The following is a 71,172-nucleotide window of genomic DNA, read 5'->3' on the forward strand; positions in this document are numbered from 1 at the left end:
AAACCCAAAAAAAAAAAAAAAAGTACTAAAACCATGCTATTCTTTTCACAGAAATATGTGTTTATCGATATAAGGTAAATAGTTTCTTTAAAAATAAATTTTATTCATAATCGCAAAAAAGTGATAAGAGATTTGAAATCATAAATTTCAAACCTTTATCATCAATACGCCAGTAAATATACTTAACCTTGGCGTCCTCGGTTCCCACGGCCACGATCTCCACGCCCACCTCGGTTACCACGTCCTCTAGCACCACATCCACGTCTTACGTTTTGGACGTGCATTTCGTTTGTGTTTACCGGAACCTTAATAAGTCGTTCCCTTATAACTCTTTTACCCATTTATTTCTTCAAATCCAAGCTGGATAGTTAACATATATTTACAGGATGTCAGGAACCTTGATATCAGGTAAATAGTTAAAGTGCCGTGCGAAGAGTTTTAGAGGCCTAAGGCAAATTTCAAAAATAAACTTATTTACAACCGTAATGAAAACAATTTTCTAATATGATATATTATTTTCACCAAATACACAAGTTTAATACTGTAAAAAAATAAGTTTATAACGTAAATATGTTATATTATGTTATATAGAAAAAAAATACATGAATTCAGAAAATGTGTTAATTAATTTTCGTAGAAATGTTTTTTTCTTAAATAAGTCTAAACAACTAGACTAGAAATTATTTTAAATTTTGGGACCTTAAAAATAGTCATATTAATCGGAGGGCCTGAGGCGAATGCATTTTTCAATACACTGTAGGCACGCCTCTGTTAAACATATGTTGAAGTGTAAAAACTAAAACAAATCTTTTATATACTGCAGCACAACTCAGTTGACCAATTAAAATTTACCACATAATTACTGTTTAGATCTTTTTTTAATAATTAGAACAAAATAGTGCTTAAAAGCAAAATAATGATTGGAAAAAGAGAAAAAATGGGGAGATTTTCATGTTTATCACTTTTTTGGTATCATTATTCATAATTACCACGAGTAAAGACACATTTTCAAAAACATATTCTTCGTTAAGAGTCAAAAGACTCTTATATCCTTGTTCTATATATATAATAAAAAATTATTTAAATAAATAAATAAATTTTATGTTTTCAAATTATATTTTTTTAAATTCAAACTTTTTTTAAAAAAATTTCTTTTTTCTTCTGAATTTTTTTAATTTTTTTTTCAAAATTTCTTTTTGAAAATCAAAAATTAATTTTGAAACTATTTTTAATTTTTTTTGTAAGTATTTATTTATATATTTATTAGAATCCAAAATTTTACATTCCAAAAACCCTACTCATCCCTCAACTCTAAACTTTAAGTCTATATTAGTTAACCATAGAGTTGTAAATGTCTTTTTCTCTCTTTAAAAGTGAAAGTAAAAGTGGTTAGTGTAAACATGACAAATGGTATTATGAATGTAGTTTTTTGTAATTTCCCAAAAATGTAACTACCTACTATTTTTATTTATCCAAGATCTTTTCTTCTCTCCACTCCAATCTTATATTTCATAAATTTGACAAACAAATAACAAATAAATTCACAATCTGATGTTAAGAAAACAATAAAAAAACACAAGAAACTCTCAAATCTAAAACTGGATACGAGTGTACTATATATACTCCCTCCATTTAAAATCCTAATTCAAAATTAGGACAAATTTTTCATTCTAAAATCTCGATGAATCACTAGATTAATTACCTAATGAATGAATTACTGGAAAGCCACATATATAAATTATTCAAAACAAGTTCTAATCAGGAAAAATACAAGAAAATCCGAAGAGCAAGACAAACCAAAATAATTAAGAAACCTTTAAACTAATTTTCGTATCTTTGTGTTTACTGTTAATCAATGATAAATTTGTAGATATTTATTGTTTTTAATTTCAGCTAAGCTTTACACATGAAAACTATGTGTATATATAACTAAACCTTTATTTTAGTAAGAAAAAATATATGGTCATAGTTATGTCAAAAAAGTTTGAGTTAACAGTCGATAGTACCATCAATTTTCAGTCAACTTATATGATTGTATAATTTTCTACTAATGGAAGTGATCGTAAACACTTAAATATATATGTATATATAAAGTAAATTGCCAGCCTTTCACATTTTAAAGAGTATTTTCATTTTATAAAGTAATTGCCAGCCTTTCACATTTTATACTTTCACTTAAATATATATGTATATATAAACACGTATTTTTATATTTTACAGGAAAAATGGATATAAGAATTAAGTGTACTCCCTCTGTCTCTCAAAATAAAATTTTCTAGAGTATTCATGTTTATTAAGAATTTAATAAATGTTCATAATTTAATTATTTTTTCTATACACTTTCTAATAACTATTGAGCAAAGAAATTTAATCAATTGAAATATTCTCAATTAATATTTTTCAAAATATATAAAAGTATTTTAACAATATAGAAAATGAATAATAAAAAAATCTAGAAAATGTTACTTACGAGAGTATTCAATATCATTAGAGTTCCACCCTCAAAGTTTAATATGGTCCCATCTTATCGATTGGGTACTTAGTGTAAGCAAACAACATCCCTTTCGAGACTATTAAGCTTTAGTTAATCAAAATATTAGTTGGATAAGTATAGCTAATTGATTCATAAATCCAAGAATTTATGTAGCCTATATTGCAAACAATAGGAAGCCTAGCTTTAGGTCTGCAGCTGGCCGACAAGTGGCTTTATTTTCCCTATGATTTCATTTTCTTCCTTTTCAAAATCCTTTTCAAAATCTAAATATGCCTTAAATTGTTAGAACAAAAAGAAACTGCGCCAGTTATCATAAAAGTAATTATTTAAATGAAAACAAGTATATTTTTTTGGTAAGGTTGTAATTTACAAAATTAATTTTCTTTACAACATCATGAAATTTATCTAATATTTCGAAATGTATTTTTTTCTTCTTTTTTTTTTCTTTATCTCATCCAGTTTTTAATAAAATATTAAATCTGAAAAATTATCATAAAATATTATCATATATTTTACGAGTAAACTCGAACTCACCAATTCAACATATTCGTTTGTAACCAAATTAATAGTGATAATTTTGTAGAGGACGAATATTTTGGTAGCGATTATTCAATAAGAATTTTCTTCTGATTTTAACAAAAAAGACTAACAAAACTCATCTGAAATTTCCACAGAACAGTATATTTGTTTATTAGACGTATTCACACATATATAGAAATTGACAAAAATCATATGAATAATTATTTAGATTTGGTGTAAGTTCATTTTTAACTTTGTTTGACACTCGTAATTTAAAATTTCATAAATATGAAAAACGTTTAGCCATTTGTAAGTAAGATTTTATCAAATGTAAACTTTCTATGATTTTTTATTTATTAAATAAAAATTCTAAAGGTTTTGTTGATGATATTGAAAATTCTATTATGATGAAATGTTTGGATACTAGTCAATAGATATCGCATTAAGCATCTTAGATAAAGATAAAAAATGGATTGTCAAAAAAAAAAGATAATATATAATGATTTATTATATATTCTGCAGAATGTAAATTATAGAAATATTGGCAGAATATATATTCATAACTTCATAAAATATATTTATTTTAACAAGAATTCGACCATAAATGTTTGTCTATAAATTCATAAATATATGTTTATACTAATCATTAACTTTTTAAGAGTTTAAAAGTTTTTAAGATGTATTAAAAAAAAGGTATCAGAAATTTAAAATCAATTTAATTTGAATTTACAACATAAGGATAATAGTATTTTTCTATTTTGGTAAAATTCTTAATTTGTTTAGTACGACACAATAACTTGTAACGCTATTGTGCTGTGATTTACTTCACTGACTTTTAATATCTTAAACAAAATTAAATATATGTGTGTTTATTATGATAATGTAATTTTATGTTATATTAATTATTATTATACCATATTTCAATTTGTAAATTTATACATATTTCCATGTCCGGGACGACAATTTGTATGTTTAATATAAAAACAATAAAACATGCCAGTAATCACTTCCATTGGTTGTCATCGTCTGCAACTGGAAACGAAAATGACAATGTCATAAAATAAGTTATATATATAATATATATGATACATGTTTGTTACCCAAAAAAGTAAGATGACGCCAGATTTTGGCACATGGCTTACCATCTCTTTGTATCTTGGAGAGTGTTACAAGTTCAAAGATCAAGGGTTTTGGGTTTCGAAGTCTCCAAGAGAATCAAATTTAAGATGCTCAGATTATTCTTTATTTGTTGGATATATACAGGAAATGTACTTGGTTTCGTAAATAAATATACTTACCAAAAGGGTGTAGATTGATTCGCCCAAAATATCAGTAAAACTGTTTTAGATAGAGGAATTTTATATATACATATATTAATCGGGCCTCGTGGTCTGGTGGTAAAGGAACCTCGGATGAGGTGCCCGCCATCACGAGTTCGAGTCCCGGCCACAGCGATTTAACATGGTTTCCGTTTGGCCTCCAGGAACTTCCTTGCCAGTTCTGGTTAGACGCGGTGGGATAGTCGGACTAAGTGAGAGGTCCGGATACCTGGATTCTCAAAAAAAAAAAAAATTTGTACATATATAAGATGATCGTATACTACATCAGAATAAACTTATATAAGATGATATAATTAGCCAGAGCTAGAACAATTGTGTAGACCTTTATTTTTGTAGAAGTTAGATTTATAATAGGGAAAATTTGAAAATTGGGACACTTTGAACTTTTGTTTGTCACAATAAGAATTCTCATACTTTTGGCAATTCTAGACATGTTTTACCCTTCTCTAATGGGAAAAATAGTAAACTGAATTTTTAAAATGTAAAAAAATATGAAAAGTGTTAGGAAACATAAGTATGACAATATATATGTTTAAACTTTTTTAAAAAAAATTGGAATCATATTTTATTTTATCTTCTAGGTACAGTTAGAATACTCTTTCTGGTAATCTATCTAGTTTATATGTCTGATTCTAAGTGTTAAACATAAATATATCAAAGGTATAACCGTAAACTACCATTTCTTCTATATTATAGCAAAGATAGATTCGGTTACGTTATAATCAAGAAAGATGTCTTTGGTATACCTATAGCTTGATAACGATATATAGCCACAACTCAATGATATAGGTCGGTTATATTACGTGAAATAACTTGTTCTGCTTTTTACCGTATATGACGCCTACAGGAAGAATACATTTCTCACCAACTATACGGTGGTCTGGTTAGGTAGTGTATGTATTCTAGGCAAATCGTTTAAAATATGGAAACTTCCATATTCGGTTAAAGAAGTTTCCTAAATCTAAACTAAATCTACCCTAAATCTCTCAAAAAATATTTGAGAATATTTTCTCCACGTTCTTCTCCTCCTCCTCCCACGATCTTTTTTTCTTCTTTGTGTTTCTCTCTTCTTCATCCAGACGATTCATCTCTTCTCTCTATCAACACAAAATGGTTCTAATCTATGTTAAATCTGGTGAATGGATGTATAGGTGCAGTGAAGAGTGGAGTTTCGTGGTAGACACAGCAAGGCGTGGTCGAATGGTAACATTAGAAACTACTACTCCATTGGAGAAGCTCAAGAGGATCGTGTGTGAGGATTATGGGGTGGACCATAATGTTCTTAATACCGAGTTCAGTTATTCGATGGTGAATCAAAGAGGGAATCCTCCAATTATTATCACCAATGATCGGCAAGCATCTAATTTTGTGGCGTATGCAAAGAGGGATTCATCTACTATCTTGTGTGTCACGTTCTCTGGTTTGGGTGTAAATAAAAAAGAACGAGTCAATATTGATTTGAATAAGGAGCCGTGTGATTCAAGTAATGTTGAGGATGAAGAAGTTCCTGAGATAACTCGACCAGATTTTGTGAAGCCGTCAAAGGAGTCTTGTGATACAAGGAAGGATCGTGTCGCTGCGGATGGTTCCTGTGATGTTGGGTTAAGAAGCGAAAACAATGGAGACAGTGAAAAGGATGGTCGACCTTGGAGAGGAGATTTCGTGAAAAAGAATCAAATTTTCAGAAGTAAAGAGGTTCTGAAGGCCACAATGGAAATTTTCGCGATGAAGAATAATTTCGATTACACTGTTTTCAAATCCACGAGAAAATGGTGGTATATTCGATGTAAGGATGCATTGTGCAACTGGACTGTGCGTGCAGAAGGTATAGATGGGTCTACATATTTCATGATCAACCAGTGCGAGGGAAGACATTCATGTGCTCCTTCAAAGAAAAGGAAATTAGGGAAAACCGCATCCGCAAGAACAATTGGGACTCTGATACAACATCGATTTGGTGATGCAAACGATGGTCCAAAGCAAATGAAATCATTCAATTTATGAGATTGGAGCATAGTTGTGAGATTACTTATTGGCACGCTTGGGAAGCTCGTGAGTTTGCTATTGCAGCTGCTAGAGGTATACCGGATCGCAGTTATGCTAAAATACCAGCATATTTGCATATGATTAAAGTAGCTAATCCTGGTATGCATACTCACTATGAAACTAATGAGAAGGGAAGATTCATGTATCTATTTATGTCATTTGGGCAATCAGTTAGAGGATTCTACAATGCAATACGAAGGGTGATTGTTGTTGATGGAACCTTTCTGAAAAATAAATACAGAGGAGTTCTACTTGTTGCTAATGCTGTAGATGGTAACTCTAATTTGTATCCAATTGCATTTGGGATTGTTGATTCGGAGAATGACGATTCATGGGGGTGGTTCTTCAGATAGTTGAAAGTGGTTATTGCTGATTGTCAAGACCTAGCTTTTGTCTCAGATAGAAATGCATCTATTTCTAAAGCAATTGGGACTGACTACCCTCAATCAGCACATGGAATTTTCGTTCATCACTTGTTGACCAATGTGGTTGCATTTTTCAAGACAAAGGGGTTGACTGCCTTGGTGGAAAAGGCTTCACGGGCATATAGGTACACTGAATTTCAGGAACGTATCACCGAAATTTTTGAAATGAGTCCTGAGGTTGGAAGATATCTGCGGGAGGCTGATGTGGGTAAATGAGCTCGTTCTCTCTTCCCTGGTGAAAGGTATGCCATTAGGACCACAAACGCTGCAGAGTCGATAAATTCAGTTCTGAGAATACCTAGAGAATATCTAGTTATTCCTTTGCTATAGATAGTATAAGAGAACTGTTGACTCGATGGTTCTATGAGCGTAGCTGGTGAGCTCTAAGTATCTTGATCCTTTAACCACTACGGCGGAGAAAAAGATTGATAGGAGAATTGTGAAGGCAAAAGGGTTTCAAGTCTACAAGGTTGACGACTTCATATCGCTTGTGAAAGGAGACATATATGATTGTCATGTTGATTTGGAAAGAAGAACATGCACATGTGGAAAGTACAATATAGGTAAAATTCCTTGTCGACACGCCATTCCTGCCATTTATTCACGAGGTATGGAAGTATAAACACATGATCTTGGGACATATTTATTTTTGTTAATTTCAGCTTATCGACTCCAATCAATCACGTTATTTTTTGTACAGGCATGGAAGTGCACAGATTTACTGACGGTTTATACACCACTGCAGCGTGGAGAATCGCCTATGCGAACTCAATTAATCCAATGGCAGTTCTTGAGTGTGAATGGAATGTTCCTGCTGAGGATAAACTTGCTAAGGTTTTACCACCAGAGACAAGAAAGAGTGCTGGTCGACCAATAGAGAAAGTATGAATCAGTAGAAGACAAGATAAAATCTTTTCAAGGATCAAGAAAGAATAAAAAGCACAAGTGCAGTCGTTGTGGTACCGAAGGACACAAGAGAGGAATATGTGATTTACCCATCTAGTTTGTTCTTTGTGTTTTGCTGTCTCTGTTTTGTTTCTTATTGATCATGAAACATAGTGATCTTCTGTTTAAGAACCTACTTGACCATTTGGTATTTGCTAAACTCTTAAGACTAATCGATCTATGTTTGTAACAATTTGGTATTTGCAAAATTATTGGTTCTAGTAGATGATAATCACCAAGAAATAACGAGAAACATAGTCTTAAACTTGTTTGAAAAGAAACACAACAATTTGAGGCAGCACATGAACATCATGCATATGCAAGGTACATGAAGACCATCGCCAAACAACACACAAACAAAGCTTTTATGATCCTTAATTCCCTAATGCATTATGTGATCTTCTCTTCACAATGTGCAATTGCATCTTCCATCTCTTGAATACTACCCTCATGTCCTTTCATCATGGCCTCACCATCTCTCACTGATTTCTGAAACTCGATATTGTCAACAAGCCACACGTCAAAAAGGTCTTTGAAGTCTTCAATCTCCTCAACAACGGACTTATCAGTCCATTTGAACAAATGGGTTTTGTCCTTCATCATTAACATCCAATAAACAGTTAGATTGAAACAAAGACAAAGATCCATGATCATTAGACTAACCTTCTCATATCCCATCGGACAACGATGAAATAATCTTCCTGGATTTTTAACTGTCTTTTAAGTGAAACGAGACATTGCCTCACCGCAATTGCATCTCCTGGGAATTCCGCGTTGTTTGGCGACTCGATCTGTTGGAGTGGATGAAGAATTGGCCGAAGACATGATATAGTCGATCTCCAAAATTTCGCTGCTGCTATTCTCTCTGCCGAGGAAGAATGAGGAAGAAAAGGGGATAGGTCAAAAGAATTTGCTAAACGGCGTCGTTTCATTTTTAAATAATATGTATTCTACCAAAGGCAGATGATGAAATAATCACAAAATATACGACTACAACAACCTACCAAACGTATGTACTTTGTCATCGAGTCCTCTAAATTAGTTTCAAATCATGGAGCAAAGAAAGTGGTCTGACAATTGATCATATGATATTTAGTATAAATTTACATTACTAGTGAATAAATAGATGTCATGTGTGTTTGGGGTTATGATTTCGACTTTTGTTAGAGTTAAGGGTTCAAGGTATATTTGAGGTTATGGGTTTAGGGTTTATTTAGGGTTTAGAGTTTATTTAGGGTTTTGGGTTGGGTTATAAAAATCGAATTATGATCATGTTTTATGATCATGTAGTACACAACACCAAGATCCAATTAGAAGAACTAGAATTCAAATTAGAAAAACTAAAGATAGAATTGTTCAGAAAATCGAACAAAGATCAAATTAGAAGATCAATTTGTTCAGAAAATCAAATTAGAAGAACTAAAAATCCTAGAAAATCCAAAGCTAAAGTTATCACAAATTTTCATCCAAACATAAGTTACAAGTTTCTACATAACAAGGTACATAATCAATCTTCGAGGTCAAACACCTCTTCTCTCTCCCATGGTGAAGGCACATATCGTGTCATTGCCTCAGCGTAAATGGGATCGTGTGCAGCCTCCCATAAATCCATACCAATCTTCTGTCTGCAACCCATTATTATTTTATCATCCAATAAACAGAGGTCGATACCTAGCAGATGGCATTCCAAGTGCTTGAGTGCGTATGCACACCAGTCACAACAAGACTTGTTCAGTCTCGCCTTCCTGGCACATCCACGATAGAATATGATGCGAGGAGTAGCTGCTTCTGTCTTTCAGGTGGTACAACAGCCTTCACTATCCTAGGAATCATAGCAGCAAACTTCTCAACGTATTGTCTATTCCTTTCCCCATCGCAGTCAAAGACTTCCACTCTTTTTTCAATAATGTTGATGCAGACAGCAACCCAGTGATTACCTGTGTCAGACAATACTAAATTTGTAAAGGAAACCCAACTGAAAACTAAGAAGAGTAGAGGAGTGAATGATTACCATTTACAAACAAAGAAAAGTAGAGACGATCAACATCGACACCCCAAATTTGATCAGTCCGCCCATGAGATGGAAGCTCTCCTCTGCCGTAACCAAGAAGAAAATCAGGCAATTCATACGCTTTTTTGTTAGGAAATAACTTGTTGTATGCAGCTTCGATTTGGAGGCAGAACATAGCATTTAAGAAAGCAACACGGCTTGGAGCCCAACGCTTCAAAGTTGTGTTGACTCGCCATATAAACATAACTGCATCCATTTCCTGAATATTCCCAATAAAATAAACTAATGTAGCAACGAAGATGTGTTACAAAGATAATTTCAACAAATTAGTACAATAAAAATTATCTCGTTGCCAAGCCATTGTCCAGGACTTACTATCCTTGTAGCTATAGACAAATTTAAGATTGACGGACCAAGTGGTAAAGGTTTTGCTTTCTTAACACATTCCGTGAATCCTATCCATGATTCTTCAGAGCAATAATAGAGTGACGACTGCGGAGAACCATATGTGCGCAATGGTGAATCAGTAAGCTGAAGTCCTTTTCCTTTACTCCATTTCTCCCAATGTGGCGGTAATGGAGCTATTGAATCTCGAACTGAAGTCCTTGCAGTCCACCACTCATCTCCCTTCTTCGTCTGAGATGGATCAAAGCCGGGTACATACGAGGTCTGAGAAAGACCTTCAACGCCTTGTGTTCCTATCCCGGGAATGAAATCATCTGCTTGGCTAAAATTCACATCAAATGAACTCTGTGATTCTTCCTGTTAACAACATAATATTAACAACATCATCATCTGCTAGCTAAAATTCACATCAAATCAATTAACAACATAATATTAAGCACAAACAAGGCCACTGCATGAGCATTTTGTAAATAGTTGTAATATTTTACACACCAAACACATTACATAAATTTCAAAGTACACGCTTAAAAACCAAAGACACTAACACTTTCAAGCCCACTTACAAACCAAGGAGTCTAACACACGAAGCACACTTACAAACCGAGACCTTATAAAACACCACAAAATTCAGGCTGATATCATAATAGATGACATTAAGACAAACAGACACGCAAACATTTAAGAGAGTGGTGAAGACTAGAGTTTCTTTACCCCGCGTGTGGACCTCCTCAATGGTGGCTGGTTCGTTGAAGGCTTCTTCGGTGATTGCTTCTTCGGTGAAGGCTTCTTCGCTGAAGGCTCTCCAAGCTCAATGTTAACGCTTGTTGCCTTCTCTCCAAGCTCAACGTCAACGCTTGGTTCCTTCCGTAAATCTTTAAGCTCTGTCCTCATATGCTCAAATGTCTCAGCCATCTGTCTTTGTAGCCGCTGTTCCATTCCCGAGAAACTCTGCTCAAACAACTGTGCCACAAAAGCCTTCATGTCTTCAGTAAAAGGCGCTTGCTTAGGACCAGAAGAGAGAACCTTATGCTTCATTTTTTCCATACCACGATCCGGAAGCCTCTTCTTACCCCTTCTTGATGTAGCGCCTAGGTTCTTTGATCCCTTTGGAGTATGGTAGTTTTCATCACTCTCAGCCGCTTCATCATTCACAGCTGATTCATCATTCACAGCCGATTCATCATTCACTGGTGCTTCATCATGCAAATCTGAACAAACCTCTGGAGCTTCTTCGATTTCCCAAATATGGTCACTAAAATCATGTCCTGTTCGTATCAACTCCATCAGGTTCTTGATTCTGTCATCCTCCACATCATCATCTCTGCGAAAAGCATCAGCTTGGACTACATCATAATTTCCTCTCCAGTCGATATAAGCATAGATGTCATCCTACACAAGAAAGGTACAGAGAGTTAGATCCTAAAAAAATCATAGAAACCAGATGGACTCAACTTACATAAAGATAAGAGACTACCTTACGTGTCAGTATTTGCTCCAACCGAATGATCTACTCATATGACACCTTTCCAGCTCCCATCGAGTTAATGCATCTAGGACCTTTCGTGAAACCTTTGTCAAGTTTCTTTCCACATAGCTTCCCAATCTTTGGTACAGCTTCCATTGCCCAAATCTGGAAGGCGTACGAGAATCCATCCAACACATAACTAGTAGTTTTAGCCTTCAGGTTGTCACGAGTTTTGGCTATGGAGTTGCAGAGAAGGTCATAAGCAGCAACCCCCCAAGGATACTTTCGAACCTTCTCAAGATCCATGCCCACCTTGATGTATTTGAAGGGGATATTAGCCTTCTCATCTCTCGCTAAAACCACACAGAGAATGATGGCCAGATAGATCAGTCGTATGCGATCTGCATTCTTCCACTTCTTAACTGCTTTCTTCTCCTTATTCTACAGGCTGAAGAGTGTAAATGTTCCATCTTTTCTCCTCAACACATTGCTCCAGAAACCACCGTCATATTTCCACTCTTCGAACTCCTTAAGAGAGATATGAGTATCGCATTCAAACCCGGTTACTGCATGGAACTCTTGTAATGAGAATCGAAGCGGTCTCCTTGCAAAGACAAACCAAAGCTCGTGCAATTTGTAACTCACCAGCTCCCTACACAAGAAGCTGTGTACCACTCTCGCCGAGAACCCAAGACCATTCTTATGCAGCTTAAATATCTGAGAGAAGACCGGATCTTTCTTCACAACTTCAAACTCCTTTGGCATCCACTCAGTGAACTTTCGCACAATGTAGTCAATCCTGCAGTTGTTATTGATCTGAGTCACTTGGGGCTCCTCGCCCTCCTTAAATATCCTCTTTGGTAACTCCAGAGACATCTAAAAACGCATAAAAAGTTCTTAGTTCAACAGGTTATATGAGAATCGAAGAGGAAAACAAATCGAAGAGGAGAACAACTCGACACAAATAATGAAAGAAAGACAATCGATTTTTTTAAAATCTATGTAAAAGGGAAGAACAATTCGATATTCGTTTATATGAGAATCAATAGAAGTAATTGAATACCTTGTGTGAAGAACTGGGACGAAAATGGAAGAACCCTTCGTAATTCGCTTTGACCCGTCCAACGAAGAGGAAGAAGATTTGGATGTCGTTATATCTTAAGTGAAATCGAAGAGGAGGATGATGAAGACAAGATGTGAAACTTTGGGAAGATGAAACTCCGCGAAGAGCAAGGCTTCTCTCGGTCGAACCCTAAATCGCCATAGAGAGGCTTTCTTCTACGGCGGAGAAGAGGAGGAGAAGTTTAAATTAGGATATCGGGAGATAATTTCCCCTTTTGTTATTTTTTTTTAAGTTTTGTTATTTTTTTTAAACTTTTAATATTTCCCATTTAAAATATATTACGAAAATTTTAATATAAAATTTTAATTCTACTTAATTGAAAATTAAGGGTAGTTTGGTATTTACAGGAACAAAAATCCTATTTTCCCAAAAAAATCTTATACAAATCTTAGTGTGACAAATCCAAATTCAAAGTGTTCTTTTTTTCCAATTTTCTCTTTATATAATTGTCTAAGTGTTTCAAATGGTGGAGTAACCAACACAATTGAACCTATTAAACACTACTGTTTTTTTATTCAATTTGAGAAACTATGCATCAAATCTTCCAGTGAACATAAAATACCACTCTTGAGCAAGATTGAACCGTTAGAAAATTACAAAAAAAATCCGTCTAAATTATTATTTTATTGTATTGGATGTCGTTTACGAGTGATCATGTGTTGGTTCCACACACACACATACACATCGAAATACTGGGCTCATGCTTGATTGTTTTTGGTATGGATTCATGCTTAATTTTGCAGCAAAGCACATGATGCACGCAAGCATATTTTTGTTTAATCAGTGCAGGTTGGAGTTGTTACTCCTCAAATCTCGAAGCAAACAAACAATGGACTGGTTTCCGGTTTTCTGTTTTTATTAATAATTTATTTTACATTTAGCTAAGGTGGTATTTCTATTTATAGCCTTTACATTTTGATATTATTCCGATTAAGAAATCCAAACCCACGTACTTGGATACTTTTTTCTTCTTGGTTTCTTAGGGTTTCATCTATCTAATATTTTTTGGGAGTTGAAAATGAATTTTGTCAAGAAAATTGAAGCGGAGTACTGTTTCATGAGTTTTGCTTCGATTTTGTTGAAGAGACCTGCTTCATGGCTCTCTCTTCTTGCTCCTCCGTTTCTTCACGTTCTTGGACTTCGCTTCTTACACCTCCTCCTCACTTCAGCTGCTTTGTTCTTCTCCTCTTTTTTCTTCCCAATCTCACTTCTTCCTTCTTCAATCCAATCATCAAAACTACCTCAAAAAGAAGATTGTGTTGCCACGGAAAATATCATCGAAGAAAAACCGGAGAAAAACTTTGAAATAGCTAATGGAATGGATGAAGATGGTGCAATCCCTGATGATGAGAGCCTTATAGAGCTGTGTTTACCTAGTGGTCACTATGTTGGTCACCACAATACTAGTAAGAAGAACAATCTCTATATAAACAACAAAGTCCAAGATGTTAGGCTCTTTGATATATTCGCAGAGTTCAACGGTTTCATCGAAGAAGATAATCTTATCGAGATCGATATCGCTATCGGATGCATCAAGTATTCAAGGTTTGAGATCAAAGTTTGATGTATTTACACTCAATGCTTTCTATACTTTTTTTTTCCTCGTGTGGGAATTTCGTATAGTACTACATTATTATCTGAATAAATATCATGGTGTAAATTATAGTACTTTTTGCACTTCATTGTGTTTGTTTTGTGATATGTTATAATGTTATTTGTTTTATGAGTTATGCATTTGTTATAACATAATGATCAAACTCTACTGTGCACCTGCATGGTTGTGGTCTAATTAAGTGGTAAACGAGATATACAAATGTGCTAAAACACTTTTTCCTGGGGTTTGAGCCTCCTTTAAAACAAAATCACACCTACGGAAATTGTGGTCTTAGGCTTCGATCTTGGTAATTTACGTGATAGTCCAATCCGGTAATGTTCTAGCATTAATCTGAATGCGTTTCAAATTCGGATCATACAGTGTGTTCGTTTTTGGGAAGAAATCTACTATGTAACATTAAATGTATTCCTATTGGGATAGAGCATATAAAAAACTCAACTGTTTAAATCTAAGTATAGTTTACCATACGACCACTTTACTAAAAGCATCTTCCACTCTACTCCATATTTTATTTTAAAATAAAATTTTACTTTAAAATAGAGTGAGAAACGGAGTACTGAACAAAAAATAAACTATTACTCTATAAATGGAATAATGCTTTTATTTTTGTTCATTACTTCATTTCCCACTCAATTTCGAAGTAAAATATGAAGTGAAGTTGGAAATGTTCTTATTACATGTTACCACAACTCCATTTTCATTATTTTAAGTTAAATAAAGTAAGATTGCTTATTTTTTGTTAATAAGTGAATAATATGGCTGATAAACGGTGAACCTTGGTACGTCAAATTTCGGAAATACAAATGAACTAGGTAATAACCTGCGCCTTGCAAGATGTGATTATTAGTTTCGTTATTTTTAATAAAAAAAATATTAAATCTGTTTAATCTGAATATTGGTTTGGTTTTAATTTTTTTTTTTGGTTTTTAATCTTCTAAAATATAACTATTATTTTAAATTAATATTCAATTTAGTTTATTCGTTAAAATGTTTGTTTTTTTGGTTTTTGGTAAAAAACCAAAAATTAATATTATTTATTTATTTTCATGTTATGAATTTTAGATAGTCGTCATGTCGAACCAATAGTTTCATATCATAGTTTCTAAACAGATAATAGTATAAGAAAAAAAATTTATTAAGACAAATCATTTCACTACAATTTGGTCGGTAGTGAAAGAAGCATTAAGCAAAAATATTTCAACTTTCAAAAAAATTAGATACTTCAGTTGTGGTGAATACTTAGTTACAAGGTGCTCACATCAAGGCGCACATGTATTTGTATGTAAAAATTATATAAAAATAGTTGACAAATGTATAAAATGACATTTTTTTTCAAAATAATGCATGAAAGATAAAATTAAAATTAATTTAAATAAATAAAATAATGACAAATGTATAAAATGTCCTTGACATTAGTTATTTTTTCATATAAAGAAAATAAAATTGTATCCGTAAATAGGGGTGGGCACAAATCGAATATCTGGGTATTTGGAAGCATTCGTGTCGATTCGATCTTTAGTCACCTAGATATTCAGTGACTCGGATATCCGAAATGTTTTAGTATTTTAAAGAATATCCGATTTGATCCGTAAATAAAATAAAATTTAAAAATAACTAAAAATTTAATAATAACATTTTATTACAAAAATAAAACATTATTTAACTTTTAAAATTCTAGTACCTAATATAATAAATTTAATTCATAAAAATATTGTAAAACTAATATAAAGTAAAATATATATAACGCATATATATAATTTTTTACATATATGTGTATATATATATGCATATAATAGATTGAATAAGATATTTGTTCCTAAAAATATTGGTATGTGTGATTTGATTCTTTTTTGGATATTGTATTTTAGTATTGATTTGCTTCGTAGAGTTACGGATATCCAGATTTTTTTTATTCAAATCAAAACGGATAACGAATCGAATCGAATCAAAATTTATGAATAATTTGCTCAACTTTATCCGTAAACAATAAAAATAATATATATATATAGTTTGTCTTTTGATTCGTTATCTATTTTTATTCGAACCAAAAAATCTAGAGTTTTATTGGAACCAAGTATGTGAGTTTTATATTTAAAAAAAAGCACAAAATACATAGTGTGAACACATTTATGAATATAGTGTGAACGCGTTAGTATATTTATTATCAAATCTTTGTAAAACTGCTACATATCTATTATAGTGTGAATGTATTTATTATAATGATTCTCTTTTAATATATAATCGCTCGAAATTTCGATATTGAGTTCTAGGAGTGGACATTTGAGAGTTGATCCGGTTTATTTCTTGTGATAGAGTTTCCTTTCTCTCATAGTGTTTTATTCCTATTGGACACGGAGTTTAAACAAATAAAAATTTATCATGTAAATAGCCATATATGCATGTGTTGAAATGTAATTTACATATCAACAAAAATAAAGAAAAACTTACAATAGTTGGTTCTACTTGCTTATATAAGAATAATAATAATCAAGAGAAAGATAGAAGAGAAAACACAGCAAACCCCCGTGTCACTTTTAAACTCTTAACCCCTAAACTTACCCAGCTCATCCATCCCCCCCCCCCCCTACTAAATTCTCTATATATAATCTAAATTAATCATGTTTAACTTAGTTATAACCCGTCAAGGTCTAATCCGACCCACATACCCACTAAACCAATAAAAAAAGAAGAAAACGTTGAAATACAAAACTGCCCTAAATCAAAGAGGTATTAGGGATTCCTTGAAAGTATCTGTTAGTTTCTGATAGGACCGTATTATATAAATTACGGATAACTGAATCTTGTAAAGAATAAATTTAATAAGATTATACCAAAGATTAAGAAAATGATGATACAACTGTAGAGGCGAGATATTATCTCTTTCCTTAACTCAAAATACGTCCCATAGTGCGACGGTTCGATAAAGTAATGAGTCCCAAGATACAACTGCAAAAATCTTCTGATTTGCGTCACTCTATCAGAAGTCCGGCGAAACTAGTTTTGTGTATACTCTCAGACTCAAAAGAAAATCAAAGAGAAAGATAAAAAAAGAAATATGGAGGATCGTGTTATGAACCAGATTGTGGATGGCTCATAACCAAGAGATTATATCATCGGCGGCCCAAGAAAGAGAGAGTCGGCCAGCTTTTCCTTTTCTCCTTTTCCTAGTTGGATTATGATTTGTACTCTTTCCATTTATCTATGACGGTGCAATCTCCTATATAAGGAACATATATGTTATGAATAAAAATAGACTTTTCTATTACTTTCACAACACGTTATCAGTACGATTGATCTCTAAAACCCTATGCTAAAATATCGACCATAAACCCTAAATCTCTCTCCATTGCTAAAACCCTAATCTCTATCGATCACCTCTCTTTGATCATGACCCTGATCTGTATTCGACCACTGATCTCAACAAGATCGATCTGTGGACTGATCTCTGCAAGTTTCAGTACGCCTCAACTATTCCAGATTGTACGATCAGCCTGTTCCAGTCCGTGATCAAACTGTTCCAGATCTACAAGTTCTTTGACTGCAAGTACCAGCTCGCATACCATCAATCCCGATCAGCTCAACCTAAGCTCGCGGACTGCAAGGAAACAGTTTGGACCAGTCCGCGTAAGGTTCCAGTTTGTACCAGTCCACGTAAGCTCATTCTCTTGGTGGTCCATTCAACCCATCAAAGGTTTAAGGTATACCTAAACTCTAAGAACCCGGAATCGAATGAACTAATGTTCAAAGTGAAACCCTAAAATCTGTAAACCCTAAATTACGTGTGCATGGATTGTTTTATTTGATTGATTGAATGTTTCTTTGAGGTTTAAATCCGTGTGAGTTAGGATTGATAGTTTTTATAACCTGATTGAATGATTTGAGGTTTAATATTCCATGTTAGAATCTGTTATAATATAAACCCTAATTCGAATTGATAAACCCTAATTTGTATTGCATAATCCGAATTGAATGTTTTGAGGTTTCATATTATACTAGGTTAATAGTTTCATGATATAATCAAATGTTCTGAGGTTTAAGATCATTTGCTAGAAGCTGATTGATTGATAAAACCCTAATTTCGAATTGAAACCCTAAACCCTAATTTGCGTATTCCTAAAATCAGATTGCTTGATTCCATCTTGCTAATATTAGCCTTGAAACTGATTAATAAAATTGATAGAATCAGCCTTGAAACTGATTGTTTTGGTTTTTCATGATTGAAACCCTATTTTTGGATCGAAACCCTAAATTGTGTAATGCTTGAATCCGTTTGATTATTTTTGATTATTGATCCAATTGCTAGTCTTGATAAAACCTAATTGAATCTGATTGTTAGTCTAGCTAAATCTCATACCTGAAACTGATTGACTAATTACTAAACCTTGATTGAATGTTTTAATATTACCTTTGCACATATAGAATCCGATTGCTAAGATTGAGTGCATCATATCTACTTGGCTGTGTCGCCAGTTTGTATCATATATCATCCTCACCAACATGTTTATGTTATGCGCATGATCTGATTATTATCACCTTTGCATGATCTGATTGTTTTAAATTGAGGTTCCATAATTCCACTCCTGTACATATAGAATCAGTATGCTAGGTTTGCATTATAACCATATGGCCGCATGAAAACATATAGAAATTGCTTGTTTGGTCGATACCCTTGCTTGATAAATCCGTGTGGCCCTATTGCATTATATCACCTTTGGCCGTGTGGCTTGTTTTCTTATTAGAAATGTATTGACTTGATAGCATGTCTTGTTTATGGCCGTATGTTAAATATTTTATGAGATCTAAAATTGATTGATATATGATTTGAGATGTCGAAAATCAACTTGGATTTTGCTGCCCTAAATCTCTCAGGAGATAATTATTTGAAATAGGCACTGGATACTGAGTTTATCCTAAAGTCAAAGGACTTGGTGAATGAATCACAAAAGGCGATAATGCCAAATGAGAAAGATTGATACAGGGCAATATTAATTATTAGCCATCATCTTATTAAGAGTCTCAAAGAACAGTATCTGACTATAGAAAATCCTCTAGACCTTTGGACAGAGTTACAAAATCGAGATATGATCACCAAAGAACGGTGTTATTACCAAAGGCCCTATTTGATGGGAGGAATCCCAGAATCCAGGACTATAAGTCCGTGGATGAGTCTATTGCTAGCTGGGCAAAATAATGGATTACTGATGAGAAACAGTGAATTGAGACCTCCTGGATTAACCCCATTACCTGATACCAATAAGGCCGCATAAAAAAAAGGTAACCACGTCCAGAATGATAGACCACACGGCCATGGCCGTGGAGGGTGGAAAGGACGTGGCCATGGCCACTATAACACATTTGGCCGTGGAAATCACTATGGCAGAGGCTGTGGGTATCAACCCAATTTGAGCCATGGTTAAGGCAGTGGACGTGTTATATCCTTTAAACCACAAAGCTCGACCAAATCAGTGTGCTATAGATGTGGAATGGGGAACTATTGGGCTAAGATATGAAGGACTCCCAAACATTTTTGTGACCTCTATCAAAGAGAGTCTGAAAGGGAAGAATCCTGAAACCCACTTGGTCTATAAAGATGGTGAAAATAATTTCGAACATGATCAAGATGATCTTATGGAATATGAGACTTATGATTGCCTAAAAGAATCAAGTTGATGATCTGATTTTGACATCAAACTTGTGTGATTGCTTTGCTTGTATGCTTTCTCTGATTTTTATCTCCTTGAATTTATTTCTATTACATTGTCTGCTTAGATTAAATGAATGAATGATTTTTCTATATGAGTACACTGAAAAACGCCAATATAAGCAGGTATCGCCAGTCTGAAAGAAGACTATGGCTAGGCTAATATATTATTGCCTAAGGGTATGCATCTAGAAATCAGTGATGCCTTATATTCACCCAGCTCTAAGAGCAAGAGCAGCCTATTGAGTTTTAAAGATATAAGAATGAATGGTTTCCATATTGAAACAATGGGCGAAAGAAACAAAGATTTCCTTCAGATATATGTATAAAATCGCCCAAGGCCATAATAAGTCCTAAAGACTACACCTGCATTCTCTTCTGACCTAGACTATGCATAGATCAGTATGATAGAGGCTAAAATCCTGCAAAAATATACATTTTATGGCACGACCGGATTGGCCATCCTGGTCCAAACATGATGCGAAAATTGATATTCAAAAGGCACACATTAAAACATAAGAAGAGTTATCCCAAAGAATCTCACGTGTGTAGCATGTACACAAGGAAAACTCATTAGGTCATCACCAGTAAAACGGCTACGAGCCCTTTTTTTATAATAAAGACTATATGTCTAGATAATACTGGTGAATACATGTTCCAAGCGTTTAAATGATTATGGTATGTCCATGGGGAGTAAGTGTGGACAATTTTGTGATACATGTCCATACCAAGAACGACTTGGCCGAAATCTTTTAAAACGCAAATAACAGATTGATAGACCATAACTTATGAGGTAAAAACTCCCTTTCACAGCTTGGGCCACACAAAATTTACATGCACCTAAGTTAATACGCATCAGGCCATTTAGTGAGCATATATATCCCCTATCACAATTATTAACGGGTCAAGAGCCAGACATACCCCATCATAAGACATTTGGATGTGTTGTCTATGTACTAATTACTCCACCACATAGAACTAAAATGGGACCTCAAAAGGAGGATGGGGATATATGTTGGATATGATTCTCCCACAATAATAAAGTACCTTGAGCCAACTATGGGTGATTATATTTGAGGCCAGATACACAGATTATTTTAAGACCAGGAGGAGAAAAATAATAAAGCTGGTAAAAGAATGGTAAAAGAAATAGAATGGAATCAACCATCAAAGTCTTGGCAAGATCCTCGGACTAAAGAATGTGAAATAGACGTCCAAAGATTGTACATTTACAAAGCTAGATAATCAAATGCCAGACACATTTGCTGACCCGAAAAAGAATGACTAAGTCATATATAAACCAGCTTGTAAAGCACCAACGAATTTGATGTCCAAGAAGAGACACAGTCAAGTTGCTACAGAGTCTAGACAACATATGAAACGTGGTAGACGAATAGGTTCGAAAAGACAAGAATCCTCGGAAACAAAAGAAAGGTGCAGAGAATGATAATCAAAATCCAAATCCGAGGTTACTAAGGAAACCATCCAGTTAAAAAGAAGTGAACATGACTTGGTGGCAATCACCATTAAGGCTTGATTCATGGAAGCCTGTCCAATCTTGGTCAATGATCTTGCTAATATAAGCAAACTTTGATTAGGAGAGAAAATTAGTAGAGAGAGGATATGAACTAATGTTTACCTGCAGGTCCAGATACTTGTTTGAAAATCCTTGCATCATGTGATAGATACCCCCAAGGTAAAACCTGCACTTTTATTTATGCTAAGAAATGAGGCTGATAGAGGAAAATGACAAACAAGATTTGCTAAGTTGTTGGCTAGATAAATTTGGTTGCTAAGCTAGGATATGGTATAATGTGCTTTTGTGATTACGACTTTTTAGATGTGGATTGCAATATTGTAGAGGTGATGATTCTAAATTTTAAATCATGTGAGTCCATGCTGTTTTAAACCTCTTTCAGAGAGACTGCCTGTTTGTTTTGCGTGAGGACAAGCAAAAGGGTAAGTCTGGGGGAGTTGATAGACTATGGATTTGACCCATTTTCATCCATAGTTTATAGGTGTTCTTACTAATAATTATTATATTATAGAGTCTATTTATTATATTTATAAGATCAAAAGTGTTTTGGAGATAAGTGATGATTTTGGAGCATTTTGGAGATACTTGGAGCAAGCACCCGAGATGACCATCGAGCTCGACCATCGTTCGATATTGGAGATGAATAATCGATCGATACTCACATCTGTGTATCGATCGACAGCGAAGAGCGCATAAAGCCCGTTTGGTCACAGCCGACTTGAAGCCCAAGTCTTCACCGTTTTACAAGATTACCCCTGACGAGTTTTACCCTAATTATATAAACCTTGCCACCACGTTAGAGGCAAAGTGTGCTTTCCTAGTTTTATTAATTCCACAGCAAGGTTTTTAGGATTTTGATAGATTGGAGAGAAAATCCAAAATTACAATTTGTGATTGGAACTCCATTAATATCTATTTACTATTCTAATGAAGTTTTCATATTTAATTGCTGTTACGAATTGCTTAGCCATGTGTGAGTAGTTCCATTGTTAGATTTTAGGGTTTAAATAGGTTAGGAGGGATTAGCCCCAACTATAGATTGCTGAGTTGTGATAATCATCATTAGGATTATTCATTAATGCATGTGTCTAGATTAGCTACCTAGAACTTGTCCTAGGATTGATTGATAAAAGCGAGAGTTTCATTCTCATCCTGAAAACATTCTAATTGAACTATGTTTCTTGCTATGAGCAAGGCGAAAGCTGATCTAGTGAGCTTAGTAAGCTATTATTCAATGCGCACATAAAGCTTGACTAGAGCGCGTCGATCGATATCATACTTGAATAATTAATCGACGGAGCAAAAGGTGTACCGATCGATATCCCTATAGGATTATCGATCGACACTTTCTATTGATCAAAATAACAAGAGTTGAGATCATTAGATCTAGTTAATAGACAAGTCAAAACATGCGAGAGCTGATTGACTAATTATCATTCATGCAACTAATTAAGCATTTGTAGGATTATAATCCCAATTTTTCTGAATAAAAACCTTAAGTCTAACTATTTTCTGTTTAAGCACCAAAACTTCAACCAATCATATTGAACAAACACTTGTTCAATATTAAACTGTAATTCACATTTAAATCTCTAAAACCATCTTGATTAACAAATCATATTAGATTTCTTAGGTTCCCTAGCTCCCTGTGAATTCGATCCCAAAGTACTACAGCTCGACATCTTATTTGGAGAGTATAAATCACTCCTTAGGGTAATTTGAGTGGTATCATTACTCAGACATGATTAGTTAATTTGTTGGATGAATGGAATAGGTTGCTAAACTAGGATATTGCATAAAAAGTACTTCTAAGCTAAGATTGATTTGATGTGGTCTGCAATTTTGTTGAGGTGATGATAGTAAGTTCTTAAATCTTGTGAGTCCTTGCTGTTTTAAATCGCTTCCAGAGAGACTACTCGTTGTTTTGCTTGAGGACAAGCAAAAGAGTAAGTCTGGGGGTGTTGATATACCATGGACTTTACTCACTTTTAACCATGGTATATAGGTGTTTTTAAATATATTGTTGTTGTTTTGGAGTCTTTTTAGTATGTTTTCAGGTTTTGAAGTGATTTGGAGGAAAGTGGTGATTTTGGTGCATTTTGGAGATAAAATGATAAAGACCCGTAGTGACCATCGAACAGTCTAGCGATCGATGATTGAAGATGATAATCGATCGACACACACTCTGTGTTGTCGATCGACGGTATGTCGATCGACGGCAAAGCTCGCAAAGGCCATATTTGGTTCCAGTCGACTTTAAGCCCAAGTCCCACAAGAATTACCATATTACCCCTGACGAGTATTAACCTAATATTTATGTGTTCTGCCATTGTTCTACGCAACACATACTTTCATACTTTTCTTACAGAAAAATACTTAGAGTCTTAGGTTTGGAGAGAAGATCCAAGAACTCCTTCAAAGATTTGTGATTGGAACTCCAAGTTTTTCTACTCTTATCTATTTATGGAGCTTTCATATTTCTTTGTGATGAATAGCTATGTCTGAGTAATTCTCTTTGTTAGATTTAGGGTTGAGAGATGAGAGATTAGCCCAAAATATAGAATTGCTAAGTATTAGGATATCCATCAATTAAAATGTTCTTAATACATGTGTTCTAGAATAGCTAACTAGGACCTTGCTTATAGATATTAGGGCGGAAGCGGAAGCTTGGTCCTCTATCTGAATTAGTTTGGATTGTGCTAGGATTGCTAGAAACAAGTGGAAGCTGATTTAGTTAAACCTAGTGAACACGTCAAACCCGTGCATAAAGCTTCCTGGAAGGTTCATCGATCGACAACTCAGTAGTTGCATCGATCGACGGACTGAAAGGTGTATCTATCGACAATCCTTAATTGGTATCGATCTACACTTTCTCAAGACCAACAAGCAACAATTGAGGTCTAGATCCGGCAATAGATAGTCTAAAAATACGAAAATTGATCGACTATTCTTACTGTTTGAGTTCTAGAATATCCAATATATGCTTAGTATCTATATCTCTATAATCGTGATTGTCTGAATAGAAATCCTAAGTCTTACGCCTTTCATATCTGTCAATCAACCGAACAATTGCTTGTTCACCACTGCTATTTACATTTAAACATGTTTGCCTAGCTTAACCACATAACTTCTAGATCTTTTGTGTACCTTAGCTCCCCCGTGAATTTGATCCCTAAGTACCGCAACTCGACCTCTTATTTGAGAAAGTACAAATCACTCCTTAGGGTAATTTGAGTGATATCATGGGGTTCACGGGCCGGTTGAGCAAGCGTTGGTGGCTCACTAGCCGTCAATGGTTGGGGCGTTACAAGTGGTATCAGAGCTGGTTAACCATCATGGTTCTGACCTAAGAGTCGCCTTGAGACCTTCCATGGTGTGCAACGTTGCGCTTTGTGAGTGAGTACGAATTGTAACACCGCCAGAAAGTTTTCCTGTGCATTCTATTTTCGTGAATATGGATTATTTGTTTTGACGTATTAGCTCTCACATAAATGATACTTAGTTTGAGAGAGTACAAATCACTCCTTAGGGTAATTTGAGTGATATCATGGGGTTCACGGGCCGGTTGAGCGAGCGTTGGTGGCTCATTAGCCATGGACGATCGGGGTGTTACAAGTGGTATCAAAGCTGGTTAACCATCTCGGTTCTGACCTAATAGTCGTCTTGAGACCTTCCATGGTGTGCAACGTTGCGCTCTGTGAGTGAGTATGAATTGTAACACCGCCATATAAATTTTCTATGCATTCTATTTTCGCGAATATGGATTATTTGTTTTGAAGGATTAATGATGCTTAGTTTGCATGGATTAGTTTGCATGGATACTTTGGTATTGATAGAGACCCTAGGGATATGTTAATGTTAGCACATACAGAGGAAATTATTTGGAAGGAGGCTCAAGAGGTACAAATGCAACATGTGGAACATACATCACCATCCCAGACCACAAAAGAGGTATCAGAGCTGGTTAATCATCTCGGTTCTGACCTAGACCTTCCATGGTGTGCAACGTTGCGCTCTGTGAGTGAGTATGAATTGTAACACCGCCAAAAAGTTTTTCTATGCATTCTATTTTCGCGAATATGGATTATTTGTTTTGAAAGATTAGCTTTCACATAAATGATGCTTAGTTTGCATGGATACTTTGGTATTGATCCCAGACCACAAAAGAGGAGAATCCAATTTCGTCTCGAAAGATTTGGAGGTGGTGGTTTACAGACAGCTGATAGAAAGATAAAGAGTCATTCTCTGGTCAAAGCTGGTACAACACATTTGAGGGTTTTGATGGCCTGATGGAAACGACGAATATTAGGAATTGTCTTTCTCCACTACATGTGGAATTCGAAACTTTTATATGGGCGATGGAATATATAAAGAATCTTCGATAATTTCATTTGATGTTTGCAAGATAATATTCTCGGTTGGTGAAATGGTTTGAAAACAGAAGAATGGTATGCTTTTCTAACGTACCTAGAAGAAATTGAACGGATCCGAAGAAGCTTTGCGACTTTCAAGATCACATACGTTTCAAGGACTCTAAACACACGAACAGATAGTTTGACACAAGTTGCTCGCAATCAATCGTCTCAGTTCGTCTTCATAGACTCAGAGTCCCCAATTTAGTTAATAGAGTATAAAAAACTCATTGTTATTAAAAATATTGAAATTATAGATTTTTAAAGTTTTCAATTGACTTTAGAGTTTTTGGATCAATTTTCTTAGTTTAAAAAAAATTCAGATCATTCTAGATTGATATAACAGAAAGTCATACTAAACTCTCCAATCATATTAAATCCTACAAAAACATATAAAACTCATTAAAAATCAAATAACGTCAGACCTAAATTTATATATACTAGTACTACAAAAAGGGTTTGTAAGTATTATAAAAACCTGTTTAAATGTTTGGTGGAGGCTGAAGGGGAAAGTCTTTAACTATTGAAAGGATTTGGGTTAAGGCGTTTCATGTAAAGCCTTATCGTTGGAAGAGAAGAAGAAAAATGTTGGAGAGTATAAACCTCCCTATCTCCTGCAACTTCTCTCGCTTTCCTCATCTAAAACCCTCCAGAAAAGCCCAATCCCTAAGCCAACCCCGAAACCTCACCCTTGTACAATCAAGAGCTCCTTTGCCTTTTCTGAAACCCGATAGAATTATCCTTGGCAACAACAAGAGTCAATTCCTGAAACACGAGAAGAAGGGTCTCTTCCATGTGTGCAGAAGCTCACTAAACAACCCAGATCCAGACAAAACTGAAATTCAAGAAGAAGGAAGAGACTGGACGAGCTCCGTATTGCTTTTCGCTCTCTGGGGTGCGCTTCTTTACTACTGCTTCAATCTTGCTCCTGATCAAACCCCAGTAATCCTTCTTCCTCTCAAATCCAATTTCTAAATGTGATAATGGATTGTGTTTTCAGTTATTATGTTTTTTTTTATGCAGACACAAGACTTGTACTTTCTGAAAAAGCTGTTGAATTTGAAAGGCGATGATGGTTTTAGAATGAACCAGATCCTTGTTGGGTTATGGTATATAATGGGTTTATGGCCTGTTGTATACGCTATGCTCTTACTTCCCACTGGTCGAAGGTAAATATAACAATCCATCATCAATCTTTCAAGTAGCTTCCTTTGTTGCTGAGTTTAAAGAGTTTAATTCTCATAGTTAATGTTCGTTTGACAGTAAAACTCAGGCATGGCCTTTCGTTGTTTTTTCCTTCTTTGGTGGCGTCTACGCTTTGCTACCTTATTTTGCACTGTGGAATCCTCCTTCTCCTCCCGTTTCCGAGTCCGAGCTTAGACAATGGCCTTTCAATGTTCTGGAATCAAAAGTAACTGCTGGGGCAACTCTTGTTGCGGGCCTGGGTTTGATTCTTTATGCTTTAGTTGGTAACGCCGGTGACTGGAAAGAGTTTTATCAGTACTTTCGAGAGAGCAAATTCGTAATTCCATCATCTCTTTTCCTCTTCTTTATAACATAACAATAACTTAGTAATAATCATTGTTAAAAAATAATATGCAGATACATGTCACGAGTCTAGATTTCTGCCTACTCTCTGCTTTTGCTCCGTTTTGGGTTTACAATGACATGACCGGCAGAAAATGGTGAGTCCTACCGCTGTTTTGCTTTAAAAAAAAACTGTTTCCATTTGTTTTTTTTTTCTACCTCTAACGCACTGCTTTGTTTGCAGGTTTGATAAAGGCCGTTGGCTGTTACCTGTATCCGTGGTGCCATTCTTGGGACCTTCTTTGTATCTTCTCTTACGACCTGCATTGTCAGAGACTACAGCTCCCACAGATTCTTCTGCCTCATCTTCTGACCCAAGTCAATAGCAACATCACGATTGGATTTATGGTTTTTACTCCCTTCTGTTGCCCTTTTATTGATGGAGTTAGAATGAGAAATATTTGTATAACAAGGGCGAGAGAATTAACAAAGTTTTCTATAAATGTTAATGAAAGGAAAGTCAAACACAAAATTGTCAAAATGTTTAGGCATTCATCTTTGAACTTGACCTTTATGTGCTCTCTGTTACTGACTCTGCTGTCCACGGCTGGCTCTGGCAAGCAACTTAATCTTTGCTGGGATTTCAAACTTCTCCCTCCACCTTTGGGGCCTGATACAATTAACACATTTCGGAACACGTTTAGCAGGTGTTGTAACTATGAAATAAACAACTAGAAAACAGCTATTGAAATACAATTCTTGGTAAGAGATTGCTGAACTTGATTAACTGCATCACCGTCCTCACATAGCTCAGAGAAGTTCCTGTATTTGACTCCCACTTCGTCTCTGCCCATTTCTCTAAAGATCCGTGTGATGGGAAACCATAAGAGCTACACAGTAACTGTTCATTGGGTCTGTGTGTTGCACCATTTCGTCAAAGTAATTGCTTATACGGTTATACCCAAAGCTGACTCCACCTGTGGCTTATGATCCATTCAATCAGTTGTGTAATGATTTAACGTTTGGAACAAATTAGTTTTGATAAAAGTTCAATGATTTTGAAGAAACGCGTGAATTTTGAGCTCTTCCGATTTCATATTGATTAACATCGAAACATCCAGATAAGTTTTGCCACTTTATTACCTGTCACTCAAGTTCACAACCAAACACAACTGATATCCACATAAGAAAACTTTTCTTGACTACAAGATTCTCAGGATATATATATATTACTGAGAAAAATACATGAAAATCAACTGGAACCACCGCGACGAACACTTTCTTCAGTTCGCGAAAACGCATTTGTTAGCACGTCTATCGTCCAGTTCTTCAAGTCATCCTGATTAAAATGGAAACGAAACCAAAGTTTAAGCACAACATGACGGTTTTGGTTTTGGTTTGGGTAATAAGGCAATTTTGTTTTTGTTTAACCTTGCGCACAGGCTCTCCAGTTCTTATCTGCGCGTTTGGGCGAGCAAGCTTGGACTCAAATGGTGTTCTTGGCCTTACTTCTCTAAACTCATCCCACTCCTCACGCTCGATCATCCTCACTGTGCCTTGCCCTTCTGGTGCATTCTTTATCTTCCGTTCAATCATTTCTTGAGATTTCGAATCATCAATCTTGCAACAACCCAACAATGAAGAATCGGCATAAAGCGTAAAGCAGCATAAAAGATAGCTGCTAAAGACACAATTCACAAAGAATAGAAGAAGAAAGAAGGATGTACCATCATCAACACTTTTGCAAACAATGCAATACCGACCACAGCTAAGAACATAGGCATCGTTGCCGTGTCCAGATAGGATCTTGATTCTGGAACCTCAACGAGAAACTGGTTCTTTATTGGGTTCCTTCGCTTCTTACTTTTCTGCAAATCAGTTATCCTTTTTCTTAAGGTCTCCGTTGGGGCATCACTAGACGAAGGTGAATGAAACCTTCTCCTAAGCAGCGTAAATAACTGACTCTGCCTAGACATCCTAACAAGCAACAGCGATCGTCTATCTCTGCCAAAGAAGAAGAGAAAATACAACAGAGAGAGAGAGTAAGATGCGAGTGATATAGCCTCACTTGGAACAGCTTAGCGTACCAACAAACAGAGGAGCCTATACGTTCGTAACTCAACTGATACACTCGGGACCTAAGAATCTTTGTAATACTAATCAGAATAATCCACGATAGGTAGCAAGAAGACTAGACGCACAGATATGGATTGCCATATAAAGGGTTCGTTATGGCATTTTGACGAACACTTGGCGTGCAGATTTTATTCAACATGACACTATGTTAGATTCGACATTTGTGCAACAAGGAGTAAAGGGAAATCGATATGGGTGGCTAGAAAAACTAGCGCGTGAACCAGAAACAACATTGTTATAAGCGGAACAATGAAGTCGATTATCTAAATCCTTTGGCAAGAGGATTAGGAGGTTTTTCAGATGTGAAACGTACCAGATGAACGAGGATTGGGAAGACAAAGATACTGTCTTTACTCTTGATCGCCAACCACGACTTGCTCTTCTTCGTTTTTCTCAACCTCCTGAATCCCTAAGCCTGGAGAATGACAACTTTCTGAATTAGGAAACAAAGTTGTTTGATTTTTCTTCCTAGCTTTTAAATATAATTGCTCCATATAAAAGTTTTTTTTTATTTTTGGTTTTCTCTATAGAAAAGTTAGAATTGCATAAATGTTAGTTTTTAGCTGTGATTATTTATAATTAAAAATGATTAAAAAATCCACATCACTAATAATAACAGCATCCATCCAGGTCAATAATTATTTTGATCAAAATCTACATTAGGGCAAATCAAACGACATTTAAATTAAAACATCACCGCAGTTTCAAAATCGTCTTTTATGCAAGCATGTTCTCTGCAAGCGTTTTTTCCAAAATTATTTTTTTCTGAAATTGTCTCTGCAAACATCTTCTCTGGAATCGTCGTCTCCGCAATCGTCCGAAATCGTCTTTTTCGGTATGTTTCGACGCTTTACTTTGAGTTTTTCGAGTTTTTTGGTGAGGTTGATTAATGTTGTGCATAAGTTTGATGTATGTTGTGTCTAAGTTTAATTTATGTTATGGCTGAGATTGATTTATGATGTGGATGCGTTAGTTTTCTACTGCGGCTGAATTAGTTTTATATCGCAGCTGATTTATATATGTAGTTGTGGCTGAGTTTTTTTCTTGTGGCTGGTTTATTGGATTCTTTACGTCTGATATATCATTGTGTTATATATGTTTTTTATGATCAAATAGATGTTTCTGAAGATCAAGCAAGTGATTACCCTCCAAGACTTTGTGACGAAGGGGCTTCTAATCTTGAAAATAAAAACATTAATCACAATGGCCGTATGGGAAACATCCTTCGAATTAGAGACGCAATAAGAAAAGATGTGTGGGATAACCTGAATGAGTTTCATGTTGGAGTAATTACTAAGCTAGCTGATAACAAATTTGTGTGGTATGTACACTATCTACAATGTAGACAGCTGCGAGTATATAAGAAGAAGATTTGGTGTCTCCTTGTTGATCGACCTCTCAGGTTTAGCTTACACAAATTTGGTGAAATCACGGGGTTAAACACATATCCACTTCCAACAAAAAGTTTTGAACCTGAACCTTACCTATACAAAGCATTCTGAGAGGAGTTGAATGTGCCGCTTGGGTACGGACCCAAGTTAGATGAACTGAGGCTAGCATTAGAGGTCTGTCAAACCTGGAATTTTGAAAATCGTAAATGGTTAGGGTTGTTTCTTCTTCAAACCATACAACTTTATGGCTTGCATCATAATTCTAGAAATACCGTTTGAAAGTGCAAAAAGAGTATTCGAAGATGAAGCCATGATGACTTATCTTTGGGGTCAGACTGCGTATGAAGTTCTTGTTGATTCTATTAAGATGTTGAATCCACAAGGAAAGTCGTACACCATTAGCAGCATGACGGATGTGTTAGTTGTTTAGGCGTATGAATCCGTCATTTACTTCGGATAAATTTTTGAGAAAGTAGTCGATGAGCAAGAAATTTCGCTTTTGCGAATGGGTGGAAACCATACATGTGCAAGTCTTAGTGCTGCAATATCTAATGAGATCAGCGATCATGGATAGGTAAAGCTTAATTCTTACTTATGATCATTTAATGTCTGAGTTATTATTTATTTGATGATTGAGTTATGAGATTTTGATGGCCCATTTATGAGTTACTTGATGGCTGAGTTATGATTTATGTGATGGCTGAGTTAGTATTTATTTGATGGATGAGTTTTTTTAATATTGTAGGTGCGTGTGAGAAAATGATTATGAAGGAGGATGTAGAAGAGTTGTTTCTTCAATTAACAGGTGAAGCAAATGACCCACAACTTGATAAAAAAATATACATGCATATAAGTTTGTTAGAGATTTTTGAAAACTTCAGAGAAATGACAACAAGAAAAAAATGAAGACTGGAATTTTGTTAGAGACTGGGCTACCCACAAAGAAGTAGAAGAAAGATAATAAACAAAAGGAAGTGAACACCACTGAAAATGGAACTGTCGATCTAAAAAAAAGAAGCAGAAGAAAGAGAATGCCACTGACCCAAAAAAAAAAGAATGCGGCCCTGTTCGTTTCGTGAATTGGATGAGAATTCCAAATGCGGCATCCGAGCGCAGTAATTGGATGCAACAATCAGATGTCGTTCGTTCGTTATTCTGGATTTTTTGGATCATGCGTCTGGAAACCGTATCTGGATGCAGTTATGTTCGTTTTGTATTCTGTATTTTGTATCTGGATGAGTTTTTTTGTCAAATGACCAAAAACTTCTTTTCTTTTTTTTTGGGTCTAAACATGTATACAACTATATTTAAAAATGAAACTTACTTTTAAAAAATTATGTTTAACTGCAAATGAAATAGACATAATAAAAATAAATATCAAATTCAATTTTTCATAACACTATAAAGTAACAATAATAAACATTAAACTCTATTTTCATGTTTAACAACAATGATAACATCAAACTCAAATGACTTAAAGTATTTTAACTTCTCTACTCAAAACATCAAACCTTGCGGTGTCTGCATTTTAAAGAAAAAATGCAAATTTGAACTATCGTAGTAAGAGCTTGAACTGCAACAATTCGGATCTGTGCATCCTCAAAAGATTAGTAGCCTACACTGACATCAACACTGCGTCTAGGACTCCAACTGAAATGCCGGAAGAAAATCAAATATCAGATGTAATGAAGTAACACAGCTTATCACATCAGCTATTTTATATAACAGTTACAGCCACTAAACAGATAGTAAAGCTTAGGTAAAAAGAGAGAGACCAAACGATATCATTATAGTTAACCACAAATACTTCAGGTTTCACATTCGGTTCATGGTAGAAACAAAAAAACACACTACCAAAAGCTAGCTAAGTAGAGCACTTCAATCTGTCACGTCCCTAAATTCCCACTTATAAGCAAAGGGTCTCAAGATATAGTTTCCCCTCTCGAGTGTAATCAAATGATTTAAACAAATCAGCCACAGACAGAGAAAGACCTATTGCATCAACCAGCCAAAATGTTCTATACAAATCTATTTCTAAAGACCATTACATATAGTAAAACACTACAAGCTTAACCAAGGCAATAAACTCAAATACATACCTCTTCATATGTGAAGCTAATATGGGACAGATGCCATTGAAGCTTGAACAGATAATCACTGAAACATTAAAAATCTCACATAACATTTCAAGCTTTAGAACAGACTCTCTAGTATCATGCAAACATCAAAGAAGATGAAGCTTATGAGAAAGGAGCCGAGATGCTTTAGAACAGAGACTGCGTGTGAGAGACCATCAAAGCTCCATTTTTTCTGCTAAGAAAAACAAAACAAATGAGATTTCCAAAAGGTTACCAATAGAGAGAGAGAGAGAGAGAGAGAGAGAGAGAGAGAGAGAGAGAGAGAGAGAGAGAGAGAGAGAGAGAGAGAGAGAGAGAGAGAGAGAGGGAGAGACTGCGTGAGAGAGAGAGAGGGAGAGACTGCTTGAGAAGAGAGAGAGAGAGAGAAAGAGAGAGAGAGAGAGAGAGAGAGAGAGAGAGAGAGAGAGAGAGAGAGAGAGAGAGAGAGAGAGAGAGAGAGAAGAGAGAGAGAGAGAGAGAGGAGAGAGAGAGAGAGAGAGAGAAGAGAGAGAGAGAGAGAGAGAGAGAGAGAGGGAGACTGCGTGAGATAGAGAGAGAGGGAGAGAGAGACAGCGTGAGATAGAGAGAGAGAGGGAGAGACTGCGTGAGAGAGAGAGGGAGAGACTGCCTGAGAGAGAGAGAGAGGGAGAGAGATAGACTTACCAATAGAGCGTGAGAGAGGGAGAGACTGCGTGAGAGAGAGAGATGGGTTCGAGAGAGAGACTGCGTGAGAGAGAGAGAGGGGTTCGAGAGAGAGACTGTGTGAGAGAGAGACGGCGAGAGAGAGGGCTGAGAGAGATCAGAGGTTCATTGTAACATCCCGATCCCCCGGCGTCCGACCGGGGTTATCGAAGGGGCGTTATAGACACGTGTCTACTCAGTTAGACAACCTTACGTGTCCCGTTACTGGTTCCGAGAGACGAGCGCATAGCCTTCTTTGAAATACCGTCACACCCACATCCATATACTTCTACTTACAGTCCTGCGCACAGGAAAAATGGAAATGGAGGAGTGAGCAACAAGTTACTCAGTGAAGTGGCTCTAGACCAGCCTGCCCGCATGACACTCTATACTACTCTATGCGGGAACTAGGACTGACTAGCCACTACAGTCAGTTAATGCATTTTTATCATTTCATATCGTCATCTGTAATTTCCACATTCAATTCCATACATTTCTAACAACCTAGTGATCAATCAATACAATGATCTCACTCATTGCCACACACGTCAAACCCTAGACTTAACCGACTCATCTTATGACACCTTTAACTCCCCGTTACCCGACCATGAGCTAAAGACCCTACAATGCACGTCCTTATCATCAATACGTCCTTATCATCAGTGGGTAGCCCAACTAGGCTTCTACCCCATATTCTTGTGGATTGGCCACATCTCCTATGGGTGCTTCCATATTCTTGTGGATTGGCCACATCTCCTATGGATACCTAGCGTGGAACTACTGCCACACATACTTATCATCAGTGGGTAACCCCTACTAGGCTTCTACCCCATATTCTTGTGGATTGGCCACATCTCCTATGGGTGCTTCCATATTCTTGTGGATTAGCCACATCTCCTATGGATACCTAGCGAGAACTACTGACACACATACTTTCCTTAGACTCTATATGCTTCCCCACCCATGCTTAACTGTAACATCATTCTTTCATACTTTTACTTATCATTTCACATCCTTATCACTTTCACTTATCCCTTCCCATTCCCATTTACTTTCCTTTTTCATTTAGACTTGTACTTGGACTCAATCACTAGACGCCACCCGTTATCGGTGTCACACACAATACACATCGCACTCAAGTTTCACTTACAATATCATTAGCAATTAGTAGTCATCTATCATCTTAGCATTCATTCTTTCTAGCACCCTAGCTTTAATCACAAACCACTCATGGGACTACACATCCAAACGCACAAGCATCAATTATTAATCATTCATCACCACAACAACACAAGACAGTTCATTGAGTCCCATTTAACAGTATGAGGGTTCTTATGCATCATGATCCATTCATCTATCAACCTAGTACTAACCATGTTCTATCATCCTAGCTCTCAAACAGGGTCTAATCAAACCTAACTCCAACATAAAGGAGTATACAGAACATGAGAACAAGATGGGTTCAAGACACTCCACCTTAGCCTAGATCTGGATCTGGATCTGGAAACAAGGATGAGGAGATCTGAACAGATCTGGAACAAGTAAACAAGAGAGAGACGAGATCTGGTCACCACCACAACACCACACAGCCACCACCATCACCACACTCGGACGATCACCACCACCACCACCTGCGGCTCGGCTTGCTCTCTCGGGGAACTCGCGGTGAGGAGAGAGGAAGAGATCCAACGGAAAGAGAAAAGAGAGGGAGAGAGAGAGAGGCGTGAGAGAGGAAGAGAGAAAAGGAAAAGAGAAGCTTGACGGCTAGGGTTTCCTAGTCTCTCTAAATCTCTGCAGAGCTTCGCTCAAGTTTCCGAAATGAGAGAAAAGAAGGGGGCTGCATCTCTTTTTATAGGAAAGGGTGAAGGGAACCCTAGGTTTTTGTCAAATGGGCCGTAGAGAAGCCTATTTTCTTAGGGAAATTTTTGGGCCAAGAACCGGGCCGTTACAATTCTCCCCCACTTGAATGGAATTCGTCCCCGAATTCCGTATGTCGATACTCCAACTCTAACATCCCAAACCCAAATGGGTAAACAACTCGTCCCTTTGAAATCTAATGGTTCATGCAACAGACCAAGTTCCATATTCCTCACGGATATCCAACGTCCTCTTAAATCCCCAAATCGATTCTCCAACATCGTTCTCATCCCTAGATTGCTTTCATCTCATATGCATTTCCATATCACCACCACTCTTGTCGACGTAATTCTCTGATGGTCATGTACCTCTTCTATCCTTTCATAAAGCAGCTCATCATCAACAATTATATCTGCTAAGCGGTTTCTTAGATCATCTCAGGCTCGAAATTCTGCTCTCTCCCACTTTGGTCCAACATAAGAGATTCAACATGGTTGTTCATACAATTCTCAATAGGGGATATCCATTTGCTCGAGTCGTAGCTAATGTCTTGCATGGATTCAACTATTATCAGATCCATTAACAAACTTCCTCTCTAAGCTCAACACACATGTACACCACATAGGTTGATTGCCATGTCCTTGGCGACCCAACAACAAAAAATATATTGTTATTCATATTCCATTTCCATTTTGACACATACAACTCTTGCATCAATCATATACAGCCTCACACTCCACTGTTCTCAACTAACAAGTCTCAACTGCAAAGCTCCCTTAAAACCCTCTTTATCCTTACCCATGGCAGTTCCTCTTCGAATTCTGATAAATCTATTTGATGCCCACTATAATGTCCATTGCGACCAATAAACTTGTCCAATGATCTCTTCCTGTTCATTAATCTCTAACTTCCGTATAGATTCTCGCTAAGCCCCGATGATATCCCTAACACACTGCAACATCCCTGAACACTGGTACACCTCTAAATACGCATCCCAAAATTATGTTACTTCATATCATTCCAAACTCCAACTCCAGTAGGTGTCCATGCAGATTCACACCGTTGAGAGATATTAACACTACCACATACACACCTCTGGTCATCATTCTCTATACTTCCTTGGTCATATCCCAGGTAGTCCGAATTAAAGTTGCCCTTGCCGGAACCGGTAATTAGGATAGTACTTCAACCGCGGATCCTACTGGTTGAGTCCAGCAGCCCCGACTTGGTATTTAGCTACTCCGCACCGAACATATCCTCGTCCTCTGAGTCCTTCGGTCTGACCATGTTTTCCTTGATGAACGAACCTCCTATCATAGCCCTACTGGTTGTACTGGTAGTACGCTCTCATCCATTATTTCCTAGTGTGGTTCTTCTCGCACTTCCACTCTTTTCACAACAACGAAACTGCCTTGTGTTAATGGCGATGTCACAAGTTCTCCTTGGGCTCTGAGTATGTGATGCTTGGTTAGCCTATGATCTTCTTACAACCAAAACTATAGCTCTGCACCCTTTTAGATTAGCTCATGATCCCAGTAATCTTGCACGTTACAACTATTCTTCAGATCGGTTCTCATTTCCTTCAGGAAGCGGTGAATCACTTCTCGCCCCCTTAGAGAGTGCCCGACAAATCTTCTTAGAGGGTTACATCCTTATTGTATTCCCTTACAATCATGTCTCTTTGGCGGATATCCTAGAACTAGCCCTCCATTAGATATATGTCCTTCCTCGAGAAATACCTTCATTGACTTATGACCTCAACTTGTTTCACTGCACCTCTAATGTTCCTCCAAACCCATGATATCCGCCACAACCTTAACGCTCTCGGTAGTTACATTAGTCGGGTTTCCATCTCTGGCTTTCCTCCAACCACTCCAACTCATGTGTCTGGCGATGAAACTTCGTCAATGGGCGTCACCGATGGGGTACCACCTTTTCCTTTATGGTTCACTGAGTCCAAGTGTAGATCGGGTACCCCCATGCAGGTCCACGATACCCGTAATTGTCACTCTGGTCGTTACTGATTGTTGAAGACATCCTTCAAGTAGACATCCGATCAGAACCATAATAGAAGTGTAGATATAGTGGATGGTTTTGAAATCGTTCACAACTTTCAGGAAAAATCAAAATTTTCACAAACTCTTTTCTTTTAGTGAAAACAAGTTTTTTTTTTTTTTTTTTTTTGAAAACGTCGGAAATGCCGATCCCTTAGGACAGAACTAAGGGATCTTAACCCGCTCTGATACCAATTGTAACATCTTTGTAACATCCCGATCCCCTGGCGTCCGACCGGGGTTATCGAAGGGGCGTTATGGACACGTGTCTACTCAGTTAGACAACCTTACGTGTCCCGTTACTGGTTCCGAGAAACGAGCACATAGCCTTCTTTGAAATACCGTCATACCCACATCCATATACTTCTACTTACAGTCCTGCGCACAGGAAAAATGGAAATGGAGGAGTGAGCAACAAGTTACTCAGTGAAGTGGCTCTAGACCAGCCTGCCCGCATGACACTCTATACTACTCTATGGGGGAACTAGGACTGACTAGCCACTACAGTCAGTTAATGCATTTTTATCATTTCATATCGTCATCTGTAATTTCCACATTCAATTCCATACATTTCTAACAACCTAGTGATCAATCAATACAATGATCTCACTCATTGCCACACACGTCAAACCCTAGACTTAACCGACTCATCTTATGACACCTTTAACTCCCCGTTACCCGACCATGAGCTAAAGACCCTACAATGCACGTCCTTATCATCAATACGTCCTTATCATCAGTGGGTAGCCCAACTAGGCTTCTACCCCCATATTCTTGTGGATTGGCCACATCTCCTATGGGTGCTTCCATATTCTTGTGGATTGGCCACATCTCCTATGGATACCTAGCGTGGAACTACTGCCACACATACTTATCATCAGTGGGTAACCCCTACTAGGCTTCTACCCCATATTCTTGTGGATTGGCCACATCTCCTATGGGTGCTTCCATATTCTTGTGGATTAGCCACATCTCCTATGGATACCTAGCGAGAACTACTGCCACACATACTTTCCTTAGACTCTATATGCTTCCCCACCCATGCTTAACTGTAACATCATTCTTTCATACTTTTACTTATCATTTCACATTCTTATCACTTTCACTTATCCCTTCCCATTCCCATTTACTTTCCTTTTTCATTTAGACTTGTACTTGGACTCAATCACTAGACGCCACCCGTTATCGGTGTCACACACAATACACATCGCACTCAAGTTTCACTTACAATATCATTAGCAATTAGTAGTCATCTATCATCTTAGCATTCATTCTTTCTAGCACCCTAGCTTTAATCACAAACCACTCATGGGACTACACATCCAAACGCACAAGCATCAATTATTAATCATTCATCACCACAACAACACAAGACAGTTCATTGAGTCCCATTTAACAGTATGAGGGTTCTTATGCATCATGATCCATTCATCTATCAACCTATTACCAACCATGTTCTATCATCCTAGCTCTCAAACAGGGTCTAATCAAACCTAACTCCAACATAAAGGAGTATACAGAACATGAGAACAAGATGGGTTCAAGACACTCCACCTTAGCCTAGATCTGGATCTGGAAACAAGGATGAGGAGATCTGAACAGATCTGGAACAAGTAAACAAGAGAGAGACGAGATCTGATCACCACCACAACACCACACAGCGACCACCATCACCACACTCGGACGATCACCACCACCACCACCTGCGGCTCGGCTTGCTCTCTCGGGGAACTCGCGGCGAGGAGAGAGGAAGAGATCCAACGGAAAGAGAAAAGAGAGGGAGAGAGAGAGAGGCGTGAGAGAGGAAGAGAGAAAAGGAAAAGAGAAGCTTGACGGCTAGGGTTTCCTAGTCTCTCTAAATCTCTGCAGAGCTTCGCTCAAGTTTCCGAAATGAGAGAAAAGAAGGGGGCTGCATCTCTTTTTATAGGAAAGGGTGAAGGGAACCCTAGGTTTTTGTCAAATGGGCCGTAGAGAAGCCCATTTTCTTAGGGAAATTTTTGGGCCAAGAACCGGACCGTTACATTCATGGTTGCAGAGATCAGAGATTGGAGAGAGAGGAGGATGAACAGGTCAGATTTGCTTTGGATTGAAGACGGCCAGAGATCTAGGTTAGAAATTAATGGCAAGACTTTTGTAATTTTTAAAATAAAATAAGGTTATTACCGACTTTTAACACTTTTGGATGAGTTTGCTGTAGTTGGAAGCATTCAAACATCTCATCCAGAAATCCCGAAAAATCCGGATGAGTTTTCAAAATTAATCTGGATGCCGCGTCCAACTTAACTTTCTATTTCGCGCCAAACGAACATCGGTCCGCGTCTGCGTCTGGATGTCGCGTCTAGTTTACAAAACGAAGAGGGCCTGCAAAAGATAAAGGTGCTAGGGATGAGAAAGGTAGGGAAGATATGGGGATCAATGCGGCTCTGAGTACCATAATGACTACTCTGGATAATATGAAGTGAATATAAATATGAAGTTAATGAAAGTACTTTTAAAAAAATGATTTAAGATCCTCTTATCAATATGAAGTGACTATAAATTAACTGAGTGTGTCTTCTTTTTGAATTTACAAGTTAAAACTTTTTTATGATCTTGAGGTATATGTTGACTTACAATTATTTAAAATCTTACATGTAAATATAGTTTGTGATCCTAGTTCATATTAAGTAGTCATAAATTTATATTATATGATATGTATTTATCATACATAAAATGTATAAATAATCTAATAAAAGTATTTAAAATCTTATATCTATAAACTATAACAAATATATAATATTATGAATGAAATATTCTTTTCATTTTTCTACACTAAATTTTGAAAAAAAAATATAAATCCAAAATAATTAAATTATCTTAAATTAATAACTCTATAAATTAAAAAATTCTTGTAGTCCCAACAATATTAATTTATGGAGTTTTTACTATATTTCACCGCTAATGAAAATTCTCTTCACAACTAAATAACTGTAGTTGTCTTACAAAAATATACTAGAGCTTGACTCGCAAATCCGCATGAGTGTTTTTTCATTATTTTTATAAACAAATATTTTTTTGTATAAATAGTGGTATATATTTTTAACATTTACATGCATTAAATATTGTTTAATATGATCTTTGTAAACACACTAATTTTATAGTTTATATTAAGTAATGTTTTGAGCTGTCAATTGTATCACCCACATTTCTAATCGTATATTTATCGTATGAGATTTGCATTGGGCTATTATTTACTTGAAAATATGTGTATAATAATGTATTTATAGATTATTTATTTTATTTATGTGTTACATAAAATAAATATTTATAACTTTACAGTTTTAATGAATATAAATTTATATTGATGAAAATAAAGTAGGTTAATCCATTAACTTAGTAAATTTGTGAAACAAACTCACAAAAGCGTTATTATAGTTAAATATATATTTATTCTCTCTCTCTCTCTCTCTCTCTCTCTCTCTCTCTCTCTCTCTCTCTCTCTCTCTCTCTCTCTCTCTCTCTCTCTCTCTCTCTCTCTCTCTCTCTCTCTCTCTCTCTCTCTCTCTCTCTCTTCTCTCTCTCTCTCTCTCCCCCACGAGATTGCTTGCCTCAAATCTATTTTACAAAATGTACAAATGCGATTTTGAGAGTGTCTTTCATATGTCAGCTATACACAAATACTCATTTATAATGGATTGGACTATTGGTCAAAATTTCCTCCATAGATATCTTTTATCCCAAACTATATTATTACAAATATAATAATACTCATTTAGATAACTCTTCAAATATTAATAATGATTGATTTTTTTTATGTTAATGATTGATATTAAAGAGCAAGCTTTAAATACATGGTGGACTTGGATGACATTGAAAATAATTACTATCTACCGTTGAAGTTCTATAAATTAATATTCGATAAATTAATAAATATTGTAAATTAATAATTTTTTCCAGTCCCAAATTGGACCGGTGTAAAATTAGACATAATTCGATAAACTATAAGATAATAATATTTACAAAAAATTTAAATAAATATATGGGTCCATTAAAATTATAAATTAATAACTACCACATCCATAAATTTTCTATGAACATATACAAAACTTTTTATTGATTATCTTTCTTCAAAATGAATTTCATCTTAAGTTTATTTTTAGTTTTATCTAGTTACATACAAAAGTAAATTTATATTATATGATATGTATTCATCATACATAAAATGTATAAATAATCTAATAAAAGTGTTTAAGATTTTATATCTATAAACTATAACCAATATATAATATTATGAATGAAATATTCTTTTCATTTTTCTACACTAATTTTTTGAAAAAATATAAATCCAAAATAATGAAGTTATCTTAAATTAATAACTCTATAAATTAAGAAATTCTTGTAATCCCAACAATATTAATTTATGGAGTTTTTACTATATTTCACCGCTAATGAAAATTCTCTTCACAACTAAATAATTGTACTTGTCTTACAAAAATATACTAGAACTTGACTCGTAAACCCGCATGAGTGTTTTTTTCATTATTTTTATAAACAAATATTTTTTTTGTATAAATAGTGGTATATATTTTTAACATTTACCTGCATTAAATATTGTTTAATATGATTTTTCTAAACACTCTAATTTTATAGTTTATATTAAGTAATGTTTTGAAAAGTCAATTGTATCACCCACATTTCTTATCATATATTTATCGTATTAGATTTGCATTGGGGCTATTATTTACTTGAAAATATGTGTATAATAATTTATTTATAGATTATTTATTTTATTTGTGTGTTACATAAAATAAATATTTATAACTTTACAGTTTAAATGAATATAAATTTATATTGATGAAAATAAAGTAGGTTAATCCATTAACTTAGTAAATTTGTGAAACAACTCACAAAATCGTTATTATTGTTAAGTATAGATTTCACAAATCATATTATTTTTTTAATTATTTCTTGTTGATGTAGTAAGTTAGTCATGGTGAGATATACAAAGAAAACTATGCAATATATATCACTATTGAAATTGAAATTTAACAATATTTATTGCCATATCAAGATGTATAGTTAATGAAATATTTATTACTATTGAAAGTTAGCATAATTAGTCTATTTAAATACATGGGTGGATTTGGATGACATTGATTACTATCTATTTTACCCTTAATAAAAATTCTCTTCACAACTAAGTAATTGTACTTGTCTTTATGAAAGGAATACTATCCAATCTATGAAAGGGTATCATATGTTTTTGTGTATAAGACAAATACAATTATATAAAAAGGTTCATCATATAATGGGTTCTTCTAGCTCTAGTAGGAAAAGAAAGGTTCATAAAAATAACATCTCTAATCTGTGCCATTAAATTTGTCGGAGAGAGTGGACGTGTTTATCCGGTCAACGCCAGCTCCGACCTTTCTCAACAAACCCTCTCTCTCTCTCTAGGTTCACTGTTTCATCATATCCTTCCACGAGATCGCTCGCCTCTTGAGAACGATTCCACAACTTCTTCTGATTCAAAGCTTCTTCTGATTAGTCTCCGCTGATCTAAGCCTCACTTCGATCCCTGCATGTAAGTCAATCATCCCCGATCTTGTTCCAGATTCACAACTCGTAATCATATGATTCTGCATTCACCGATTCGTTTCAGGAGTTTGATTACAAAAGGTTTCTATTTTACTTGCATGAATCAGCAGCTCCAACCTTAAATTGCCGAGAGAGAGAGAGAGAAAAAACAAAGCAAGGATGCAGCAGGAAGATCGAATTGGAGGAGATGAGTCAGATCTCGAGTCTTTGACAAGCGCTTCTCTTAGAGACGCTCATAGGTTCAGGGCTCAGTATTCAGGCATGGTGAGGCAAAGAGCTTATATATTCGACGGTGATGGCAAATACTACAACAAAGAATGGGATCTCAAAGAAGGAACAGGCAAAGAGTTTTGTTGGTATCATGTTGAGTTGCCTAAAGGAAACCAGAAGCTCTCTCACTCCGCACAGCATCTTATAGACGCTCTCTGTCCTCCCTTGAAGCTGCAAGACATTCTTTCTCTTGTTAGTAACGGACCCTTTTGCGGGCATGTTGATGGGGCGCTTGTGTTTCGAGTTAACTCTCCTGGTCCTGCTTCAAGCAGCTTTACCTTCAAGATTGCTGCTAGGATCACTGAGAACTCTGTCATTACTGTCTCTTTGGGACGTGTTCCTAGGCTAGGATTCTCTCCTATGGGTCAGTCTCTTCTCTCCGAAGTCCCTAGTGTGGATTCTCCTTCCTACTATCGCGGTGAGCACAAGGAAAGAAGTGGGATTGTGATTGAGGAGCATGTTCTTGAGTTCTTGCTGACCATGAATCACTCTGAGGAAGCTGATAACCCTGTCCCCAGCTCTGTTTCGAATCTTGTTGTTCATATTATTGATACACATGTTGATCAGCTTCAAGATGTTGTCACTAAACTTGAGATCGAATTGGATGCGGTGGAACTCGAGATGGATAGAGGTTAGTTAGTTAGCACTCTTATCAAATTATGTGGCAGCTTGTTAGAAGGTTTTTGTGTATTTCATATGAATAATCGTCTTCTTCTTTGGACGATAGGTGGATTTGCTATGAAGAAACAGATGCTGGATGATAGAAGGTTCCCGAAATTGCATCTCAACTTGCAGCGTCTTTTGCAGGTACGTGTCACCAAGCCTAAAGCTTATAGTAACACTCTTATGCATAATCTCACTGTCTCTGCAGTAACTTTTATTGTGTGTATCTACTCTTGAGTTAGAACATTTGCATGAATCTCAGGTGATTGCACATGGAGAACAAGTGTTTCCAAGAGTGAAGGAAAAATGTTCCACGAAGCATTGGTTTCTTGCAGAAGATATCAACTCTTTGGAGGAGTTGATTGGGAGGTTGAGACGTTTAAAAGAGAATGTAGGATTCATTGCGAACCGTGTGAATGCAATCCAAGCTGGTTTGGATAGTTGGCAAGCTGAGCAAATCAACCGAAAGCTCTATTACCTCTCCTTTCTTTCCATCATATTCCTTCCTCTATCAATCATCACCGGAGGTTATATATAAAACTCGCCAAAAACCTCAATTCTCTGTTTTCTAACTCTACCTAACCTTTTTGTTTTTTACTGTGGCAGTTTTTGGGATGAACGTTGGAGGAGTTCCTTGGACGGGACAAAGCCAACCTGAGCTAGCTGATGGATTTAGAAACGTGATGTACATATGTCTCATAATGCTGGTTGTAGTGTTGTCCTGCTTTGGTTTTCCAGCGTTATATAGTCGGATAGCTTCTTGGTGGAGAATGAGAGCTATGAATAGAAGTTGGTCTCTTAATAGGAGATCGTTCCAGAAAAGACCAAACATAGTTCAAGAAAGAAGAGGCTATCTTAGGCTCTAAAACCATTATATGACTTCAAGGACTTGTATTGAAATCTTTCATTTGCGTTTCTTTCACGTTTCTTCTTCATTTGCAGAACATACTACTTTTCATCAGCTTCTTGTGTACTTTGTACTTCTTACAGATTTTTTTTTACTTCGCATATTGTTCTGCTGTTTAGATCTTGAGTTAAACTACAATGTACAGCTACTATTCATTTAATTCTTGATCTGTTCTTCATTTAAAATGTTTACTTAAATGGCCAAACTAATCATTCACAAACCATAGTGAAGTTACAAGATAACCTTGTTGACGTACCCAAGTTTATGGATCAAATTTCAAGTTTCTTAACATTCTTGCAAAATCGAGTGAATATGCAACAAATCGTACAGTTATAGATATGATCGCACAAGACAGAGTTGCATAAGACTGAATGGAAAGTTTTCTCCATTTAATCAATTGCAAGAGGTGGTGTTAAATATGTGTTCGGTAGGTTCTCATGTGACAAGTTACAAGAGAGTTTGATTAAAGATAAGAGAAAATAACAAGGTTTCCATCAAGAACAAAGAATCAAAGATAAAACCCTAAGGGTTTGAATGGTAACCAAGGAAACAAAGAGGAACACTGCATTCCTTAATGTTCCTCAAAAATGTTACCATTCGTGAGAAATATTTTTTCCTCTTCATTCCTTCTCATTCCCTTTTTTGTATAAAATTATAATGCAAATTTGTTCCTTGTTAGTTTTGATAAGGAACCCTTGTTCTTCATTATTCCCAAAATTTTATTCCTATTCATTTTTTTTCTAATCATTCCTAAAATTCTAACCGTTCGTGTCCTCTCTAGTTTCTGAATGCCCTTTTTCTCACCCATCCTCTCTCTTTATACTCAGCCCATTTCTATCCTTAGCTCGGTTTGACATAACCGGCGGGACCGAGTTGTCTTTATTTTGTCTGTTGAGAATAGGTTGAGTTCTGTATTTGATGGGTCTTGTTGGATATAATTGTTACGCAGAGAAAAGACGTTTGTAATAGATTTCTAGGAATAGGATCAAAGAATAATGAGCTTGACAAAAGATGTTCGCAAATAGCTGATCGGTGTTGAGATGCTGCAAACCAGGGTTTAAAATAGAGAACATGAGAAAAGGTAAAGGCATGTTAATCTCGGTATCCGGTTTACTCGAGAAGTGGAAGCGTTGCTCCAATCGAAAGATGAGACGTGCGTCGTTCTAGGAGTTTTAAGTAATTATTATTTGATTACGAGTTCTCGTAAAGAAAAAAGAAAACGCTGAGTCTTCGAGTCCATCTTGCTATGCGGTGGAGGTAATCTCAAATCCTCTTCCTGCTAATTGCCAGCCAAGACTCGTGGCCACTAGCCACAATCTTCTTCGTGTCCTCAAGGAAGCGTCCCGGGCAGGAAGCAATGTTTGGATGTCAATCTGCACAACAAACAAACAAACTATGCATCAAGGTATATCTTTTATCAAAAAAAAAACTATGCATCAAGACCAAAAAATAATTCAAACACGAGAAAGACACCAGCTATCTACCGAGTTTTGGGGACAAGTGGACAACACATAAGCTTCCCTTTTAAATTGTACAACTATTTTCTTAATAAATGATTTACAATGAAGATAACAATTTATGATTACAAGAATTTGAAGGAATGAACAAAACATTAGACAAAGAGTTTTGTTTTAATAGATTGTAGACAAAATCGATGTGTTGTTTACAACATTATATAAACTATATCAAAAATGCCTATATTTACATATTTCTTACTATACATCAAATAGATGAAAGTAAAACATGATTGGGAACACCATTTTCAACATGCTAGTGCACTATAATTTAGCAGACCCCTAGAGAAATTTTCTAACTAGCTCTAAGCGGAAAATTAAAATTTTAAATGAAATCTGATTACACGTGCGCCAAAGTTTTCAGAGGAATTGCGAAGTATTCTAATTCGTGGTCAAATTTCTTTGAAATTTTTATCTTCCGCTTAAATATTAGTTTAATGGACTTCTTTAATGGAATCCGATATATAGTCCTTGAATATGAAAAACCTGCATATTGTAAAATGTTTAAGTAGTTTTAAAACAAAGAAAAACTTTTATAAAAGACCTTCTAAACTTAAATAAGAAAAATACAATTACAATAAGTTAATATATATTTTTATCTGAGTCTAACACACAAAAACAAAAATATATTTTATATTCTGGAGAAGTATGCTAATGAAATCTTTCCAAAAAAAACTCTGCACTTTGATATATTTTCTTCAGATCTGAAAATATCTGCATATCCAAAAACGTTAAAATTCATTTTAAACAGAAAAATTTTTTAGAATATAATTTTATGCTTAAATAAAAAAAAAAAAATCATATTAGGTTGAATATATAGTTTTATTCGAATCTAGCAGACAAAAATAAGTATCTAAAATTTATAAATTTACCTTTTAAGAAGAGATGATGAAAGAGTTATTTTCATATATAGACACATTATGACTTTTTATTACACTGCAGAGCAGAAGTTGCTACTAGGACACTTTATGTTGGTTAAAGTCTCCTTTATCCTTAAAAAAGGCAAACTAGGCGTGTGCATTTTGGTAATAGACCAATTGTTTCTGGTTACTCTGGTTCGGTGGTTTAAAATTCAAAACTGATGAAAGCTGATTGGTGGAATCTTAGGCGTAATTTTTTTTTGGGTTAATAAACGAGTTTGGGCCCGTGAAAAGTTAAAACCGTAATCTTTCAATTTCTCCCATTGATAGACCTAATTTCCCAATCACCGATGGTGGACCCGATGGCGGAGGAGAGACGACGGTGATACTTGGCGAAGACGAAAGGCGTGGTGAAGCGAAAGCGGCCGGGAAAAGCTGTAGACGATGGGGAGTGAGGTTTTATGTTTTTTCTGGTCTGTTTAGTTCGCTTCAAGAAGCGGATGGTCGTGTTGCAGAGGCGGCACCATGACGTTTACACGGTGGAGACTGACAAAAAACACCATGACATCGAGTAAGACGCGAGCAGCAAAGGAGAAAGCAAAAGGTGATTTTTTTTTTCTCCATCTGTGCAGATTTAGGGCTTGGATTTAGGGAACAATTTCAATTTGTTTTTGATTTTGCTAAGTTTGTTGTTGTCTTACAGAGGCCGTGAAACCGGAGGAGGAAGCAGTTAATGAGAGGAAGGAGGATTTTGCATCATTGGCCGACGTGTTAGATCCTGAGCATGATCCTCAGATTAGTAGGTGAACATGTATTCACACGTTGTAGGTTGTACACTTGAATATGTGGTATACATGTGTATAATGGTTAACGTAGTTGTACTTGTGGACAAGTTCTGAAATGTAAGTATTTTTATAAATGAACACGAGCATAAATGATGTTTGTGTTGTACATGTGTACACAATCTGAGATGCTTATTGATTTTGCTTTTTGGTTGTGATTTTTTGGTAGATATGAGTTTTAGATCCGGAGGTTGTTTGGGGATTAGGGATTTGATTTTGTTTTGTTTGGATCTGATTTACATGATAGGGGTGTGTGAGTCACCCTTCTACTGCTTAGTGTGTGAATAATGAATCCCTGTGACTTTGGTTCTGGGTTTTTTTAGATTGCACAGTTAGTAGAGTTTCTAAGTGGTATGACTAAAAATGTGTGATCTAGCTTGAAGCTTCTGTCTTAATGACACATAGTTATGGATACTGAGCATGTTGTCATATTTGAAGTCGTCCAGGTATGCTAGGGATCTCGTGGAGCATGTTTTGTGTGGAGACCTATAGAATGGAGCATCGTGGCTGTGGAGATTAAATCCATGTGTACATTAAATCCATGTGTACACCATTGTAATGATATTTTTGTGTACATCATTGAAATAATATCCATGTGTACACCGATGTAATGATATTCATATGTACACAAAAATATAAACTTTTCGACTTATAGCAGAGTACCGATTTACTCCTTTGCAAATTTATTTATTATTTTTTATTCAAATACTTTATACATTAAGAACCATAGAGAGAGTGTGTACATATGGACAATATGAATATATTTCATTGATGGGGTGGATGAATATTGTTTAAACCAACTATATATATAGTGAGTGAAATAAGTGTACACAAGAGAATGTGTACATATAGACATTAGAGAGAGAGTGAACATATGGACAATAGCATTAAAATATTGAGAATTGGTGTACATTTGGATACATCGTGTATATGTGTACACTTTGATGTGAATATCACGTACACTCGGATATTGTTGTCTACATGCAATTGTGTAAGGTGGACTTATTTTAGAAATGTGGTTCTACAATGTAGAAAGCCTTTTGAAATTCATTACATCTAAAAAATCACAAATAGCTCAATAATGAACATATCAACATGTACACTTGTTTACCAATTTCCACATGTACACTTTACCATGGTGTAAATTTCAATTAGACATTTGCAAATTTATAACATGCATTTACAACATTGTAGGATTAAAGGAAGCATCTTGTATATAGTATGAATATAGATAAGTGTTTTAAGAACATAAGACATCAAGCCACAAGCATAAATCTTAGCTATTTGTTGTAACATATAAATCCACAAGTAATACATGGACTTGCACAGCATTAAAATAAAAAAATTTGCTAAAGCAATGAGATGTGTAACAACTGCAAATTAAAAAAAAAACTATAAAAATGAAGAAAATGAATCACAGTCATCATCTTTCTACACACAAACAAGAAAAAAAAACGTGAAAGAGAATTATTTGTTTCCAGAAAGATCATCTTTCCCCCAATTCCTTGCAGTATTGTCGTCATCTCCCCGTGGCCTTTTCTTCTTCTTCACAAGGTCTCTGAAAAGCCTTAAGTTTAAGGAAGATGCAGAATAGGGACTAATAATCAGGGACAAAGTTTAGTTCACTAACTGCAATTTAGGGACTGATAATCAGGGGTGAATTTCGTGTTTTTTGTTCCAAGGTTCAGGGTAATGAGGAATCAAGGTGTTAAGGCACCGGCGAGAATAGGATGAGGGAAGATGGTGAACTTTCTGAATTGATCTCGGCCGTAGAAAAATAAAAGGTTGATCTAACGGTTGATGTGCAAAGTAAGGTAAGTGTCTTGTCTAAATCTATGATATTACATCTCAGCCTTTGATAATATAAGGAGATGGGATAAATCCCGCCAGAAGGGACATTGGGAAGAAGCTTTGTACTTCATCTGTAACGAAAAAAAGAGAAATGTTAGTTAGGAAAGTAATTAGATCCAATACTAGTTGTTAGGTAAAGTGTGTGTGTATAACAAAGTGTCTTATGGTGTAAATAAAGATAGGGAAAGTGTCCTAGAATGTAAATCTTTCGATGATGAAAACCATGCAATAAAAAACTTTTAAATACAAGATAAAATGGTGAGAAAGACATGAGAAAAAAGATGATAAGCTAGTATAAAGTTTGGTATCTTCAAGTTCAAATAGAATAGAAAGAGATTTTAGAGTTTTAGAAAGAAAACTTTATATTTTCTTGCAGCCATTTGAAAAAAAAAAGAGAAAGTGGTAATTTACTTTATATAAGAAGACAAAATATCCAATTAGATTAATAAAACTAGGTGTAAAAGACTTTTGAAGAAATTGACTAGTGCATCACATTTTAGCAGATTTATGAAAAAGTGTTCTAGCCCTAAATTTACTTTACATTCTAGAAGACCTCTAAATAAAAAGCTTTTTATTTATATCCAGTTACATTATTTTCAAGTTATTTTTATATTTGATTGAATTTGAAGTATATTTGCATTTAAATTCATGTTTGGCAAATGTCTGAAGAAAAAATAGCCAAACATATTTTTTATATATTTAATTTATATTATATTTAATTTTTTGAAGTATGAATGCAAAATTATATTAATATTTTAATATTAAATATTTTAGAATTTGATGAATTTACACTATATTTTTTTTTGATATGAGATTTTCAAAAAGATAGGATATAATAAATAATATTATATATTTACGTTTATACTTTAAAGATAAACTATTGGTATAGTTTTGTGCATGTAATTAAATAGGAAGAATTTGCTGAATATTCATAAGAGGTAAAAGAATGAAGAATATAGCCATTATACAGTAACTCAAGATGGATGGGACAATTTGCACAAAACATGACTAAAATCTCCCTCCAGGCGCGTGCGCTTGATGTTGAAATGCAGAAGATAAAATTATTATACTATACTACATACTATTTAGTATAGTCACACGAATAATTTCACTCTAACTATAATATATTTCATTTAGAATAGCATGGCAATTGATGTTAGTTAACATAATGAAACACAACCAAATAAACCCTAAACCTGCTATCTAAACAATAACTCTAAACACTAAACTCTAAACCCAAACTCTAAACTCTAAACCCAAACGGTAGACTCTTAAACCCAAACCGTATACCCTAAACTCAAACTCTAAATCCAAAATCTTAACCCAAACCGTAAACCAGAGCTACCTAAACCCTAAACCAAAACTCTAAACCATAAACCCAAACCCTAAACACAAATTCTTAACCCAAACCATAGACCCAAACGGAGCTACCTAAACCCTAACCCCCCCTAAACCCTAAACCCAAACCGTAAACTCTTAACCCAAACCTTAAACCCAAATTGTAAAACCAAACCATCCCCCATAACGGAGCTACCTAAACCCTAACCTTGAAGGTCTAAACCCTAAACTCAAACCCTAAACCCAAACTCTAAACCCTAAACCCAAACCGTAAACCCTTAACCCAAACCCTAAACCCAAATTGTAAAACCAAACCATCGCCCATAACGGAGCTACCTAAACCCTAACCTTGAAGGTCTAAAATATACTATCTTTCATTTAGAATAGTATGGCAATTGATGATAATTACTATATTGATGAATGAGAAAAGGAGGAAAATGGAGAGGAGAGGAGGAGGAAGGAGGAAAGATAGAAGTATGGAGGAAAGGAAAGAGGAATGAAGAGAGAGACCGGGGAAGGGAGGGGAGCAGAGAAAGAGTAGGAGGAAGTGTAAGAGTGAAAGCGACATCGGAGGAAACTATACTATTTTGATGAATAGATTAGTATACTATAATGTAATTTTAATTCAAATATTGCATAAAAGCAATATAAACTGTCAATACAAACATGTACGTGAATCTCCATTAATTTAGAACATTCATTCAACACTAATGAAGGAGAGGAGAAGAAGGAGAAAATACTAAGAAATCATTTCTATTCTATGTTTATCAAATAGAATAGTACAACGCAGTGTGTACTGTTTATCTTCTCCAATAGTTCTGCGCATTCTCTGTTTCTTAATCTACATGTATCAAAAGTAACAAAATTCTAAAGCCAATTAAATATATAGAGAAAAATAATATGATAATCAGTTGTTGTGTCTGGTGATTATACAGCATGCTAAATCAGGATCTTATGCTCTTCAATCTAACCAAATTACTTTGATTTGTTTATTTTGATTGTAAAGATCGTCAGGAAATTTAACGGCTTCGTGACTTTTGTGTGATGAAAAGGAACAAAAAATAAAAAGAAAAAGCGCGTGTGTTAGTTGGTAAAAGGTGAGAGTAATTTTGTATATATTGTAGAAAATATATGGTATATCATAGCATATGCCTTATAATAGTTATGTACTTAATTTTTTTTGTGCTATGGTCACGTCCCCTAATTTCCCAATTAAATAAAACAACAAATACTGATGCTTTATAATGTAAACAATGCCTTCCCAATTTTTTAAGTGGAACCTTGGTTTATTAATTTGACACTATAGTGATTTATTTGTTTGTGGTAAAATTACAAAATCTGCCATTGTCGGTGGCTCTAAGCACTCACAGTAGCACTCATACTTCAAATCCTCCTCCGTTGTAAGCTGTAACCAAGACAAGTGCCTCCGGATCTGAACCGGAAGTAGCAATGTTCGGCCGATCTGCGCTTCACCGAGCCGGCGGTTTCCGTCCGGAGAACCTAGGTCAAAACGCACTTAACCTAATCGGAAACATAGGCTTCTCCCTCTTCGTCGTGGGCGTCCTCGTCTTCACCATCATCGCCGCCACATACGAGCCCGAAGACCCTCTCTTCCACCCCTCCGACAAGATCACCACTTTCCTCACCTCCACATCCAACGCCACCTTGAGATCCGACGAGTCCGTCGTCAAAACCGGCGAAGATTTCATGCCCGTTAACCAAACGGCCTTCGCGGCGTTCATCAACATCACCGACGTGGAAGCCACCGCCACCGAGGAGAACGAGCTCGACTGCGATGCGAGCGTCCCCGTTGATTGCAAAGACTCTGATGTTTTCCATCTCATGATGAAAGCCACCATTGAGAGGTTCAAAGACATCCACTTTTACAAGTTCGGTAAGCCTGCGGTTGGTGAAGGTGCCAACTCTTGTGACATGGCGTGGCGTTATAGGCCTAAGGATGGCAAGTCTGCTGCCTTTTACAAGGATTACAGAAGGTTTGTGATTCACAAGTCTGACAATTGTACTCTTAGCGTGGCCACTATTGGAGAGTATCATTCTGGTTTGAACGCTAGGAAGAGGAAGAGGAATCAGAAAGCTGGTTTTGAGAAGACTGATGCCAAGAGAGATGATTTCTCTTTGCCTCTTGTTGGTGAAGCTGTTAATGACTCTCTTCCTACGGTTGAGTCTGACAAGGCTTTTACAAGCGGCAAGTACTTGGTTTATGTCGGTGGAGGTGATCGGTGCAAGAGCATGAACCATTTCCTTTGGAGCTTCTTGTGTGCGCTTGGTGAAGCTCAGTATTTGAACCGGACTTTGGTCATGGATCTGACTCTCTGTCTGTCCTCTGTCTACACTTCCTCTGGGCAGAGCGAGGAAGGGAAGGACTTTAGGTTCTACTTTGATTTCGAGCATTTGAAAGAAGCTGCTTCTGTCTTGGATGAGGCTCAGTTTTGGGCAGAGTGGGGGAAGTTGCATAATAAGAAGACTAGGTTGGGCCTTCATCTCGTGGAGGACTTTAGGGTCACGCCCATGAAGCTTTCCGATGTCAAAGACACGTTGATCATGAGGAAGTTCGGGTCAGTAGAGCCTGATAACTACTGGTACAGAGTTTGCGAGGGAGATGCAGAATCTGTCGTTAAAAGACCGTGGCATCTTCTCTGGAAGTCAAGAAGGTTGATGGAGATCGTCTCTGCCATTGCTTCGAGGCTAAACTGGGATTACGATGCAGTGCATATCGAGAGAGGAGAGAAAGCTAGAAACACGGAGCTTTGGCCCAATCTTGAAAAAGATACTTCTCCGAGTGCTCTCTTGTCGACCTTGCAGGACAAAGTAGAAGAAGGAAGGAATCTCTACATCGCAACGAATGAAGCGGAACTATCTTTCTTCAACCCTTTGAAAGACAAGTACGCTACTCATTTTCTTGACGAGTACAAAGACCTGTGGGACGAGAGCAGCGAGTGGTATTCGGAGACCACAAAGCTTAATGGAGGCAACCCGGTCGAGTTTGATGGTTACATGAGAGCATCTGTTGATACAGAAGTGTTCTTGAGAGGGAAGAAGCAGATTGAAACATTCAATGATCTTACAAACGACTGCAAAGATGGAGTTGGGACTTGCAACGTTGCAGCTACTTGATCTTCTATCTTTAGATTCCTCACTTTCTTTGTTGTTTGAACCACCTTGTTCCACTTGTTTTTAGTTTTGTCCTTGTAGAATAGCTTTGTCTTTCCCATAACTGTTGTTTCGTCTTTGTTACCTTTAGACCAGTATTCGACCTTCTGTTCCTTCTATAGTTTGGTTCTATATCTTTATAATGCAAAACATCAAGGAATAAGATACTGATGATACACAAAATCGATTCGGTACAACTAACAACAACAGTGTCATTTCAGACCTCTAGCAGAAGTGATGCGAAATTTTAAAAGATGTTTCATCGTCTGTGTTTACTTCCAGTCTTATCCTTCTTCATCGGAATAAGAGTGAGCTTCTTCTTGCCTGAGGAGTCTGCTATGGCGTCAGCTTTCTTGAGCAATGATATGGCAACTTGATGCGGTCTTTCGTTTACAGTCTTCTCATCCATGAACGGTTTAACCTCAAAGGTTCCTCTTGTGAAATGTCTAGCAACCTACAAAAAGACATTTGTGCCTCAGTTAATAACCAGACACAACCTCATCGATGCATAACTTCTGGCTGAAGGATTTGAAACTTACCTTTAAGAGAATCCATACTTTCAGGGCACTACTTAGGATTGCAAGCCTCGTCCTCTTCCCCGTAGTCAAGAAGCTGGACATATGACTGTCCACACGCAATATGAATCTTGGCCAAGACTTGGGGTTTTCCAGGTCTCCTCTTTTCTCCATCTTTGCCTGAAACATTTAGCTCGTCAAGACATGGAACAAAAGAATCTGAGGTTGTAATGTTAATGCACTCACGAGCTGCCGACAAATCTCTTGTTCAATTTTTGAAAAGGAAGTCTCTAGTGCCTCCACTCTACCAGTTGCGTGACAGCAAGAACACGGTTCACTAATCATGAATGTTACACTCGGCCGAACCTGTAGATGAAAAAAAGTAGATTCACTGCAATTAAGTATAAATCAAGAGCTCACATTTGTATCAGTATACAGTGGACGCGCTACACCAAGACACATGATTACATGCTTTACAGGAAGAGTAAAATATCCACAAGTTGAGGGCTATACCCTTTTTCTAGTAATCTCCATGAGTCCGTGTCTAGACAGCTCTGAGACTTTTACCAGTGACCTATCTTTCTCCACTGCTTTCTTAACCTCTTCATAAACGAGTCTTTTATTTGCTGAAACACACAAAGGCACAAGAATATACAAGAGATAATGGATTTTCCCATCCACAACTTTTAAGAATGTACTTGCACAAATAACAATGACATTCAAACTCACATTCATCTGCCATGTCAATGAAATCTACCACAATGATACCCCCTATATCTCTCAGTCGAATCTCCCTTGCGATCTGCATCATTATTGCATCAAGAAATAATTAATAAATGCTTTGCAAGATTAGCATATTGCAAAAACTGAGAAGATTCCAAGGATAACTACACAAGACAAGTAGACCTCGCACAGTTACTCAATGTTAAAATTTTGTGAAGGCAATCACCAAGAATCAGATTATAGATGTGTAGAATAGAATAATTATTAAGGCAATTTTAGAAGCAGATGTTCTGCCGTAAGGCTTGGCAAATGAATATGTAATCCACCAGCAAAATATGTATCACATACTTGTCTGGCAGCAGTAAGGTTAACTTCCAAAATAGCTTTCTCCTGTGAATTACCCTGACCAAACATTCCATGTCCTCCGTTCACATCAATAGAGACCAACGCCTCAGTTTGTTCAATCACTAACGAACCTCCATTGGGGAGTGGGACTCTGCAAGACGGAAAAGATCATTTACATGAAGATATCTAGGAAGGAAAAAGTGGGTGACATGGGTCCATACCTTTTACTGAGAATACCTTCAATCTCCTCCTCAATGTTGTATAAATCAAAAAGAGGGATACCCTTATCATGCAATTCCACTCGATCACAAAGATCAGGTGCCATATCCTGCAGGTAGTTTGTGACCTGGAAACTAATACTCGTTAGTGAAATGGTTTGCATACAGTATCCACCACTTGGGTAAGCCGTTCTAGTATATGGGAAATGTATAAACACTAGCAAGTGCAGTAGTTGGTAGCGAAAGAAAATGACACGTGCAGCTATAGATATTTTCTTTAGCATTTGAAAATATCATCAAAGATTTGGTGTAAATCAACAATGTATGAGGGTTATAAGACCCATTGTTTACAACAAGGAAATGTTTCTTTCAACACACTATCCATTTCTTAATAAATTCACTTGAGCAGAATGGGGAAAATGTACCTCATGGTATGTCCTGGGAGAGTCAACCACCATCTTCTCAACCTATATATTAAATCAAAATCTTACTATCACTTGACATGTCAACCAATAGAACCTAAAGGAGCCACATGAGGAGAAAAATATGGACACTAGCCTAACTACCTTGTCATTGAAGTAGTCCTGTACAACTGAAAGTGTTTGACCCATTGCTCTATGTAGCAGTGCTGGAATGGCTCCTTCCACACCTTCATCTGCGGCAAGGGACGCAGATTTTGCTTCTTCCGTAATGGTCTTCCAGGTTAAAAGCAGACCTTCTAAGTCTTTCTGCAATTCTTCTAGAGAATGGCCAGCAGCTACAGTCCTTACAGTCAGACCAAAGCCCTGAGGCTGCAATGTTTTTGCTATAACTTTTAACCGGGTTCTCTCAATTCCTGAGATCTTTTTTGAGACTCCAATTCGTTTGCAACGAGTCATTAATACCTATTAAGACATACTTTACTCAGAAAATAGAATAATAAGAAAAAAATGATTAGAGTTACAATGCCATACCCAGAATCTGCTTCTCAGTTTTGGGTAAGCAGTGAGAGTTGGACCTTTCGTGCCAAGGCCCTCTTTAACAACTTGCACAATTATCTTGGTGCCTTTCCGAACTTGAATCCACTTGTTATCCCTAGACGACACATTCTTAGGAGACTTTGCAACATGTTCTCTCTCCAGAGGAACGAAGCCATTCTCAGATCCAACGTCAAGATGTAGCTCATCTCCTTGATTGCATTTGTCAGAAGCACCTTCCACTCCGCCATGGTTAACGACAGTTCCATTAATTAGAGCATCGGAGACATGATCTTCATCATTTTCATGATCATCGTCATCATCATGAAAAGATTCCCCAGGGTCATTTGAATCAATGTCTAATAAACTACTTGCTTCAAAGTCATAGGAGGCGTGTTCGGTTTCATGTGGAGCTGGAATGTTGGTAATGGAGTCGAACCGAGAACCATCAGTTGCTTGCTTATTTGATCCATCACAGAATGGAGGGAATATGAATGGTTCCCTGTTTGGCTTAATGTCCATGAAAGAATGTCTAGAACTTCCGATATTCACAAAAGCACCACCCATATGAGGCACAAATTTAGTGACTACGCCCAGGTAAACACTATCACACTGCACGTTGGTCTTAACTGGTTCCAACAACAACTCAACGAGCTTCTCACCATCCAATACAGCAATCCTTTGCACGGTACATATAGACGAGTTGATCAGTATCGTAGTAGAAATGGGTTCTCGTTTGAAAAATTCATCATCAGGTAAGAGAGTCTCAGCCGGCTGGTGATTTTCCTCATCAGTATCTAAGTTGTTTTCAATTTCTTCACTGCTTTCAACAACTTGTTCGCTATCAGACTGCATATTCCTTGCATGTTGCAAGGTAACAGGTTCCTGAAGAAACCATGGTTCCTCAATAGGCTGATAGTTGTCAGAAAATAACGCACTAAAATCTGAGTTATCTGATGAGAAGGTTGCAAGCTCATCACTAAAGAAAGATTCATCTTCTAATTGTTTATCATTCAAAAGTGGTCTTGGGACTTCCACAGCAGTATCGGAGAGAGTGCATTCATCTGCCAAACCACTGGAAGCATTTGAGTTTTAAAATATTTTACAAATAGATGAAAAGAGACTAAAAGAGGAGGAGTCACCCAGATGTGTTACCTTCGCTATGACCTGAAGTAACAGAGTTTGGTAAAAGGTGAGCATCATCGATCCAAGAACCCCATAAGTAGGAGTCTTGTGATTGAGAGGAAACACTCATCCATGAATCCCTTATGATTACTTTTCTGTCTCCATTGACAGCCGAAGGCAGAGATAAGGAAAACTGGGGCCCTGGTCTCCAGATGACGTCAAAGGAAGAATCATATCCAGCTTTTAAAAAATAATTGTACCTGAAACTGACACCAGAAGCAATCTGCCAAGCACATTAAGTTATAAGCATACGAGACTTGAACTAGCTAATGATACATCTCTACATTACGTTCCCTATGGCTCAAAACGAAACAAATAAATGGATATACCTTGACTTTAGCTTCCCATTGATTATCATTCCCAGTGGGATACATTGAAATGGCGCAGTCTGGCTCCCAGCTACCTAAAGCGGAAGGATCTCCAGTAACGTAGAGATGTTCGTTGGGTGCAAGGTCAGCTTCCACGATCCAAACAACCTCGCATAGTCCTTTGAGAAGCCTGGCTGGATGTTCTGAGAATGCAGAAAACAAAAGTTACGACTCAACTGAGTTTCCATAAACAGAAAAGGTTTGGTCTCCCAGTTACCTTGTTGTGCAGCAGTTATAGTAGCAGACCTTGCACGGATACGAGAGACCCCAAAGCACAAGGTGAGCCTAAACCTCTGTCCACGTTCGATATGAGAGAACATATATCTGTTGAACGACAGAGATTCTACTAAGTTCATGGAGAAACAAAGTACAAACACATAGTCAATCCTTCAGAACAGGCATAGCTGTCAGAAATGTGTAGCCTAGCCATCACCATATGGATATACACAACCAGTTTCAGGTGCAATGTTTAAACAATCCAACATCTTCCCTAAAACTAAAACTCTCAATTCATTCAAGCTCTAAGTCTCATATATCCAAAAGCTTCAATTTTTAATGAGAGCGACGTATACAAAGTGTATGCTAGAATGCCTCAATGAAAGAACTTACGAAGAAACAGGAAACCCAGAAGAAACAAGCCATGAGGAGCGTGGAGAAACTGAAAATTGAGGAAGACGGCGCCACGGAACTTCAGCGACGTCCATGGTGTTGTTGAGTCAGTCTCCTGGAAACGGAGTTAATCAGTAGCGCCGATGTGGTGAAAGAGCGAGAGAGATGAAGAAGGAGCTTGGGTTTGGTTTCAGAGGAGGAGAGAGAGCTAAGAAAATGGACTCCGGGGAGGGAGGGAGGTGAAGTGAAGCAGATGACGATAACGGGAGGATATGGTCTCTCTCCTCTTTCTCTTTGGTGGCTTTGGCGCCTTGTTGTTGTGGCACGTGTCTTGGATGTCATTTCATACGTGTGAAGCTCTCTAAGCCCAATAACCAATTATTATATTTTTGGTATCTTTCTTTCAGGCCCATTCTCAGCCCAACTGATAAGCTTCTCTAGTCATTTGTCGAATGATTCTCCACTGGGTCAAGATTTCAAGAAAATTTTACAGTTACACATACTTTTTCCCTCTTCCATATCACATAGACATACTCTCTCTACTTGTAGAATACTTTATTATGCTAAAATGACTTAACTACCCCACAAACTGAGAACCCACCTCTAGTTTAGTTAACACTTTTTACACTTCTAGTTTAGTTAACTTGTATTAACGTCATTTTTTTTAATTTTTTACCTCACATAATTTCATCCTCTCTATCCTAACCCTAGATGTCGTTCATTCATCTCCCAAATCAGTTTCACGGCGTAATCCCCTAAATCTCCAATTACTCATCCCACTTTCATATCCTCAAGCTCTCCATTCCAGGTTCCTCCGAACCCCAATTATTTGTGTTCTCCGCGGCTCAGCTACAGAACCACGCTGTCTTTGTCGCCGCCTCGACATTGGCCCATTCTCCGACGAACAATGACTGGTACGTATCTCCTACTCTGATCTCTCGCATTTTTTTGACCTAACATTAATTCTAACTAGTTTCCTTTAACTGGAGGTGGAGAAACTGGTGTGTGTTCCCGGCCAGATCGCCGGCTTCTGGAATGGCTCTTCGCAACAAACTGTTTCCCAATGAAACGCTTAAACGTTTATTCCAAACCCGACATACTCTGTTTCCTCAGTCATGTCCTTCGCGGCTCAGACGAGTTTGAGATCATAAGGAACTCTTGCTTTGGTCGCCTCTTCGACATCCCTACTCGCCAGTCCCCTGTCTCGCACAAGCTTCTCCACAGCCTTTTGTGCAAACAGATTTTGCCCCTTCAGGAGTATACGCTCTGGCCAGTTGTTGGTGGATCTCCCTTCCGGATCTCCCTTGCTGAATTCCACACTGTCACAGGTCTCCCTTGTGGTCCTTTCTCCGCAAACTATGAAACACTTTCATTCAACATCAGAAACCCTGCTAAGGACCCTCTACGGCAAAAACTACTTGGGCCTGACTCGCACATTTCTATAGCTGACATTGGGCACATGCTTGAGACTGACCAAACCATTCCCAAAGACAAGAGGCTTCGACTCGCACTCATCATGATTGTCGACGGTGTGCTTATTGCTCACAAACAAGTTGCCAAGCCTACTCTACACTATGTGCGTATGGTCGACAACCTTGAAGACTTTTTTAACTTCCCCCGGGGCCGTGAGTCTTTTCTCAAAACCATTACCTGCATGAAACCACCCACTGATGCTGCAAACCCCGTAGCAGCACTAGCTCAGGTTCTTCAACAGAAAACCTACAGACTCACAGGATTCCCTCTAGCGCTCCAGCTTGTGGCATTTAAAGCAATTCCACTGCTTGCGGCCAAAATACCAGCACCACACTACAACCTCACATTGCTAAACCTAGAAGAAGATCACCTACCACCACATGGCTCTATACACCTTGAAGATTTCCTCACAGTCGAAGTAAACCCACAGGTTAGTTGCACAATCTATGCTTTTATTTCTACCAATTGTTCTCCACTGCAGACTATAACTGTGTGCCCAATGCAGCTGTCTGTAACATCACTAATACCACTGTCTCCAAATGCACCATCGTAGGGAGGCGAAACTGACGACGAGCGAGTCTGTTATATGGAGAACCTGATCGCATCTGGCAATAAATTCAAGCCCACCGACTGGCCAGGCGGCGATACATCCAACCCTGAGTTCGTTTTCATTCCTGCAGTTCAAACTGTTCACAGGAAGCAAACAGTCCCCAAGAAACATCCTCTCAAAGTAAACAAAGCTCCAACAAAAGGACCATCATCATCTCGCAAACAAAGGAGGATCTCAAACTACTTCAAAGCTGATGCTGCTGCCAGGGCGCCTACGAACGAGTGGCTAGAAGCCAAAATCAGAGAACACGAAAGTTTGTTAGCTCAGCTGCAGTCAGACAATCGGCGTCTCAAATTGAAACTGAAGAAACGCCACAGGAAGCCGGGCTGTAAATTGACTTCGATGACACCAACGCTGCGTAAAGGAAAATCAAAGTTTACTCAGGTACACTACAACTACCCTACACTTTTATGTACCACCACTGACCACTAAACATACTACGCTTTCGTATAGGACCAGGACATGAGCCCGCAAGAAACCAACAATGGACAGCGGCCAGCTTCTAGCCCTACACAAGCAGACAACAACACTACAAATGATGAAACCCAACAGGTAGAACATATATTTTGAATGGACAGTCACATACATTGACGACCGTTACCTCCTACAACTTAATCTCAACATGTTGTGGTAGGTAACCACAAGCTCCCAACCATCTGGGCACGACCAGCTCTCCGACGGATACGTGGAAAACTCTACTCAATCACAAGATCCACAATCACCGGCCCTCAGCAACTCAAGAGAAACAACCATTGCTCAAATGCTACAGGTAATACTAAGTCACAAAATTATGCACTTTCTAGCGCTTCCTAACACACCCGACCGTTTAACCGTTTCAGAAAATCATAAACTCCCGCCAGCCAAAGCAAGGCGCTTCCTCGCAACAAGCAACCAAGGTAATCTAGTTTGAAAAAACATTAACTACGTACTGTCGATTCCTACAACCACCTTATAATACCAAAAGCCTTACATTTTTTTTGTAGGTGCTACCACCTTCTTGTCGACCACAAGAACCCATCCACTCCTTTTCACGATCGCCAACTCCAACACCCATTTCTCCAGTTGAGAGCCAGTACAACGCCCAACGTTTTTCAGCAGGAACTAATAAGATAACAACCGATGCTGCAGACCTCATCATCAGCAGCGTCATCGGATCTATTGAGCCAGCAGAAACAACCTCAACTCCTCAATGTCCCCACCAAGCCTCTAAACCAAACCAAAATCCTCTTCACCAAACCCAAACAACAAACCAAAATCCTAGTACTGACATCACACCAAACAGCTCCCCAGACAAACAGTCTACTCATACCAAAACCAAACTCCAAATTACCCACAACACACCTAAACAGCCCTCACAGACCCACAAGATACAAGTTTCGTCCGCACCATCACGACTATATCCCTCCACCCAAAGCGCCCTACTCATCTCCTCTAAACCTAACAGAATCAACGAAGTTCGCAAACCGGCCTCAATGAAAACCCCCTCCCAGCTAGGCTTCATTGCACACGCATCGACTGTTAATGCGTTCGCCTCACAAGCCACTTCCAACCATACTACCACAAGCAGCACATCAGTCCAAGTAAGGATCAAACCAATTTTAATTCTTCCGTCTAGAAAATGTCTTATCCTACTAACCAGTTCGGTGCTTGCAGGCACACTCCGGAATGTTGCTTGAAGCTACGTCTGATCTTCTATGCGTCAGCGACTCCTCACCCTCAAAACCAAAACCAGATCACTCCCCCTCCGTGCAAGAGCAAGAGCTAGCACGCCTGCTGAAAAACTCACCCACAGTCCCCGCCACAATGCTTTTCCCTCCTATTCAACCACAACTATGGGAGTTCTTCCACAAAACTCTTCATAACCACAAAGACATGTAAGTAACCTACCTACGACATTCATGTGTTCTCGCTTTTTGCTTTAAAACATTGACCACTAACCACGTGACTAAAAAAAATGCAGCCTCCACATCAACCCATACACTACAGCCTTCACAAACTCATCACTGATAAAGCTAGCAACTCCAGGCCAATGGACAGACAGCACGGTATGTTATCTACGCGAAACAACTTCAGCTTATTTTGAACTCTATATCTAACAGAGTAAAAAAATTGTCTTGACAACAATTATTGCAGCAAATGGAAGTCCTAATGTACATGACCGGTGTGTCTCACAAAAACGTTTTAGCCAAGGAAAACAGCCTCTTCGTTACCCCCATGGCTCACTTCTTACATACAGAAGAAATGGAGACAATTCAATGCCGCTGTTGACAAGGATATGTTTCGCTGGGATTCACAGTTGTGCAAACTTGTTCTACTACCAGGCCAGAAATGGGTTAGCAACATCCACATCTACGCACCAATGATATGGGATGACAGACATTGTGGGTCGGTCTAGCTATCAATCTCCCCTTGAGCCATGTTGAGGTCCTAGACCCATTCTTAACTCTCTACAGCGAAAGAAAGGTGAAAGTTGCCCTACAACCAGTTCTTGAGATGCTCCCATTCGTCATCAGCAAACTGACCACCAACTCACCTTCACAGTTCGATGGTTCTCGCCCATTTACATTTCAACGAAGAAAGGAGATATACATCAACCACAGCGGCAGGGATTGCGGGCCTTTGAGTGTCAAGTTCATGGAAATGCATGATAATGGAGATCCAGGCCCGCATATGGCGGAGCTAACGGACGCTATGGTCGTTACTTTGCGCAAATAATACGCTATCGACATCTACCGCAACATTGTCATCCCCACTTACTTTAACCATTAGCCTCCGCCCACTACTACTTAACCACGCCATCGTATTTTTAGCTTTTGTAGACTCTATCAGCTTTTGTTATCTAACTGTATCGAAACTCGTTTGTGTTTGGGGTATCGCCACCGTGGCTTATGCTTTAGGACAATCTTTTGTTAAAAAAAATTTTAACGGATGCGTACGACGTCTAAAATCAACCAAAAAACATACGGTCAGACCAGAGCAAACGGCTCTGACCACGCCTTAAAAAAGAAACATAGAAAAAAAAATGATTGGGAATAACAAAAGAAACAACAATAGCCAAATCAAACGTCTTTAACCACGCTTTCACATAGAAACAAAACACAGAGGATTGGGAATAACAAACGAAACAACAGTAGCCAAAATGCCGCGACAAGATCAACATATAGAAATAAAATGACATGTGGTCGAGTTCATCGCAAAGACCATCCTACTAAATTAAAACCTACATCCCAGTCCAACAAGATGTTCGAAATTACAAAAACGACTTAGGTACGTTGCACGCTACCCACAACACATAAAACCGCAAGTCAACGCCCACACAAACACAAACACCTGCCAGCAAACTACCCGCATACAGCTTTGTACACCAAAGCTAAACCACCAGCGACACAAACTGCAACCCCAAGATGACGAGACGCTCCAACAACAGCCTTCCGTTTGTTACTACATTCCTCTGCTTTCCTCAGTTTGGCGTCATTCTCTAATTGAGAAACACGGTCCTCTAGGCTCCCAAATTGAGACTTCAGGCAACGACCCAATGCACTGCAGTCCCCTCCCATCCTCTCCAACTCAGAAAAAGCCTTCCCAATTTCCACTTTTTGTTCCTCGAATTCCTCCGCCATAGCTACCTCTACCCACTTGAATAGGTGTGACTCAGTCTGCCGCTGTAGTTATTCGTTCGTCGTAGAAAATTAAAAAGAAACATTACTTACTCTACCCACCATAAAAAATCAATCAAATCCAGCTCCAAAAAAAAAATGTACCTGCAGCGCGCCCTGGCAACGGTAGAACCTCCGATACGGATTCTCATTGGTCTTCGACACCAGCAAATCCACCTTCCTCCCGCACCAGCAACGCATAGGGACTCCGATTGACTTCTGTCGTTCTTCCCGATTCACCGAACTCCCAGTCGTGCAGCTCATCGCTCCCTGCTACCAAAACAAAATTTGCCCACACTCAGATCTACAAAAATAAAAAACTTATTATAATATTTGGTCAAAAAAAAAAAACCCAAAACGACAAGAAAAAACCCCGTTTGGTTACGTTTTCAAACATTTCTACTTTCGCATTCCCACCATTTTTAAAGATGGCCCGCCAACCATATAGCTCACATACATATGGTCACATCGCGGAACATACAATCTGACCAAGACTACGTTAACCACACCGTTGCCGCAAACGTTTTTGCTTTTTTGACACTTACCAAAACGCTGGTGGACCATAACCAAAAAACACGGGTTACTTGACCAATAAACTCCTGTTCAGTTTTCAATCTCTAGGCTGATTCTAACAAATACAAAAATTGACGTTCTAAAACCATCCGTTTTAGCGTCCACCAAACACACATATTCATCGTATCCACAGGGTCACGACGCGAGATGTTATCGCTGACCACGTAAACAATGACCACGTAAATATCACATTTTTGTTTTGGGTGTAACAAACCAACAGATACGCTAAATAAAAATCCACAAAACAGTTTTCATCAATCAAAATGCATGCAAAAAGTGAACCAAATGTGCAGTGCGACACCACACAAAACAAAAGGCCATGCTTGTCCATAACCACTCCCACAACCCCGCAAAAAAACGTTTCCTTTTTGAAATACCCGAACAAAAACACTACGAGGGTCATCATAACAACGATGACACCACGGAAACGAAACAAACATGTCAGGAACGTCACCACAACCAAAACTTCTTCCACACCGGTGTTGCAAGCCCCCAAAAAACAACCCCTTGCTACACTACCGGTAAATCGATGGCTCATATAGGATTCTGACAACGTGTCCTGTTATGACCCTCTATCTTGCAGCGACCACACCTTATCGTCACAACTTTGGTCTTCTTCCCCACCTGGTGTTTCAAACAATTGCACTAATAAGAAACATTCTCAACAAAGAAGAGTCGCACAGGATAAAAAATATATTCGCACTTACTGGGAACTCGCCGGTTGATGGGATGCACGTCTTCCTACGCCTACCAGCCTGACGTTTGGTTATTGGCGGGTACAGTATTCGTTCGCTGATATCTTCGGGAATCTCTACATCCTGTGGCTTCTCCTCCGGGCATATTAGACCTGCATACGTCTCTCTCCAAGCAACGGTCTTGTACCAGTGACCAACCAATGACTCGTAAGGAAGCCCTAGACGATCTGCAGCAAGCATGGCGTGACCACATGGGATTTTGATCCGGTCGAATTACTTGCAGGTGCACCTCTTCTCCTCTAACATGACATGGTGCTTTGCGCCAAACTTTCCAACAACTTCGCAGCTCCAGTTTGAAATGGGGTTAACCTGAGTTCCTCGCATTGTGGCCATACTCTTAGTCATGACTTTGTCAACCTCAACTGTCACGGTCCCGTGATGTCGCTCTGCCTTTCTCCTACGTGCGTTGAACCATCTAGTCATTATCCTCTGGATGAAGATAACAAGCTCCGTAATTGGCGATCCCTTCCCCTCTCCAAGGGCATTGTTGAGCTGCTCTGCTATATTACAGGTCATGATATTATACCTTTCACCCCCAAAATAGAATCTTGACCACTGACCAGTGCCAATGTTAGTGAGGTATATGATGCAGGCACTGTTAGATCCCCTAATTTTGTTGAAGTATTCCTTGTAATCAGATAACCTGTAAGCAGTCGCAGCTTTCGTGACGAGCTTCGCCAAACCTTTGCTAGAGAAGCGGGAATTGACGTTTCTAGCTAGGTGAACAATACAGCACCCATGATGCGCCAGAGGGTAGATGCGTTTCACTGCGGAGGCAATGCAAGCGGCCCTGTCTGAGATTATGGCCAGATTCTTGGAGTCAGCTAAGATCGTTTCTACCTTTTGAAGAAACCAAGTCCAAGCTTCCTCGTTCTCGCTGTCGACTATAGCGAATGCAAGTGGAAAGACCTGAAAGTTAGCATCTTGCCCACTAGCAGTCAGCAAGACACCTTTGTATTTTCCGCTGAGATGAGTGCCGTCAATAACCAGCACATGGTGAAGCTTCTTGAAACCTTCGATTGAAGCCCCAAATGCCATAAACAAGTACAGGAAGCGCTCGTCACCGTCGTCGTCTACCTCGGTTTCCAAATCAGCAATTGTTCCTGGGTTGGCGAGTTTGAGCATGTAGAGGTACTCTGGTAGCTTCAGGAAGGACTCCTCGTCAGTCCCGGTAACCTCAGACGTTGCTATATCAATAGCACGATAACACTTCATGTACGATGTGGATAGCCGTAGATCCTCCAACACTAGCCTCTGTAGATCTTTTGCCTTCGGGTTCCTATTGTGCTCACCAAATCTGGATTTGTAGACAGCAACTATAACCTTTGAGGTTGCTTTCCCTCTGTATCCATTTCTGGTCTCAATAGGGCAACGGTGGTCGAGCTGTGCCTTCTTGATCTCGTAGTAACCACAACCACGCATCTCATGAGCCGTTACCCTCCAGTCACAGTGATCGTCAGGGCACTCCACTACAAAGTAATTCAACTTCGTAACAGTCTGCGTAAATTGGAACTGGTTTTGATAGCATAGATTGCTAACGAGATCTGACAATCTTCTTTGCTCCCATACATCTTTCCAACATAGACACGACCATCGTCTTTATCTGAATCAATGTCTGGTATTTCTTCAACCTCGTATGTGGTGTCGTCGAAGAGGGGCGGGATGTCGAACTCCTCTTCGTCGACCTCTTCTTGTTTACGCGTCTCCCTCTACGTCGGTGTACCACATTACTGTGACCAGGGTTTGCCGACCATGGAAACTTCACGTCTTCGGCCTCTGCTGTTGTTTTGGCATTGGAGGGACTGGAGCCGCCTGCGACGACTGTATGGTCAAAAGCGTTGTTGGTGGTGCAGCTATAAGTCCTACGGGTAGTGTCCTCAGCCTTGAAGACCTTATCCACAACATCAGAACCGCCGTTGTCCTCTCTTATGAATGGGGCCCAGAACTCTTTGTCGTATCCTCTAGGACGAACATCTCTGTCATCTACCTCATCAGCAAAACTGGAGTCGCTATCGATAGTTTCGCACGGCTCACCCTCGTTGCTCCTCAGGCTTTCGCCCCTGATTTTCTCTTCAACCTTCTCGACCTCGCGTAAGAGCTCGTCTTCCTCTACAACAACATTGTCGATTTTAGAGGCCGCCGATGAGACATAACCACCTTTACCGGAGCTCCAAACATCGTCGAACATCTTTCTCTTCATTGCCTGAGCTGGTGTGCGGTAGCCTTTGGCCCTGGACTCATCTCGGGAACTTTGATTCCCACGATCAAAGGCGTCGAATTTGGCAAATAGATTCATAGGGGCGCCGACCTTCAGGTGTCTGCTGAAAAACCCTACCGCGCCGTCGTTGGTGAGCAGAACAGGGGGTGTCCTGATGCCTGTCGCAAGTTCTATGGATGACGGTGGCCAGTAACTTAAGGCTACACTCCCCAGCTTTCCCCCGTAGCTGAACTCTTTCATGACGTTTGCCTCCAACTCGCTCAGTGTAATGCCTTCTCGGAAGGGGACCATGCGAGACATCTGTTGTTTGTCAACGAAAAAATTCCACTTCCCATCTTCTCCACAAAACCAGTCGCCGGCCATCACCATGCAATACTCGTCCATGTCGTGATCACAAGTTGTTACGCCTGCAAAACAAAGATGGTCAAAAAACTCAGAACAACTGCATACATTGCAAAACCCAGAGGAAATATAGATGCATCTAGATCTATAACTCCTAAAAACCTTACTCTCAGATTTGATTGCCGGAAGTTTTGCTACTAGCAGAGAAGAAAGAAGATAAGAACAAGCAATTAATAAACCTACTTTACCGCTTAAAGCATCGTTGTACTGAATTCAACAAGAGCTGTCCTATTCTTTTCCAAAAATATATGCATCTAACGGCTCACAAATAATAGCTCTGTTTCATGTACTACAAAACTTTAACCATTTAATTGCGACCAAGCCCATGTAACGACAAATATCAAAGGAAGTTACTTGGCCACTTTAGACTTAACCAAAGTTAGAAAGTTTGTCTATCAGAAGGGCTTTTTGGGGACTGAAATAGTTAAAGCAAGGAGGAAAGTATACCTCATGTTCAAAGTATGTGAACATGCAAGAAACACAAAAAAAGTACCCTAAGACGTAAACGTCTCAGAATTCAATCTATCTATTTTTTTTATAATAAACTCTTATTTCACCTTATAAATACTAATTTCTGCTGATGTCAAAAAAATAAATAAAAAATACTAATTTCTGCCATTATATTTCCATCTTTAATAATATCAGGTAAATCAAATCGGTTGTATCTAAACATATTATTATTTAAAATATATACTATCAATTATATTTTTTGTGTTATGAAAAATTTCATATGTCTATTTTATAAAAATAAACATATGTACGGATGCACGGATAAAGTTCTAATTATATTTAGAGCTATAGTAAGCTTTCTTTTATGTTATAGAAAGAGTAGTGAATTTAGGATATGATTAGCAAGGCTTTAGAATTGACTCAACCAATGGAGGTTTTACTATTGTTTATTATTAATTAAACTATAGCTTTTCCCGGGCTACGTCCGGGTTTATTTTCATTAATTTTAAAATAGTATGTTAATATATTTAAAGATATAGTATATACTGGAAACTATGATAAATATAAATTACTAAAATAAAATTTAATTATTAGAATGCAAACAAAAATAATTATAAAATATATTATATTATCACAGTAAAAAAAACAGGTTAAAATCTCAATCATTTTAAATTTTGATTTCGTAACTCCTCGTTCACAATATCTTTCTGATTTGTATTGTATAATTAGTGGCTAAAAATTTAAGTTCTTACCAAGAAAACTAAATTTTCTAGAAGTATGCATGAAAAATAAAATGGGGTTGTTGAAATTTTCTTCCAAATTCAAAAACGTTAGATACAATAAATATTTTGTTTTGTAAATACCTTGATAATAGGTAAAAAGATAATTTCTTATTGAGTTTTTTTATGAAATTTCATAAATGTTGAAAAAATATAATAGTTTTCGAAGGTGATTGGTAAGTACTATGAATGCTTTCCACACTTTTTCACAACTAATCTAATTTACCAATCATCTTTTAAAAAAATAATTTAAAGGTACAATTCAAAAGTTAAACTGAAAATAGATTGGCTATAAAATCATTTTTTAAAGAACTTATATTTAGTGCTTTGAAAGTTATTGATATAAATATACATCAATAGATTGTAGAGCTACAACATTTTTTTTTACAAATTTACAGCTTATATTTTAAAGCAAATAATTAAGTTTACAGCTACAAAGACTAAATATCTCCACTAAATATTATTTTCCTTTTGTCGTTCTCTGCTAAACATTTCTTTTGAAATATTATTCGTTTCATGAGATTCATGTTTTTCATCATCGAT

At 37.3% G+C, this 71,172-nt stretch overlaps 7 protein-coding genes and 1 long non-coding RNA gene across 11 annotated transcripts; 5 read left to right on the plus strand and 3 right to left on the minus strand.

Moving 5' to 3' along the window:
- Positions 1–6,353: 6,353 nt before the first annotated feature.
- Positions 6,354–7,712, plus strand: LOC117126812. The gene is made up of 4 exons (XM_033275931.1): positions 6,354–6,672; positions 6,799–7,001; positions 7,198–7,432; positions 7,525–7,712. Exons 1-4 carry the CDS (start codon positions 6,354–6,356, stop codon positions 7,710–7,712), a joined length of 945 nt encoding a protein of 314 aa, XP_033131822.1.
- Positions 7,713–13,791: 6,079 nt separating this feature from the next.
- On the plus strand, positions 13,792–14,337 carry LOC103828533. Its single transcript, XM_009104136.3, has one exon. It carries the CDS (start codon positions 13,792–13,794, stop codon positions 14,335–14,337), a length of 546 nt encoding a protein of 181 aa, XP_009102384.1.
- Positions 14,338–17,004: 2,667 nt separating this feature from the next.
- LOC117126674 lies at positions 17,005–26,291 on the minus strand. Its single transcript, XR_004449368.1, has 3 exons — positions 17,971–26,291; positions 17,902–17,911; positions 17,005–17,767 (listed from the first exon to the last, which is right to left on the minus strand). It is a non-coding gene; the product is annotated as an uncharacterized LOC117126674 (long non-coding RNA).
- A 244-nt stretch (positions 26,292–26,535) lies between these two features.
- On the plus strand, positions 26,536–28,135 carry LOC103866570. Its single transcript, XM_009144510.3, has 5 exons — positions 26,536–26,980; positions 27,062–27,207; positions 27,302–27,560; positions 27,641–27,723; positions 27,810–28,135. The coding sequence occupies exons 1-5, from the start codon at positions 26,624–26,626 to the stop codon at positions 27,949–27,951; spliced, it is 987 nt and encodes a 328-aa protein (XP_009142758.1). The 5' UTR covers positions 26,536–26,623; the 3' UTR covers positions 27,952–28,135.
- Positions 28,136–28,632: 497 nt separating this feature from the next.
- Positions 28,633–30,257, minus strand: LOC103828535. The gene is made up of 4 exons (XM_009104138.3): positions 30,015–30,257; positions 29,293–29,569; positions 28,997–29,185; positions 28,633–28,904 (listed from the first exon to the last, which is right to left on the minus strand). The coding sequence occupies exons 2-4, from the start codon at positions 29,539–29,541 to the stop codon at positions 28,818–28,820; spliced, it is 525 nt and encodes a 174-aa protein (XP_009102386.1). The 5' UTR covers positions 29,542–29,569; positions 30,015–30,257; the 3' UTR covers positions 28,633–28,817.
- Positions 30,258–42,994: 12,737 nt separating this feature from the next.
- On the plus strand, positions 42,995–45,407 carry LOC103828536 (zinc transport protein ZntB). 3 transcript variants are annotated; one of them, XM_009104140.2, is made up of 5 exons: positions 42,995–43,364; positions 43,443–44,279; positions 44,376–44,455; positions 44,574–44,838; positions 44,918–45,407. In XM_009104140.2, the coding sequence occupies exons 2-5, from the start codon at positions 43,538–43,540 to the stop codon at positions 45,175–45,177; spliced, it is 1,347 nt and encodes a 448-aa protein (XP_009102388.1). In that variant the 5' UTR covers positions 42,995–43,364; positions 43,443–43,537; the 3' UTR covers positions 45,178–45,407. The 3 variants fall into 3 exon arrangements, with proteins under 3 accessions (XP_009102388.1, XP_009102389.1, XP_009102390.1); XM_009104141.2 differs by having other exon boundaries at positions 42,996–43,364; positions 43,486–44,279; XM_009104142.2 differs by having other exon boundaries at positions 43,003–43,364; positions 43,489–44,279.
- Positions 45,408–52,896: 7,489 nt separating this feature from the next.
- Positions 52,897–54,911, plus strand: LOC103828538. Its single transcript, XM_009104144.3, has one exon. It carries the CDS (start codon positions 53,073–53,075, stop codon positions 54,756–54,758), a length of 1,686 nt encoding a protein of 561 aa, XP_009102392.1. The 5' UTR covers positions 52,897–53,072; the 3' UTR covers positions 54,759–54,911.
- A 35-nt stretch (positions 54,912–54,946) lies between these two features.
- LOC103828537 (ribonuclease E/G-like protein, chloroplastic) lies at positions 54,947–60,030 on the minus strand. Of its 2 annotated transcripts, XM_009104143.3 has the most exons (14): positions 59,714–60,030; positions 59,322–59,428; positions 59,066–59,247; positions 58,707–58,959; positions 57,549–58,615; positions 57,162–57,479; positions 57,021–57,062; positions 56,599–56,723; positions 56,381–56,528; positions 56,039–56,111; positions 55,823–55,935; positions 55,556–55,675; positions 55,334–55,489; positions 54,947–55,248 (listed from the first exon to the last, which is right to left on the minus strand). In XM_009104143.3, the coding sequence occupies exons 1-14, from the start codon at positions 59,806–59,808 to the stop codon at positions 55,054–55,056; spliced, it is 2,994 nt and encodes a 997-aa protein (XP_009102391.1). In that variant the 5' UTR covers positions 59,809–60,030; the 3' UTR covers positions 54,947–55,053. The 2 variants fall into 2 exon arrangements, with proteins under 2 accessions (XP_009102391.1, XP_033131070.1); XM_033275179.1 differs by lacking the exons at positions 59,066–59,247; positions 59,322–59,428; positions 59,714–60,030 and having other exon boundaries at positions 57,549–58,626; positions 58,707–58,948.
- Positions 60,031–71,172: the final 11,142 nt, after the last annotated feature.

The sequence above is a fragment of the Brassica rapa genome, chromosome A07 (assembly GCF_000309985.2).
Source record: "Brassica rapa cultivar Chiifu-401-42 chromosome A07, CAAS_Brap_v3.01, whole genome shotgun sequence".
Lineage (NCBI taxonomy): Eukaryota > Viridiplantae > Streptophyta > Magnoliopsida > Brassicales > Brassicaceae > Brassica > Brassica rapa.

Bases quoted from the DNA above. Each gene is read 5' to 3' on its own strand.
- LOC117126812 (XM_033275931.1), top strand. From the start codon at position 6,354: ATGAGATTGGAGCATAGTTGTGAGATTACTTATTGGCACGCTTGGGAA. The intron at 6,673-6,798 runs GTAACTCTAATT...CTTTTGTCTCAG, and splicing joins TGTTGCTAATGCTGTAGATG to ATAGAAATGCATCTATTTCT. The intron at 7,433-7,524 runs GTATGGAAGTAT...TTTTTTGTACAG, and splicing joins TCCTGCCATTTATTCACGAG to GCATGGAAGTGCACAGATTT.
- LOC103828533 (XM_009104136.3), top strand. From the start codon at position 13,792: ATGAATTTTGTCAAGAAAATTGAAGCGGAGTACTGTTTCATGAGTTTT.
- LOC103866570 (XM_009144510.3), top strand. From the start codon at position 26,624: ATGTTGGAGAGTATAAACCTCCCTATCTCCTGCAACTTCTCTCGCTTT. The intron at 27,561-27,640 runs GTAATTCCATCA...AATAATATGCAG, and splicing joins ACTTTCGAGAGAGCAAATTC to ATACATGTCACGAGTCTAGA. The intron at 27,724-27,809 runs GTGAGTCCTACC...CTTTGTTTGCAG, and splicing joins GACATGACCGGCAGAAAATG to GTTTGATAAAGGCCGTTGGC.
- LOC103828535 (XM_009104138.3), bottom strand. From the start codon at position 29,541: ATGTCTAGGCAGAGTCAGTTATTTACGCTGCTTAGGAGAAGGTTTCAT. The intron at 29,186-29,292 runs GTACATCCTTCT...GGTTGTTGCAAG, and splicing joins TTGCAAAAGTGTTGATGATG to ATTGATGATTCGAAATCTCA. The intron at 28,905-28,996 runs GTTAAACAAAAA...CATTTTAATCAG, and splicing joins CTGGAGAGCCTGTGCGCAAG to GATGACTTGAAGAACTGGAC.
- LOC103828536 (XM_009104140.2), top strand. From the start codon at position 43,538: ATGCAGCAGGAAGATCGAATTGGAGGAGATGAGTCAGATCTCGAGTCT. The intron at 44,456-44,573 runs GTACGTGTCACC...CATGAATCTCAG, and splicing joins ACTTGCAGCGTCTTTTGCAG to GTGATTGCACATGGAGAACA. The intron at 44,839-44,917 runs GTTATATATAAA...TTACTGTGGCAG, and splicing joins TCTATCAATCATCACCGGAG to TTTTTGGGATGAACGTTGGA.
- LOC103828538 (XM_009104144.3), top strand. From the start codon at position 53,073: ATGTTCGGCCGATCTGCGCTTCACCGAGCCGGCGGTTTCCGTCCGGAG.
- LOC103828537 (XM_009104143.3), bottom strand. From the start codon at position 59,808: ATGGACGTCGCTGAAGTTCCGTGGCGCCGTCTTCCTCAATTTTCAGTT. The intron at 58,960-59,065 runs GTATATCCATTT...TGTGCTTGGCAG, and splicing joins AATGGGAAGCTAAAGTCAAG to ATTGCTTCTGGTGTCAGTTT. The intron at 57,480-57,548 runs GTATGGCATTGT...ATGTCTTAATAG, and splicing joins AACTGAGAAGCAGATTCTGG to GTATTAATGACTCGTTGCAA.